General features: G+C 37.3%; 5 protein-coding genes across 8 annotated transcripts; all 5 read right to left on the reverse strand.

The window, feature by feature from the left end:
- Positions 1-947: 947 nt before the first annotated feature.
- LOC127438648 (mast cell protease 2-like) lies at positions 948-3,296 on the reverse strand. The gene is made up of 5 exons (XM_051694366.1): positions 2,547-3,296; positions 2,293-2,443; positions 2,078-2,216; positions 1,594-1,857; positions 948-1,300 (listed from the first exon to the last, which is right to left on the reverse strand). Exons 1-5 carry the CDS (start codon positions 2,602-2,604, stop codon positions 1,142-1,144), a joined length of 771 nt encoding a protein of 256 aa, XP_051550326.1. The 5' UTR covers positions 2,605-3,296; the 3' UTR covers positions 948-1,141.
- An 8,130-nt stretch (positions 3,297-11,426) lies between these two features.
- Positions 11,427-18,715, reverse strand: LOC127438649 (granzyme-like protein 1). Of its 3 annotated transcripts, none has more exons than XM_051694368.1 (5): positions 18,613-18,715; positions 18,236-18,386; positions 17,997-18,129; positions 12,007-12,255; positions 11,427-11,895 (listed from the first exon to the last, which is right to left on the reverse strand). In XM_051694368.1, the coding sequence occupies exons 1-5, from the start codon at positions 18,665-18,667 to the stop codon at positions 11,716-11,718; spliced, it is 768 nt and encodes a 255-aa protein (XP_051550328.1). In that variant the 5' UTR covers positions 18,668-18,715; the 3' UTR covers positions 11,427-11,715. The 3 variants fall into 3 exon arrangements, with proteins under 3 accessions (XP_051550328.1, XP_051550327.1, XP_051550329.1); XM_051694367.1 differs by lacking the exon at positions 12,007-12,255 and adding an exon at positions 16,618-16,869; XM_051694369.1 differs by lacking the exons at positions 11,427-11,895; positions 12,007-12,255 and adding exons at positions 15,952-16,506; positions 16,618-16,869.
- LOC127438653 (complement factor D-like) lies at positions 12,254-14,664 on the reverse strand. The gene is made up of 3 exons (XM_051694372.1): positions 14,532-14,664; positions 14,129-14,279; positions 12,254-13,841 (listed from the first exon to the last, which is right to left on the reverse strand). Exons 1-3 carry the CDS (start codon positions 14,584-14,586, stop codon positions 13,706-13,708), a joined length of 342 nt encoding a protein of 113 aa, XP_051550332.1. The 5' UTR covers positions 14,587-14,664; the 3' UTR covers positions 12,254-13,705.
- Positions 18,716-28,154: 9,439 nt separating the features above from the next.
- Positions 28,155-31,388, reverse strand: LOC127438651 (mast cell protease 3-like). The gene is made up of 5 exons (XM_051694370.1): positions 31,308-31,388; positions 30,965-31,103; positions 30,697-30,838; positions 28,736-28,987; positions 28,155-28,647 (listed from the first exon to the last, which is right to left on the reverse strand). Exons 1-5 carry the CDS (start codon positions 31,363-31,365, stop codon positions 28,489-28,491), a joined length of 750 nt encoding a protein of 249 aa, XP_051550330.1. The 5' UTR covers positions 31,366-31,388; the 3' UTR covers positions 28,155-28,488.
- A 1,400-nt stretch (positions 31,389-32,788) lies between these two features.
- On the reverse strand, positions 32,789-57,936 carry LOC127438647 (granzyme M-like). Of its 2 annotated transcripts, XM_051694364.1 has the most exons (7): positions 57,890-57,936; positions 54,985-55,118; positions 36,349-36,430; positions 35,006-35,153; positions 34,591-34,726; positions 33,210-33,494; positions 32,789-33,079 (listed from the first exon to the last, which is right to left on the reverse strand). In XM_051694364.1, the coding sequence occupies exons 2-7, from the start codon at positions 54,994-54,996 to the stop codon at positions 32,921-32,923; spliced, it is 822 nt and encodes a 273-aa protein (XP_051550324.1). In that variant the 5' UTR covers positions 54,997-55,118; positions 57,890-57,936; the 3' UTR covers positions 32,789-32,920. The 2 variants fall into 2 exon arrangements, with proteins under 2 accessions (XP_051550324.1, XP_051550325.1); XM_051694365.1 differs by lacking the exon at positions 57,890-57,936 and having other exon boundaries at positions 36,349-36,434; positions 54,985-55,035.
- Between the last annotated feature and the right edge of the window lie 14,153 nt (positions 57,937-72,089).

Consider the following 72,089-nt stretch of genomic DNA (forward strand, 5'->3'; position numbering starts at 1 on the left):
TGTTGACTTAGCTCCAGGTCACACTTACCTATGACGTGGACTAATGGCTGCAAGAAGGTGTTTAGTAGTGGGTACGAAGTTTTCCTGAAAGTTCGTGCTGGCGAGCTTTTCCGAATCACCGAAACAAACCTTTTATTATTGCAGAAAAATACACATAAACAAAAACACAATTGTTTTGGCCAGACTTTGTTCTAAATGATGTCACCCATTGTTTCTTCAATTTCAAATTAAATATGCTGGGGCCTAAAATTCAAAGCTTTGTCTCTGGCTTTTAGGACAGCCAATGGAACCGCACCCTCTTACTTCAATTCACTTCTTAAGGTCTATGCTCCAACTCGCTGTCTGCACTCTATGAACGAGTGACACCTGGTGGTCCCATCACAAAGAGGCTCCAAGTCTGCTTCATGATCATTCACTTTCTCTGCTCCTCTGTGTTGGAATTAACTTCCAACCTCCACACGATCTGCTGTTACCTTCTCAACATTCAAGAACCAGCTGAAAACACATCTGTTCTGTGAGTACTTAACCAACCCACACTAATTGCACTTAATGTACCAAAAAAATAAAAATAAAATCCTTGTCTGTCTCTTCTATGCTAGCATCTTTACTACTCCAGCCACTGTGAGAAGCTAAACTTTGTATGACAACTTGCTTGCTATGTGTGTCATTTGTAAGTCGCTTTGGATAAGAGTGTCTGTTAAATGACTAAATGTAAATGACCTTCGATGAATGGAGTGCTTTGCGGTAGAGAGTTTGAACAGACAAATCGATTCTACGGATGTGTCTGTAGGGCACAGCTTAACAAAAATGTACTTTCACCGTTTTCAATCTATTTATATGTTATGAGACTCTTGTGTAACTTATGTTATGCTATTGCTGAACTTTGTCTGTGGTTTAGTATCAAACAGCCCCTTGAACGGTTTCGCTTTCTCTGCAGTGGCACTTAAGAAAGGAAGAAAGAAATGCAGTCACTGCTTATTAAGCAGTGTATTTTAAGCAAATGTATCCCGACACTGTTTCATAATCTTTTTATACTTTTATTGAAAAGCATTTACAAAACATAAGAGGGACACCATAAAAGCTTCCATGATTGAGATTAACCAATTGCAAAATAAAACAATTAAGTAGCATTGGCATTAAATCAAGCACCTCCATTGATCACCTTCTTGATCCAGGGTAAATATTTTGAAATCTGGGTGTAAATGTTAGGAATATTTGGGTAGTCACATTGGCTCTTATAGTTGAAAGAGACCACACCCACTGCAAGCCCACTGCACACCAAAGGTCCACCTGAATCACCCTGCAATAGGAATGTTTTAGTGTGGATTTCATATTTACTGCAATTGTCACCTTTTTTTTTTCTCTCTGAAGCTGAGCAAAGCTGTGCCAAAACCCATCTGTCACATGACAAATCATCATCTAAAAAGACCTGATTTCAGTCATAACTCAATCATGACAAAATGTTGCATTTTGCCTTTGTATGGCAGAAGAAACATTCAGATTTCTCTTGAGTTTGTTAAGAATAGAGACTCACAAGTAATGTTGATGTCGGGTTAAGAAAAAGCTTTCACCAAAATATTGCTGTTGACTTACCTGGCATGCGCCACTTTTGGTCTCTAAACCCCCAGCGCACAGGACGTTGTCAGGGAGGTTTACTTTCACTTTTCTCCACATCGTCTGGCAGACGGTGAAGTTGATGGTGGACACGTCTGTCACTAGCAGATCATTCACCACGTTGTGCTGCTCGGTTTTGCCCCATCCTGCAACTAGGCACTTGGATTTTGGCTTTATTGGTTTGTCCTTGCTTGGGATTTTGACTATTTTCACACCCTTGTTTGTTTTCAGTTTCCTGGACAGCTTAAATTTTTCACAAAATAAAAGTGTGCTCTCATTATGTATAAAATAAAAACATGTAAAACAATGTTCATTTGCAAGTGAAAATGAAAGGATGTTGTCAAATTCATTACATTATTAAATGTACTTTAATTCAGGAAACTACAAGTAAATATTTTAAGTCAGATGAGTTCAGCTGATAAAATCCCTTGTTTTAAAACCCCATATTTAGGGAATAATTTACCTTGAGAAGCATGATATCATTCCCGTTTTTGATATTGATGAAGGATGGGGGCTTATGTTTATTTTGCACTGTATAACTTCTCAAACGTGCTCCCTCTGGACCAATGTTGTGGGTACCCAGGATCACAGTCATGTTGCCACTTATTCATAATATAACATAATTGCAGATTAGGAAACAGTTTTGTTGTACAAATGGTAGGCTAAGTAATGTCTAACCTTTTATCACAGTGTGCAGCTGTGAGCACATAACTTGGATCAATCAGGAATCCTCCACATTTGTGATTTCCGTCAACCTGCACTGATGCCATATACTGCAGGGAGTTCTTCTTGGCTTTTCTCCCATTGATGATATCAGCTCCAAATGCACCTAAATCATGGAAGAGGCAAACAATACAAAATTTAGTCAGCCGGTTCAGATTATACAAATATTTCATTCTCATAGCATCTTAGTAAGGCATGATTCTACTTACCAGTCAGTGTCAAGCTTGTTAAAGCCACAGCGAGCAACAGGCTGTAAGTTGCACTCATCTTCTTAGTAAGATAGTGCTGCTGAGGTCACCACAGTCATTTATATAGGTTTCTACAGAACCACCTATTCAGAGAGCTGGACCTCCCATGGAACTTCCTTTCTATCAGTAATTACACAAAATGGCACAAAGTTGCTCAATTTCGTTGAGCATGTGTCAGAATAAGATTTACTGTACTGAAATCAGGCCTGGATCTAGACTGTTAAGAATAGGGGGGCACTTTGAAATAAATGAATTTATGAAAACAAATACATGTATTGCTATTTTCTAACATATTTCTGCCCAAATATTACATTTTCACATTTTTGCAGCATGTGGCAAAGTTCCCGCAGATCCTTAAAAAGTCTTAAAATGACTTCAATTCAGTTTTCCAAAATGTAAGGTCATAAAAAGTTTTAAATATCTTAAAGGCTGAAATACAGCGGGGACTCTTATTTTCAAATGTATGCGCTTCACTGCTTGTAGCTTCTCATTCAAACAAATAAGGGAAATAAAATGTGTACTCCTACAATAATCTACAACGTATTTCAAAATAAACAATTAAAAGTAAGCATTGTCATCATCATCATCATCAACAGTTGATCATCAGTGATCGCTTGTCATACATTTCCGATATGACTTAATGATTGTGAACTGCTCTGCAACAGCTGAAATGGGTCATATAGCAGTATTTGAATTGCATTGTTTTTTTAATTTTTTTATTGCAGGTCTTCTGTGAGCCTCATTGAAGACAGAGAACTGTCTGAGGGAGAAAAAATCCTCCCTCTCTGTCCTCTTAAGGGGATCCATATGTTCCAAACCTGTATGTTATTCTTTTGTGAAACACAAAAGATATTGCAATATTGAATTTCAGTCAACCACTCACTTTTATAGAAAAGAAAGATGCAATGAAAGAAAATGGTGACGGAGAATGTCAGTACCAAATGTTCTGACTGCTTTTGTGTTCCAAAGAACAAAAATGTCTAAGGTTTAGAACATGACATGAGGGTATGTATAAGATGACAGCATTTTAATTTTATTGATGCGCTAACTCTTAAAATCTGTCAAATTGACACTACCTTTAAATTAGCCTGTAATTTGTTATTGTTCACCCATCTGTGAATGCAACAGCGTGAAGGCATTATTCTATAATTGGCTGTTAAGTATTAAGATTTATACACTGTAGAAAAAGTTAACTCCAAAGAATTATGTATTTGTATATGTATATTTTGTATAAATAAAACAATAAGTAACTGAATGTGTTGTGTGTTTAATGAAGAGTAAATATACTGAATAGGCTGATTTATTAATTTTTAAGTATTTGGAGTTTTAAAAACAAAAGTAGAAAATATATTGATTGTACAACATCGTTTCACCCAATTGAAATAAATGTAGTTTCAATGTGAGGTAAGCAAACCAATTAGATCGATTATACATTGAAAATGTGTTGATTCTATGACATTGTTTAACCCAACTGAAATAAACATTGTTTCAATGTCAGGTAAGCAAACCAATTAGGTCGATTTTATGTTAGTTTTCAATAGCGCGAACGATGTAGATTCAACGTGACTTCAATGAGCACAAAGATGCTGAATCAACGTCGTAGATTAACGTCGTTTCGAAGCCACGAGAGACATCAATTTCACGTTGAGGTAGTGTAAATTAAATGAAATAATGAATGATAGTAAAAATTAAATGAGGAAAGTGTATGTCATGACAACTGTAACAGGAAGATTGACAGGTCGGTGTGGTCGCACGTGAAACACGACCAAGCGGTCTGTGGTTTCAAGAAGTAATTTTATGATGTGATATTATGTCTTAATACTTGCACACTCTCGAGCTACACACTCAAATGCATGCACTTTTCCATAAAAAAAAGTAGATACTCTAAGGGTGTAGTATAAGTAGGCCAATCGAGACTTCACTAGCAAACAAAAAGATGCGGTATTGGTTTCAGTTGTTTGAAGGTTCCAAATGATTTGGCACAAGAGTCTTGACCATATGTTTGATGGCCATTTAAGTGTGAGGTGCAACAGCATGTGCTCAAAATGAGCATTTTAAAGCAGTCGTGTGTCAGTCATACTGGTACCAGATTGAATCAATGCTCAGTACTACTAGTACTGCAGAAACACTGGCATCGTTACATATTTTTTATTTTAAAATGGACTTGGTACCGATGTACCGGTACTTTTGACAACACTAATGAATAAGTAGGTGTAAAGTTACAAAGAGCATGCAGATTCATCCACAATACTGTCCCGAAGGAGTGTTACTCCACAAAACAATCTCTAGCCGCTAGGCAGAACCAGCACAAAAAGAAAACAAAAAGGCACTCGCCTGGTCTGCCCTGATCTCCTGGTAATCACCTGGTTTCCCGGTGGTCAACTGCTGCCTCGCCTGGTCCACCCTGATCTCTTGGCTGTCCTCCTGGTCCACCCTGATTTCCTGGCCGTTTGCCTGGTCCACCGTGGTCTCCTGGCCATCCGCCTGGTCCACCCTGATCTCCTGGCCATCTTCCTGATCCTCCCTGGTCTCTTGGCTGTCCGCCTGGTCGACCCTCACCAACTGTCCGTCCTCCGGATCCCCCGTGGTCTCCAGCCTCTGCACCTTATGCCCCGTGGTTTCCAGTGTCTGCTCCTGATCCCCTGTGGTCTCCAGTGTTTTTTCCTGATCCCCCGTGGTCTCCAGCATCCGATCCTGATTCTCAGTTGTCTCCTGTTGCCACGCCTAGTCCGCCCTGCTCTCCTGGTCACCCGCCGGATCTCCTGTGGTCTCCTGCTCTGCCCGAGGCCCTGTGGTCTCCTGTTCCACCAAAACCTCCATGGTCTCCAAATCCATCTGGATCCCCTGTTCTGTCCAAGGCTCCACCATGGTCTTCAGCTCCACTTGTTCTCCTCTTGTGGTCTCCTGGTCTGTTTGTTCCCCCATGGTCTCCTGCTCCTGTTATGAACACATTTTTTTTTTTTTTTACATATGTGTTTAGGATCATCAGGAGCCCTGTATTTAATCCCTGTGTTCATCTGTGTTCTTTGTCAGTTCTTGCCCTTAAAGAATGTAGTGTTTGTTTTTCTGATTTCCTGCATTTCCTGTGTTTGGGCCTTTTTACACTTGGTCACTTCAGGCGTTTTTACTGATCGGACAGCTGTCAGATTGAAAAAACTCATTCCATTTACACCTGACCACATCAAAGTGTCTCCACCAAACAGATATAAATCCGATCTTCAATTCCTGCATTATATGCAAATAACACAGAGTTCACTTCTGTGATTATACTAATGCCGGGCAGAAAATTTTAAAGATGTGATTTATTATTTGATTCCAACTGACTTTGAACAGTGCGCATGTGGTTCTGTTTGTGTGTGTACTGTGTATTTCCCCCCCTCTGGGCTTCTTGCAGGTAAGATGTGTCATGTGCATCAGCTGCGCTCATTGCCAGTGTTTAGTTTCAGTTTCTTCAGCGATCTGCAACAAATTTATGAAGAAAAAAGTCCTGTCTTTCCTACAACGTGCATTTGTGTCTTAATTTGTTGTTATTTGTTGTGCGATGCGAGCCCTATGCAAATACTTGGTAGCAGCTGTTATATTTAGCGTTTTTCCTATGCTGAGCTAGCGCTGTTTAGGGGGAGTAAAATTTACATATGCGTCTTGAACAGCCAGATGCATTTACACTTTACCAATTTACGAATGGAATGCGTCTCCACCTGAAGTGGTTTGAGCGATCGGATTGCAATGCAACTTGAATGCGTTTTGGAGGGCATTTACACCTGGTCTTTTCATGATCGGATAGCTATCCGATCAGTGAAAACACATGAAGTGGCCAAGTGTAAATAGGCCCTTTTTATGCATATCTTCAATTAAAGCTGCACTGAGATCCTGAACTTGCGCTTCATCCCTTTCAGACATTACAGTAGCACTGGTTTTGTGTGTTGGTTTGAAACATCTAGTTCAAACCCCTCTTATCTTTCAAACTAGAATTGCAATACAAAATTTGTGCAATAGCCATTGGGTAAGCAAGTGAGCACACACACACACACACAAAACACACTAGGATGCATTTAAGCAAGGGTCAACTCTATCATGATGGTAGATTTTAACCAATGGTTTAACCATGTTCTCAGGACAATTTATTTTTTCTTTCAGGTGTGTGGCAAGTTGTCACACTTTTGTTTTTGCCACAACAGTGATTTCGTATTTTTGTTTTACCTTTTACAATTTTTCTGTTTCATTAATTGTTTGTGTTTCATAAAGTTTTACCATTTAAATTTAGCTGAAAAACCTGTTTATGCTGTTTAATAGCAGGTTCCATTGTGACAGCTTGCCCCATAAAGGTCATCTTTTTTTATCCTGGGCAATTACAGTGGAAATGTTCTATAACTTTTTTTGTAGGCAAGATTTATGTGCCTCTAAACATACCTCAAGAAATATTCACCTGAATAAAAAGTCTGATAACTAGCCCCGGTCTCCCCTATACATTTGTATTACCGTGCACACTCCTCTGTTCTCCTTATATCTTCCTGCACAGATAATGTTTGGTGGAAGTTTTGTTATGTGCTCTCTGTATTTCTTCCATGCCATCTTGCAGTCAGGGATGTCAACAGCTGATACATTCAAGGCCAAAATTAATCAACGTTTCTACGCCGTTTAGTTTCACCCCATCCAGCAACCAAGCAGTTGGTATTGCGTTTAACACTGTGGTATTTATCCGGGTCCAGGATATTTACTGATTTCACATTGTTCCCAAAACTGCTGCCCAGAAAAACTTCAAATACACATTGATTATGCATTTCTAAATGCTGTTTTTCCATTTTCAACTTTTCATTAGTTGGTCACATTGTTCTTATGCAAACCCTGCTCAGGAAACACATCTGGTTTTTCTGCTGGTCAGGTTAGGATACCAGCTGGCACCAGTTTTCAGTCTGGGAGACCTGCTTAAACCTACTAAGATCAGAAAATTAGCTTAGGCTGGTTTAAAGCAGAGTAAAACAGTAATAATGTCAAATTCAGTAATTTTTTTACACTTTCTTTTTCCTCTTAAATTTTCTGTGTAACTTTTAGCACCCCCTTGTTCCCCCCTTGTGGTCCCTGGACCCCAGTTTAAAAACTCCTGAACAAGACTGCATGTTATACTTTCAAAACAATCGAGTTGCAAGAGAGCCACAAAAATCAGAGTATTACTTGGTAACACTATTCAACTGCACCACTGAGTAATGCTACATGTATATCAGGGTAGACCCTAACTAATCTTTACACCTCTTGACTCATTTTGAAAGTTGATTCTAACAGAGCATGTGCTTGGAAAAAATGTTCAGGCCTGTGGGTTTTGTGCATTATGGCCTACACAGCTCTGCAGAGGCCCATTTGAAACAAAGGAAATAGTCTCTAATATCAGGCAGCCACTGATGAGAACTCTGTTACAAGAATTTAAATGGATAGTTCAGCCAAAAATGAAAATTCTGTCATTTACGCACCCTCTTATTGCTCCAAACCTTTGTGACTTACTTTCTTCAATGGAACCAGAAGGTTGGAAGCACAATTCTTTAGAATTTAATTTTATGCTGTAGTTCTTTGAGGGAATTCAAGCTCTGCATGATGTTTAACGGACTGAGTAGTTGCCGGCTTTGTTGCATTTTCTCGGTCCTTTATCTGTAATTTGTACTTAATTTATTTATTTTTCTGATCATCTAAAAACATCATATTGCCCCAGGAGCTCATGAGACTTAATGACCTTCGATGAATGTAGTGTATTGTTGTAGAGAGCTTACATAGACAGTCTGACAAATCAGTTCGGTGTCTTTTGAGCCCTTGAAACTAAGCTCAACAAAAATGAACTGATGTTTTCTGAGGGCATGGACGTGTCTCCTAGCACAGTTTTTGCATTGCTCTATCTATTTTTTTTTATTTTTTATGAGACCCTTGTGAAACTTAGGATGTGGTGGTGAACTTTTTTTATGGTTTAGTATCAAACAGCACCCCGAATGATTTCACTTTCTCTGAAGTGGCCCTTCAGATAGAAAGAAAGAAATAATTGTCACTGCTTATCATGTTATAATTGCAGATATTTAAGTAAAAGTATCTCTGACACTGATTCATTATCTTTTAAATCTTTATTGAAAAGCATTTAGAAAACACTGGCATGACACAAGAAAAGCTTTCAAGAATGTGTTTTTATGAATTGCAAAAAAATAAAAAATTCAATTCAATTAAATCAAGCCCCTCCATTGATCACATTTTCAATCCAGCATGTATATTTTGAAATATCAGTGTAAATGCTGGGAGCTTTCTTGACTGGACCGTTTCTGAAAGAGAGGACATCTGTTGCTATCCCTCTGCAAAGGGTCCACCTGAATCACCCTGAGATGGGAATGTTATTGAGATGTAATACCAGTCATACTTGTCACGTTCAAACAGCAGCAGAATCAGTTGTCAGTCCTGGTTCAGGGTACTAAATATGGTTGTGTTCTTTCACAGTTTGGTTATTAATGAGAGGGACAAACACATTCTGTAACCAAAGTGACATCTGCAAATTTTTGGTGCTACCATAATCCAAGCTGTGTGACCAGAACTGCACTGGACAACTAGTTGTCAGTCACGTCATACGATGCGAGAGCTACACTGCACTGTTAATGAGTGTGTCTTGTATTTTTCATATGGAGTTCCATTAACTCAAGGACATGAAGATTTGAGCTGTGTTTCACCCGAAGATCCAGTTGCTGTCTTCCTCCGAAGCTGCTTCTATCAGTGTAATGGGAGCGACAAAAATGCTGTGTTCTACACCTAGTGAAAAACATTCAAAGCCACTGTCAGTTAATTAAGATGAGGCATGAACTCGTGCCTCGATTGGACTCTATTAAATAACGCTTTAATAAATGATAAAACTTTACATTGCTATTGAAGTCATATATTTTATATATACTCCAGTTACTCTCACTTTGGTTACAGATTTTACATAGGCTATGTAAGAGGAGAAGAGATGGGGTTTGGGGCTTTCACTAAGAATGAATTGTGGCGCCCACAAGTGTGCAGAACGCAATTTGCTGGCCCAATTCCTATTTTGCAGGCCGATTTTGAACACTATCTAGTGCAGGATGCAGCAGACCACCATGATATGACACTTTGTTGGGACTGAACAGCATCATTGCACTACTGTGATCCAGAAACCTGAAGCATCTCTTAAACATGATGAAAATGCACATCTGGATATGTGAGAGGTTATGACGCATTTCTACATTATTTAATCATTATTTGATGAATTACTGCTGATTTGATCGATTGAAAATGCACATCTCCTGTAAACAAAATTTGCTTTACCGGTTGGTTTCATTTGGCGGTAATAGCGCGATGTAAATGGTGTCCGGCAATTTTTGTGAATAAAGCGCAATTTACATTGTGTATAATTTATGTAGAAAGGAAGTGTGTTTGCATGCAAAGGAATAACAATGACTTCATTTAAATACTCAAGATGCAGCCCAATTTCAACACTGATTGCGTCTTCTAAAATACATTGTGTGTGGTTAGTGAATAAGACGCAGGTATTTGCGCTGAAATCGAATTCCACCCTTTGGCATTTGGAAAAATAAAGACTCACAAATGATACCAGTATCTCAAGATGAATTTGTCTTATAAAAAAGGAGTAGCTGTCAACAATAGATTGATGTCGACCTACCTTACCCACTCCACTTTTGGTCTTGGCAACACAAGCGCACAAAACATGGTCTGGCATTTTTGTGGCTCTCTTGCAACTCGATGAACTGCAACAGTCAAACACACTCATCTATGGGATCATTCACATTTAAAGCGTTTTTGAATATCTCCACGGATTTTCATTGTTTTCTTGTGTAAACTTGCGCTACGCGGACATCTTTGACTGCTGCGCCATTATTATATCAATTTAAAAAGAACCTCAACTTTTAAGAAAAGGTGAATTTTTTTTGTATAATATTCTGGCCACTGTTTTCGGTTTAATGAAAGTGAATGAGGAGTGGGATTGTCAAGCTCAAAATGACAAAAAGCACTGTAAAAGTTTCATAAAGGTGGTCCAAATGACTCTATAGTGGCACAATATTCAAGTCTGAAAATGTCCCTCCTTGTGAGCTGTTAACATGCGACCAAGTCATTGATTCTACTTCCACCATGAATTTTCATACACACCAAGGAGAGTTAGGGTGAATGTCAAAATTTTCATGAGAGACAATGAAAGAATTTTCATTTTTGGGTGAATTGTAACTTTCACATTTTGTGCAGATTTACCTTTTAGGACTGCTTACAAATAACTGAAGGTAAATTATATATGGGTTTTTTTATTCACTTTGTATTGTAATTTGCATGAATGTTTGATGCTACTATGGCAGCTTCATCACTGGTGTGTCAGCTGATATGGACATTTTCAGGTATTGCCTGTACAGTCTTGCATATGTGGAACATCTCTTTACCATGCAAAAAAACAAAAAAAAACAAAACCACATTAAGGTCTTCTGAAACTAGAGTCTTTCTCATATGGTGCCTGACCACATGCTATGAACTCAGACCCCCACAGGAAACTTGTCCTGCTGTGTAGGGTCGACACAACTTTCTGCTGAAAAGCATTTGATGTTGCATTGACACATTTGATGTGAATTGAAGCTCTTGTCTGAGAACAATGTCAAATCATTAAATCAGAATGGTACACACCAAAAATTCACACAAAAAACAGTCAATCAACTCTATTGTTTGCCTGTTTTTAACTTTAAATAACTGCAGCTATCTAACAAAGGACGAAGCATCGGTCAATTCATCATAGCTCTTTTATCCAAACGGTAAAAGAAATACATAAATTAAACAGACAAAACAAGAGATGAAAATTCCACACTTTATTCTTTTTCAAAAATAAAAGAATGAGGATCAATGGGATTAATACAGTCAATCCATTTTATCCAAATATATTTAACTTTTATTTCACTGCAATTTTAAAGAAAACATATTATTCATTACAAAAATATCTTCTATGACATTTAAAAATTCTTGCATATTTGGTGTTTCAGACTTTATGCATTTTTTTATCAATGTTTTTTACATGCAGTTAACATTATTGTGAATTGATATAGGTGATCTTTTAACACTAGGGGGTAAAAGACCCAAATAATACTTCTATTTAAGTTCAATCAATAATATTCAGTTCTTGGTTCACACCTCCAAGTATTGCATTTATCCAGGTCAGAAACATGGAAATCTTGGTGTAGACATTTGGAAGCGTGGGTGAGTCACAGTTTCCGTTCTCATTGAATGAAACAACACCAACTGCAGTTTTGTCACACACCAAAGGCCCTCCAGAATCACCCTAAGAAAAGTAATTAGATTTACAGAATAAGCATTAAATACTGATACACATTTAAATCCATAAGCAGAATGATGATAATATGCCTGTTAGATCAGAATATACTTTGCATACCTGGCAAAATCCTCCATGACCTCCTGCGCACAGCATCTTTGTGGGGTAGTAGTATTTTTTCCAGTACTTCTGACATGCTTTTTTGTCAATGATGGTGACATCAACCTCCATAAGACGATTACTCGGAATGCCATTGGTACTTTGTTTCCCCCAACCTGCAACACTGCATTTGGAATACTTGTTGTCTTTATCTTTTTTCGGTATGGAGATCCATTTGACCTTTTTGCTTTGTTTGGCTGTTCCATTCAGCTGAAATCAACAATAAAATCACTGAAACTGATAGGGTTCTGAATGACCATAAATAGTGCTGTTCAGACATAAACATTAATAAAGAGTCTTTCAAACCTGAATTTTTAAGCCGCTGTGATTTTTAAGCAAGTTGCTACTTCAGAACAGCACCTTCAGAATTTGCGTTGATTGTGATTTAGAATGTATAACAAAACATGAAATTCTCTTCAAGTAAAGTTAACCACAGACCTTATTTTACTCAGATGTCGAAAAAACTGCTTTTCTAAAATCCAACCTGATTTCATGAAAATTACGTGACTATGGCAAAATTTTTTTGCAAACACATAAATGACATTATGTGGTTGATTACACACATTGCGGCAGTTCTGAGGTGAAATGTCCACAGTGTGTCGCTAAAATCGAGTTGACGGTTCGCCCAAACATGTGAGGTTTTTAAGGTTAAAGGTGCACAAAGTAACTTTTATCTTTGTGTCATCTTGGACTTACACTGACACCTAGAGGCTTGGATGCAGCATCATTTAAAATCAATAATTTTCAGTTTCAGATGCCATTGTAGAAATTTAGTATTCACAGTCAGTCATGATCACTTTAATCAATGAGTGAAAGTGTCAAATAACAGGATGGTTACTGAGATTAAGCAGTAGAATTCAGCTGGTCATGTGATTCTAATATGGCAGCCTTCATGTGCGGACCTTCTCCATGTAGAATAAAACAGCTTTTATAAGGTTACTGATATGACTGGAGTCTTCAATTTAATGTGAGTGGTCATGATTTCCTACATATATTGCAACATTACAGTGATACAATGAAAACACCTTTAATGATCTATCGATTTTTTTAATCAACAAAACCTACCTCCCTAGCCTAATCCTTAAACCAAAACCTTACTTATAGTGTCAGAAAAAGCAATTGTGAGATTAAAAATGCAATTGCGCAAGAAACCACGTCACTTTTGGCTCTAGTGTTGACTTGTGTACTCTTGAGGACTTGTACCCTAGTACTTTAAATAAAAAAGGCTCTATCAGTTGAGCTACCACACAGTTTGATCTCACTTGAAAAAGCTTATAAATGTAGATTGTTATGTCACGCAAACGTTAAAATGTATCGCCTTACAAGTCACGCGCTATAGTAAAAGTGTTTTGCTGTCATAAGATAGCAATGTGTGAGGAAAAGAGCGAAAAGTGTTTATGAACTGATGATCTGCCGTTTTACTCGAGATCTATGTGAAAGAGAATAAAAGTAATTGTTGTTGTAGCGCCTCTATCGTTTATTACACGAGGAAACTGTCACGATAAGTACAACGAGCCAAGTAAAAGTAATTTTGCAAAAATGTAGGGATAGTGATTTGAGACCAGGTTGGTCAACCATATTAGATCTAGATACTAGAACATAAAACTGGAATAGAACAAAATGATTGATAGAAACTAAATATTGTTCTGTAGAAGTGAAGTTACAAATATGCAGGATTGGCAGTTAGGATACACTGCTTAACATTTATGCGGCTAGAACTGCGCATAGAACCACTGTTAAGATCATGAGCTCCCACCACGACTGTCAGAGGTACCCCAATGCTGTCCCCTGTCCCCCTGCAAGGAAGAAGACATGTGAAGATTAATCTTTATCAGGAGAAACTTGGAATGGCTGGACAAGGCATTACCTGAAGTACTTTGAATAATTTATGATCTATCCAGGGATGGATGGATGGATGGATGGTGTGATGGAATAATATGATGGATGGATGGAATAATATGATAGATAGATAGATGGATAGATGGATGGATGGATGGATGGATGGATGGATGGACAGACAGAGATGGATGGATAGAATAATATGAAGGATGGATGGAGGGACAGACAGACACAAGATGCTTACTCTTTAAAACAATGTGCAGCTGTCATGACAAACTGTTTAGACACAAGGAAGCCACCACAACTGTGTTTCCCATTTATTTGGACAGAAACCATGTAGGGTCTGGAATGTGGTTTTGCTTCTGTACCATTTACTATACCTACATTCACATAAGCTAATAAAGAGAAAATTCATTAGGTTATATATCTGAGAAAGATTCCCTGTAAGCTTTATTATTATTATTGTTGTTGTTATTAAGTTTGGTGTCATTGTTGCATTCAGAGTTCAGGTTTGTTTTACTGATTTACATCAAACATATATCACATATCAGTTTGTGGAGAACATTTTATTAAAATGACATCTTTAAAATAAATGTACAGAAGAAGACACAATGCAAGAGAAGTCAGTAATTTTACATCAGACTTACCTGTGAGTGTCAGATATGGCAGTAGAGTGCCCAACAAAAGCAACGAGATGATCATGATGCTGTTCTGGTAAGGTTTGTCAGTTCAGTTCTCCTCAATGTTGAGACACGGTATTTAAAACAAAGTGGGCAGGTTCAGCCCCCCATTATAATAGCCTGTACTTCCTCTTTCACAGCTTTTTGTTTGTCTAACTTTGCAACAATTTTTTTTTTTGCCAAAAGGGGTGTTATGCTTGTGGTTTTTGGTGGAAGACAAGTAAACTCCACCATGCATGATGTATGCCATGTCTTGTTTTTTTGTAAATTGTCATAAGATGTTCAAAATCTGGCTAAAGCGCAGAGTGAAACTGACTCACACATCTAAATACCCTGTTAGATAGGCTCTTTAAACCCTGAGCTGTTATAAAATTGTAGAAGTTGGCATCTGGTTTCCAAGAGCAGTAAAACTGTGGTACGAGTGCCAAGGTGGTACTTGGCCTAAAAAGCTTTAGAACTATTAACTATTGGTTTTCAGACACCAATTTTAGAAGTATTTTGCACTTTCAAATATACTTATTTGTAATGTTATTAATATTTTGGCCTTTATGGCATTTTATATACTGTAGGTACAGAAAGATGATGGCGAGAAGTGAGAGCTGCGGGATTGGAAATTGCCATCCATAGAAAGGCTTTGAGGCACTTGAAATATACACTGTAGTGAAGTTCGTAGAGAACACAATAGGATTTTTGAGCCACCCGGAACAGGAGTCTACACATTAGTGGGTTCTGCAAGTGTGTTGTTTTGAGCGGCGCATTATAACACTTGATGGAAGCACAGCACCCATGGCAATGCTGACGCTTCACTTCATACGGCTCCATGTAATTGGCAACACTGACACGAGCCATGTGGTAGTGCCTGCAGGGGCTGTTCAGACTGAATATGTTATTGTGTGTTCTTTGGATAAAATATTTAATATTCGCTTTTTATTTAAATTTCCATGAGAACTTCTGCACTAATGTTTGATGCTAGCAGCTTCATCACTGGAAATTTTCAGGTATTGCCTGTAGCGTTTTGCATATGTGGCAAATCTTATGACTATGCAAAAAAAAAAACAAAAGAAAAAACAAAAAAAACATGATGTTTTCTGAAACTAGCTCACAGGGTGTCTGATCACTTTCTATGAGCTCAGACCCCCACAGGAAACCAACCCTGCTGTGAAGGGTTGACACGTCTTTCTACTAAAAAGCATTTGATGTTGCATTAACACATTTGATGTGGATTGAAGCTCTTGTCTGACAAAAATGTAAAATCATGAAACATGAATTGTACATACCAAAAATTCACACACAAAAAACAATTCAACAGTCTTGTATTTTTTTATTTTATTTTATTTTTTTTACTTTTTACTAAATGCATATCTATCATTTCATCATAGCTCTTCTATCCATATTTTTTATACAAACTATAAAACAAATACATACTGTAAATTAAAAATAGACCAAACAAGATGAATTTGGGAGATGCAAATTACACATATATTTTACTAAATAAAAGAATGAAGATCAATGTGAGTAATACAGTCAATCCATTTTGTCCAAATATATTTCACATTTATTTGACAGCGGTTTTATACAAAAAGTAATTTGCTCCATTACAAAAACATTTTCCATGACATTTATAAATTAATGCATAGTAGGTGTTTCAGACTATATGCATTCCATTAGTTTTTTATATGCAGCTAACATGATTGTTAATAGATAGATATTGGTGACCTGTTAACATACATTTGGGGTATAAGGCCCAAATAATACTCAAGTTTAATCAATAATAATCAAGTTATTGGTTTACACCTCCAAGTATTGCATTTATCCAAGTAAGAAATTTGGAAATCTTGGTGTAGACATTTGGCTTTGTTGGAAGGTTGCATTTATTTTTCTCATTGAATGAAACAACACCAACTGCAGTTTTGTCACACACCAAAGGCCCTCCAGAATCTCCCTAAGAAAAGTCATTAGATTTACAGAATAAGCATTAAATACTGATACACATTTAAATCCATAAGCAGAATGATGATAATATGCCTGTTAGATCAGAATATACTTTGCATACCTGGCAAAATCCTCCATGACCTCCTGCGCACAGCATCTTTGTGGGGTAGTAGTATTTTTTCCAGTACTTCTGACATGCTTTTTTGTCAATGATGGTGACATCAACCTCCATAAGACGATTACTCGGAATACCATTGGTACTTTGTTTCCCCCAACCTGCAACACTGCATTTGGAACTGGCCTTGATGTCTTTATCTTTTTTCGGTATGGAGATCCACTGGATCATTTTGCTTTGTTTGGCTGTTCCATTCAGCTGAAATCAACAATAAAATCACCAATACAGATAAGGTTCATAAACAGATCTGTTCAGTTTGTTTTTGGTTCAAATGGGTTTATGAGTACAATTCGGTCTGTGGGTAACATAACTTGAAGAGACATAAAAAAATCATGGAAATTAAGTGACGGTGGCTATATTTTTGCAAAATGACATTACATGGTTCTTTACACGTACCGCGGCCGTTCTGAGGCAGAATGTCCACTGTGTGGCACTAAAAGTTAAATAGTCTCCAAAACAGATGAGGTTTTTAAGGTTCTGCTCTATCAAGTTTTAAATAAACCAAACCTACCTATCTACCTTAAACCTAAACCTAACTGATAGTGACATAAAAAGCAATTGTGAGATGAAAAACGCATTTGCTGAAGCAACCAATTCATTTTGTGGTGCTTCAGTCAATGACACTTTTAGTTTATGCGTCGACTTGTGTGCTCTCCTGGACTTGTACCCTAGTCCTCCTCGTTGCTTTATATGTTGGTTTTAATTTATGGGAATAAGGCTGCAATTTAACCAAATTTTAGGTCAAATCTCTAAATTAATATTGTAGACTTGTCATGATCTTGAGGACAATGTGAGATTTACATTTGCAGGGACGTTTCTAGCTATAAGCGGTATAAGCGGCCGTTTAGGGCACCAAAGCAAGGTTTTTTTAATTTTCATATATATACTAAAAGTAAGGCAACTGTTCTGGCTCAGTTAGACAGTTGTAGGGGCCCCCTTGCGGCCTGAGAGGGAAGGAGAATGCAACTGCATTCGAGAGTTGTAGGTAGATGCTACAGGCATACACACTCAAAGGGTTTACCATCATCATGAAGCGCACCTACAAGTGAGGAGCAGATAAAAGAAAAAGGAAGAGGAGGAAGTGGAGATGGGCCAGGCCTCCAAATAGGATTTCACTTAGGGTCCACATATGCTCAGAAATGGCCTTGAACATTTGCATTGATCCATTTAGCAGACGCTTTTATCAAAAGCATCTTACCAAATGAGAAAGGATACAACATAAGCGATTTACACTGTACACTTACAGAAACAGGATGGGCAAACACTGTAGCTTATGCAGTTAGGATACATTGAGCAGTTTGACAATGCTGAGTTTAGTCATATACCTGAAGCAGCATGATGTCATTCTGCAAAGTTTTCGAGTCATACCCTGGATGGATGTGGTAAAACTTCACAGCCATGCGGCTTGAACCGCTGTTTAGATCATGAGCTCCAACCATGACTGTCAGATACTGTCTCCTGTCAAGAGGGAGAAGATATGGCAAAAATTATAATTATAAATTAGGACAGTTTGCTGTTCTAGAGATACCAGACTGGGACTGTCTTAGCTAAACAGAAAGCTTACTCTGTAAAGCAATGTGCTGCTGTCATGACAAAATCTTTGGACACAAGGAAGCCACCACAGATATGTTTCTCCTTATGCTGAAGAGAAACCATGTAAGGTCTGGAGTGTGGTTTTGCCTCTGTGCCATTTATTATACCCACATTCACATATTCTGAAAGAGATGGAAATGGGGTGAGGATTTAGTTTAGGTTAGCTGTGTTAGAAAGATACTCTACCGGCTATTTTGTATTAAGTAAACTTGTAAACTAAAGTTCAAAATCACTTTACTGTGTGGCATCTTTCACTAACTAGTTTGCCAGAAGCATTGAAATTACAAGCATATAATAAAAGTAGAAAACATTATGGAACAGAAGTCAATAATTTTACATCAGACTTACCTGTGAGTGTCAGATATGGCAGTAGAGTGCCCAACAAAAGCAACGAGATGATCATGATGCTGTTCTGGTAAGGTTTGTCAGTTCAGTTCTCCTCATTGTTGAGACACGGTATTTAAAACAAAGTGGGCAGGTTCAGCCCCCCATTATAACAGCCTGTACTTCCTGTTTCACAGCTTTTTGTTTATCTAACTTTGCAAAAAGTGGCTAAGAGGGGTGCTATGCTTGTGGTTTTTGGTGGAAGACAAGTAATCTTTTCCAAGTATGATGTATCCCATGTAGTATTTCTTGTAAATTGCCACAAGATGTGCGAAAACTGGCTATAGCTCACAGTAAAACTGACTCATACTATCTATTAGCCTGGTTAGAGACTGTAAATTATTATATAAGCAGGAAATAACTGTGTAATTTCCAACATGATCACACAGGAAATCGACATGTTGCTTCGAAATGTTTATGTATCCTAATATCAACTTCATTCTGCCGAATAACCGACATGTGCCATCTCATTTTTACATTAATTTAATTGTTTACCATTTCACTACTGATTGCACATTGCACAAGCAACCTCAGAGACACGGGTTCTGGTCCCATGGAAACCAGGAAGTAATCTTATTCACATGAACAAAGGTGAGCGTGATTTGGAGGTTGCATTTTCGCTCTAAAATTACATTTTTATGCCACTGACGGTTAGGTTTATGGTTGGGGTTTGGGTTAGGGCAGGGCAGGGCAGGGCCAGTCATCTGATGGCCCACAGACCAAATCCGGCCTGCCGATTTTTCATCAGGATAATCTGGCTCCCGCAAGAAAGTAGTTGAAAAGCCCCAGTTTAGGGTTAGGTATGTGCCTGTAGCTGAATACCGTATTCAGAAAGGAACACATAATGACCTCAAAAAAATTAACGAATCCATCCGATATGTAGAAATAGTATTAGCTTGACTAATTATCCAGGAAGCACAAGGATAAAGTGATATTTTAAATATATATATATATATATATATATATATATATATATATATATATATATATATATATATATGCTCCATAGAGGTTTAATGCTCCATAAATTTACATTTATTCAGACTATTCCTGCACATGTGATACGAACGCTATTATTTTCTGGAAACATATACAGGCTAATTTGCTAATTCTGCACATATAATTTAACTAAATAATTTAAATATGTATGCACAAAATGAGCCTCGAGTGTATCGTACAAATTCCTGATTGACTTATGGTGCTTTTGCCTGTTTGGAGGTGATATTGATTTATTGTCATTTGTTTTAATGTTTGTATTTGTATTTAATATTCGCTGCAAAATGTGTGCTTGACATTTCATATTTGCTTGACATCTTGTGCCTCCAGAATAACATTGTTATACATGCACAGACATAAACAAAAATTCTATTTCAGCAGATATTAATATCAGAAATATGAGGAGAATCCAGTTAACTCTGTTTCATCTGGTAAGAAAAAAAAAAGAATAAAGTAAAAATTTTGTTAAATAATAAGGTGACACTTTACAGTATAGTTCCATTCATTAACACTAGTTAATGCATTAGGAACTAACAATGAACAATACATTTATTAATGTTAGTTAATAAAAATAAAATAGTTCATTTTTAGCTCATGTTAGTTCATGGTGCATTAACTAATGTTAACTAATACAACATTTGATTTAAAAAAAATGCATTAGTATATGTTGAAATTAACATTAACCATGATTAATAAATGCTGTAAAAGTATTGTTCATTGTTAGTTCATGTTAACTAATGTTGTTAAATAATGATAACAAATGGAACCTTATTGTAAAGTGTTACCAATAATAATAATAATAATAATAATAATAATAATAATAATAATAATTTCTTATTATTATTACTATTATTCATAAATATTTATATACAAGGCATATTTTAACTATAGAAACTTAAATGTAATAGAGTAACGTTTAAAAATGGGCGTTTTGTTTAGTTTTGATGCACTTCCAGTTTAAGCCCTCCAACATCTGGTTCTATCCATATACAGATACAGATACAGATACAGATTATAGCTTTGCTGCACACCCCAAGTTAGGTCGTAAGATAGACTCTCTAAACCCTGAGCTATCAAATTGTAGAAGTTGGCCTCTGGTGTCTTAGTACTACTTATCAATCTGTGCTACGTGGAGTGCCCCAATGTGGATCGCTGTTGGATTGTTTTGCTGTGTTGCTACTCTGTTAGTGTGTTCTAGTCTGTTTTCTGTCTCCAGTTATTCGGTCGGTCCGTTTTGTTTTCAGCTGTTTATTCCTCTCCCTCGTGAGAGTTTTGATTTGTATTTTATTTGTTTATTTATTAAAAGCCCTATTCTGCCTTCCTGCATTTGGCTCCTTTTCTCAGCACCACCTACTGTGACAGTTTCAAGTTTTAAGCCAGTTTTCTTCTTTAATGTACATGTATGCTTGGCAACACTGATTTAATAAAAATGTAAAAAAAAACTAAAGTGTATATATAAGTTGTTTATAACTTGTATTTTTTAAAATGCTTTCTTAGATACTTGTAAAATTGGCAATGACTTTCAAAATAAACCTACTCTGAGAAATATTCACTACAGTGGAAAGTGTGACAATTAGCCCCGATCTCTCCAATTCTTTTTTTTTTTTTCTTGCAAGAATTCGAAAATGTGATCTTGTGAAATGGGTTTCTAACAATGAAAACAACTTATTGCTGCTCGAAAGGTCTGGGGAAAAATGTAAAGAAAAAAGAGAATTGTTTTTATTGTTTTTTAAATTTTTTATTTAAATGAAATCTATTTTTTTTTTTTTAAAGAGTCACTACATTTTTCCAACTATGGAGCGGATCCATGGAATATATGCAGAAACCTTAGGAAGTCTATGATCATTGCAGCCAGATGCACTCACGAAGGATGTAATACCAACTGCAGTTTTTTCACACACCAAAGGACCTCCCGAATGGGTTACAGTGAGGCACTTACAATGGAAGTGAATGGGGGCCAATTTTTGAATGTTAAAATACTTACTGTTTCAAAAGTATAGCCACAAGACATATACAATATGTGTGTTATCATTATTTTAGTGAAATAAAATTGCTTACACTTTTCTGTTTGAAGTTATGGCCAATTTTACAACTTTGTTGCCATGACGACACAAAGCTGTAAACCATAAAAATGATGATTTAAACAACTGTACAGCTGAAATAATGCACAAGTTTTAACTGAGAAATTAATGTAAGTGCTTTTATAAAATTATAAGCTTCACATTTCTGCCTTTAAACTCTCCAGAAATTGGCCCCGTTCACTTCCATTGTACAACCCCAATTCAGAAAAGGTTGGGACAGTATGAATAATGCTAAAAAAAAAAAAGTAGGGATTTGTAAATTATATTCACCTTTTGCTATATTGAAACCACTACAACTAAACATTATATTATGTTTTAACTTGTGATTTTTTATTTATTTATTTATTTATTTTTTTAAATGTACAGTAATTTCAAATCAGATGATTGCAACATGCTCTAAAAAAAGTTGAAACAGGGGCAATTTAAGACTAATAACAATTTGACGAGTTGAAATAACAAGGTGATGTGAAACAGGAAATGTATACTGTATAAGGAGCCTCCAAAAACAGCCTAGTCCTTCAAGAGCAAGGATCATTCAAGACAGCAAATAATCCAGCACTTTGAGAACAATGTTCCCCAAAGACAAATTGGAAGGATTTTGGGCATTTCACCCTCTAGAGTGCTCAATATAGTTAAAAGATTCAAGGAATCTGGTCAAATCTCGGTGCGTAAAGGGCAAGACGAAAACCACTTCTGAATGCGTGTGATCTCTGATCCCTCAGATGTCACTGTCTCAAAAAACATCATTCATCTGTAGTAGATAACATGAACATGGGCTTGGGATTACTTTAGTAAACTTTTATTAGTCAACACCATTCGCCGCTGCATCCACAGATGCAAGTTAAGACTTTACTCTGCAAAGCAGAAGCCCTACATCAACACTGTCCAGAAGCGCTGCAGACTTCTCTGGGCTCGGTCTCATCTTAGACGGAAAGTAGAACAGTGGAACCGTGTTTTTTGGTCCGATGAGTCCACATTTCAAATAGTTTTTGAAAAACACAGCCGTCGTGTTCTCCGGGCCAAAGAGGAAAAGGACCATCCAAGCTGTTATCAGCGTCAGGTTCAAAAGCCAGTGTCTGTATGGGCCAGTGGTGTGTCAGTGCCCATGGCATGGGTAACTTGCACATCTGTGAGAACACTGTGAATGCAGACAGATATATACACATTTTGGAGCAACATATACTGCCATCTAGCACCATCTTTTCCAGAGACATTGTGGTATTTCCCAACAGGACAACTTCAAACTACATACTGGCTGAATAAGCAGAAAGTGCGGGTACTAGATTGGCCTGCCTGTAGTCCTGACTATCTTCAATTGAGGATGTGTGGCACATTATGAAGCACACCATCCAGCAATGAAGACCCCGTACAATTGTGCAGCTGAAGGCCTGCATAATGGATGAATGGGGGGAAATTCCACTTTTTAAATTTAACAAACTTGTGTCTTCAGTGCCCAAATGTTTAATAAGTGTTATTAGAAAAAATGGTGATGTTTCACAGTGGTAAACACTCGACTGTCCCAACTTTTTTGGAGCGTGTTGCAATCATCTGATTTGAAATTACTGTACTATTTTTTTTTAAACTATGAAATTCACAGGGTAAAACATCATATAATGTTTAGATGTAGAGCTTTCTATATGGCAAAGGGTTATATTATAATTTACAAATCACCCATCTTTGTTTTTATTAGCATTTTTCATACTGTCCCACACTGTTTTGGGAATTGGGGTTGTAAGTGTCTCACTGTAATCTCGATTTTTGCTTTTTTTAAGAAAAGAAGGGACGAGTCGAAGTTCATTTTTGTGGTAATCAACATTATGTTACAAATGCTGTCGATTGAGCTTAACTTGTTTTGAACACAGAATTTTCTTTTGAAATAAAACAAATATATATATATATATATATATATATATATATATATATATATATATATATATATATATATATATATATCTGAGAAGCAAAACTGTAAAAGATAATACTTTTTTTAGACAGAGTATTGAATTATGTTTATTTTTCTTTGCCAATCAAATAAGTGAGGGTTATGTTGAAAACAAGAAAATATAATTTACCTTCAAAAGCATAATGTCATTCCAAATGACTGGTTTATCACTATTGAATGGGTGCCTGTTGTAGGACTTCACACGGACATGGGCATTAGTTGTACTTCTTAGGTCATGTATTCAGAAAGCTGTTTTGAAAACAAAGTACATTTTTGCAATACCATTTGGTGGCGCTAGTGTTGCAGAAATTACATCGGCTTTAATTTATCAATAAAATAAGGTCTGGGGTTCATATTACTTGAAGGGACCTTCACATTTTGCTCTACAACATGAACTTTACACAGTCATCTCAAATATGATATTTGAAGCAGTTGCGTTGCTAAATATGGATTAGAACTACCAAAAAGATGAGAGTTTACATGCTTTTATGCTTTATGAATTAGACAAAGGACATAGATTCCATAGATTTGATCAGTCATTCCAGAGAAGGTCAGGTTTGGCAGAAGAGCGGCCAGCAGGAGCAGAGAGATGATGGTCATGATGAAGAAGACAATCAGTGAGATCTTACTGACAAAACAAGAGAATAAATACAGTATAAGGACATATTGGGTGGAGACATAAAATTGAGGCATTGAGTGGTCACAACCCCTTTGTCCTCAGCTTGTGATATTGGCAATACTGATCGTGAGAAGATATGATTCTTGTCAATTTTTGTCGTCCACACCCTCTGTGTTCTGAGTATGAGACCTTAAAACTGAAGCCATTAAATAATCACACTTGGCTGTATTGTTTCTCAGTGTCAGTATGTGGAAACTGCTTTAAAGGAATAGTTCACCCAAAACATGCTCACCCTCAGGTTGTTTTAAACCTGTACGACTATTTTGTGTATGCCAAATGGTGAAATTCTAAAAAATATCCTGGAAACTCTTTTCCATATAATGAAAATGAATAACGACTGGGGCTGTCAAGGTACAGAATAAAAAATAAATAAATAAATAAATAAATAAATAAAAAACCCTTTAAAAGGTTAGTTCACCCAAGAATGAACATTCTCTCATCATTTACTCACCCTCATGATATCCCAGGTGTGTACGACTTTCTTTCTTCAGCAGAACACATAAAAAAATAAAAATAAAATAAAAAATCTTAGCTCAGTAGGTCCTTAAAATGCAAGTGGATGGTGATCCGACTTTTGATGCTCCAAAAATTACAGACAGTCAGCATAAAGGGCATCCATACGACTCCAGCGCTTAAATTAACAGGCCCTATTTTACGAGCGCTAGCGTTAAGCGCAGCTCTATGCCATAAGTCATAAGCGCAAAGTCAGTGGGCATGGCTATGAAATTGTTTCATTTTCGTGCAAACATGCGCTAAGTCTAGGCTCAAGTAGTTTTTGGTGAAATCGTATGCACAACGTGCAAATGGGCTGAATTAAGTGCAATTTAATTCTGAGGTTTTCTCTAGTTATTCTTCCACCATCTGTGTCCCATTATATAGTTCATTTCCTCAAGCACCAGCGATATAAACCAAGACAGCACATTCATACGAATTTGGTAGTGTAAATGGACAGTATGCAATGAATTAGAAGAATTGAAAATAACGTTCTTTTGAGCATTAAATGTGTCCTTGATTGTCGGGCGTATTTCTATGGCAGTGACGCTCCTTTTATACACATGGAAAATGTGATTTTCATCAGAATTTGGATGTATGCTCCGTTAAATTATAGAGAATGTAAGTATAATTAATCATTTTCATCTACAGACACACAAATCATGGCTAGTATTAATAGTGATTATATCTGTATGCACTTCACTTCTACCTGTCGGTTTTGATTTTGAAAAATTAAATACATTTATTGAAACATTAAAAAATTTAACCAAACATATTTCTAAATTTAAATGACACTTCAAATGAAACGAAAATATTATAAAAATAACAAAGTGGTCAAAAAAATCATAGCCTTTCATTTCCAAACATTTTACTCTCTCCAACTTCTTCTACCGGCCCGTTTTGCATTGACTTAAAAATCACTCTACAACAACAGGTGGAAAAATACCTTTAGACTTACAAATTAGACCGTAAATACAATTGTATATTTAAACATAACAATAATAATTGAAAAATAAACCATGACCTCTTGATAGTTTAACACAAATCTCATAAATGTTTGTTTCATAAAACGGTTACAAAAGTGATTGTCGGGAAATAATTTGATGTTCCATTATATTTTCAGAGTTTGGGCATGAACTTTATTACCACCTGCTGGTGGAATCTCCAAACTGCAAATGCAGGAACTGAGTTTAAACTTTGCGCTGAGTTAAGACGTGGTTTTCAAACGTCTTAGCACAATGGTCTATTTATCAGGAAAATAGCAAATTGCGCTTTGCGCCACTTCATTACCATACAATACACCCACAGTTTGCGCGCATACACCCACATATAGCGCAAACACTCCCACCCACGCCCACTTGCGCTTTGCCCTGGCACGAAAATTGCGATTAGAATAAGCGCTCTCACTAAAATTGGATAAGATGTTGTGCACAGTCCTAGCGCATAGCACTGCACTTTGCACGCTCACAAACTTCTTCTAAAGCAACACGATCGCTTTTGGTGTGATAAAGATCAATATTTAGTACTTTTTAACTATATATCATTGCTTCCGGTCAGCAACAGTATACGCGTGTGACGTAATTGCGTTGGCATGTGAGACATGTGAGAACTGACGCATGTGCGACACACCTGGAAGAGCACCGCTGTTTACAACTGAGAAGGAGGAATGCTGTACAGACGCTTCGCTGGTTTTGGTTTAGATCTGTATTTGTCAGTGGCATGCAATCAGCCCCTTCAAAACCTTCTGAGAAGGGGTGACATAAACTGAGATGGAAACGTTATTCAAATTATGAAATGTTCTTCCCCCCGTTTATTTAACAATGTCTGTGCATTAAATTAATAGATGCGTTAAAATATATAAACATTTAAAAATAACTTAAATGTTATGTTGACCATAAATATCTTCGCATTGTTCCTGTTTGACGGAGTGTAAGCGATTTGTGGCAGCCAATCAAAACTGCTCATTATACCTTCACAGCTCTGATGAGACGGTGTTATGTATTGAACGAACGTACATCAGAAAAGTTTTCCTTATTGCATGCACATATGCGTCTCTACCTGAGGCTACGATGAACAGCGGGACATGTTCTAGCTACAGACAGAGCAAGCAGTCTTAAATCTGTGGAGGAATTTATAGCGACGAATCCGTATGACAATATTTCATTCAAACGAATGGATTAATTGACAACTTTCCTGCACTATGCACAATTGTAATTTTTTGCCATGTCAAAGAACAGTCGCAGTTTCAACAGCCTCCGTTGAGTGCAGCTTCTGAATAAAAAGGTATAAAAGAAACACAACAGAAAAAGTGTGACTGAAAAGAGATCTATGTTCACTAACACACATTCTACAGGACATGAGCGACATGTCACGTGTAGATCCTATTATAATCAATGAAGAGATCAACACTGGAAGTGTCCATTGCGGAGTAGCGTCGATAGTAAACAGATTGGGGTAGGATTGAAAGGTTAGGATTGACTGGGGTAGGATTGAATAATAAAAATAAAAAAACCTTTAAAGCCATTTTTCTCTGTTTCAATGTTGACACATTACTGTGTTAATGCTTTGTTGGGTAGAGTAATTGTCCATTAAAATTGTATGTGAACCAGATATTTTATAGCTAAAGCAGGAAGATAACAATCTCAGTGCAAAAGGAGGTCATGTGATTGTGAAAGCTTTAGCTCCCCAGTGTAGTTTGACCTTTCACTCCTTTTTTTAATCACTTTTGTTGAAAGATTTAATAAACTGTTTATCTTACAATTCAGATCTGTAAGATCTGACACCTTTGTTATTATGTTCATTTGCAATTATTTGTGCAATTGATTTTCATGCATGCAGGAGTTCTGTAACTATACCGTTCCCTTACTCACACATGAGAACAGTGGTGGCACAAGTCTTAAACTTAGGCCAAAGCATTGAAATGTAAAGGGGTTACACATGTGATCCGACTATGGTGTTGAAATATGTACATAAAATTGTGCCTACACAGCAATCAGGGCAGTAATTTTAAAAGTGCTGCAGAGATTTACTGTAATATAACTTTAGATAACCTCTTGATGGTTACCATTGGAAAAATGCTTTCGGTTGGGACACCCTACATTCTTAAATGTTTTTAGACCGAAGTATACTTTGGGTATTAACGAAAATTAAAATCGGAATTTATTAAATACACAAAATGCAAAAACATTAAATAAAAAAATACAAAATTACACCTAGCTGCAACTCTCTCGAGGTTACATACTTCATTCCCTCTTGGGCCACAAGGGGGCCCCCTATAACTGTCTAATTGAGCCATGACTGCTGTCTTACTCACACTTTTAGTATATGTATACTGTATATATATATATGTTCTGTATATACTGTATATTTCCTTGAAAGCACAATAGGATTTTTGTGTGGCAATCCAAGCAACCAAAATGGTGCTGCAAGTTTTAAAACAAACAGTAGGAGAAAACAAAAAATTTACATTTTTACATATTTTATGCCATGCAATTCTTGCATAATAATAAGTACATAACATTGTGGTTACATGGAGTTATGACAACAAGAACCCTTTGACTACTGATGCTCGATATTATACTTTTATTGAAAGAAGATTTATGGGAGAATTCAGGTAAAAACACTTCCTTCTATTTCATTATCAAAAAAAGTCACTCAACATTTCCCATTGTGGAGTGGATCCATGGAAGAAATGCTGAAATCTTAGTATAAACATTAGGGAACTGCAGTGAATTGCAGACAAATCTACTACCAAAAGATGTAACCCCAACTGCAGTATCTCCACAAACCAAGGGACCCCCTGAATCACCCTGTTAAGAAACAGATTAATAAATCACTCAATTTTACTTCTCATTATTATAGTCTGACTGTGAATCAAATGGCATTGCTTATACATACCTTACAGCTTCCTCCATCGCCATATGCACACATCATCTGTGAAGGTGAGTACTTCCACCCCCATCTATCAGCACATTCTATGCTGTTCATGATTTTTACATCCGTCTCCATGAGCCGATCGCTCACTGGGCCTGTTGTGCTCAGTCTTCCCCACCCTGCGACACTGCAAACAGAACTTGAATTCACTTTTTCTTCTTTCTTCGCTATGGATATCCACTTGACATTTTCATCTTGCTTGACTCCTTTCTCTAGCTGTAAACCAAAAATAGCATCATTATCATCATTTACAGGAAAACTTCTTTACATTCGTAAGACTAACCCTTGAACACGCAAGTTCTGGTCCTGCATGGAAAGCAGGAAGTAATCACAATCACATAGAAAATGGTGAGTGTGTTTCTGATACTGCATTTTTGCCCTAAAATTACATTTTTACTTCACTGATAGTTAGGTTTGGCATTTGGTTTTGGGTAGAGAGTTAATTAAATGCACATTGCTGTTGATTGTATTACATTACAACTAAATATACAACTCGCTTTTTTTCACAACTCTGTGGACAAGTACCTAGAGCTCACACGTGCCCATACATTCAACAACAATTCCAACTTCAGCCACTGGGGGCAGTGATTTTAATTTCGGGAATCACCATCTGATTTCAACAGCAAAATGTTCCACCTCCTGTCGCCGGATTCACAGTGTGAACGGCCTGGTAAAACTGTATATTTCACTTTGTTGATTTATATCTGTAAAATGTTCTGTATTCATTTGTGGATGGACAGAAACTGCAAATTTTTCGCCTTAGTTTTTTATAAAATCGGTCATAAACTGACACTTTTTTCCCAGGCAGGACAATTAAATGTGGTATCAACTAGTTAAGTTAAACCTGCCCCTAACAGTTGTGACGTAATTTCGAACAAAATATGGCCAAAATAAAGTTGGTTTTGGGTTCGTTTCAGTGGTTCGTAACAGCACACAGCACGAACTTTCAGGAAAACTTTGTATTGGCTGCTAAACACTTACTGCCTTTGGCCCATGTTATCGATAGGTGTGACCTGGAGCTCCACCAACTTTGAGGCCGATAGCTAATTCTGGTTACGTTCTTCAGTCAGTTAAGATCAGTCAATATAAACACACTGGCATGCTATAAGCAAGTTATAAGCAAGCTGGTGCAAACTTACATCTGTCTGATCGTTCGCTTAGAGACATTTTTCAAAAACATGTCATGTGATTTTTTTATTAGTTTACAAAAAGGGATTAAATCTACTCAAATACTTTTGAGTGCCCACACACTTATGTCCCATCTGCAGCCGAAAGCCATTCACACATCTGCCCAAAGTAAGATATACCTCTTATCATCATTGTTTTGTCTATTTTCTTCCCATTAACTCTCTTTTATACACCTATCTTTGCAGAAGTATCAGCGTCATCATACATTACAATTACAGAGTGTAATCGGCGCATATTATGGCTGTGTATAGCATGTTAGGTAAACATGACAAAGTACACATTATCAACTGCATATAACTTTAAATCATCACTGAGTGGTTAAAACAGCTTCTTTTACTGATAAGGTTTTACATGTAGTCTTGTGCGTCCTCATATTCACATGCTCCTCTAAACGCCTCCCCAGCGGCGTGGAGGGTGTCTAAATGTTCGCAAACAGAATGTTGTTGCTCAGCTGTTTCAAACTTCTTTTTGGGTCTGAGCAAAGAACGAAGAAGAATTTCGGCTTGAGAGTGCCGGGGCCTTAAGCGGGAAGTTCTTGGCCAGAATGAGAATAAGACAACACTGGATACCTGATACTAGCCCATTAATAGCTTGCTTATAGTTGTCTCTGCACTTTAAACTGGGAGAAAGTATTTGAACATTAAAAAAAAAATTTAACTTCACCTTTAATATGAAAGGAGCAAGAAAATAAATCATAGATATCATTTTTAACAACTGGAATCAGAGCAGACTGTTACCCTCAAAAGCATAATGTCGTTCCAAACAGGATCTTCAAAAAAGAATGGGTGCTTGTGGTAAGACTTCACTCCGATGCGGACAGAATTCTCCCTCCAGTTTGTTAGATCATGTGCGCCTACTACAGCTGTCAGAATCTCATTACTGTTGAAAGAAACATGTTATTAATCAATGCAATCAACTTCACCACAAATCTTCTTTCAGAAGATCTCAGTGGACATATGCTGCTTTAGGTTAATAAATACATTATGGACATTTCTGGCTGCATACTTTGGCCTGCAGTGTGCGGCAGTCATAACAAACTCATCAGAAATGAGGAATCCACCGCAGATATGGTATCCGTAGTACTGTAGAGAAACCATGTAAGGTCTAGAGTGGGGTTGTTCTTCCTTGCCATACACTATACGGGCTGAGAAAGAGGTGGACCTGATTCAAATCACACTTTACATGACAAATCTCTTCATGAGGCATCAACAAACTCAGTTAAGTCATTTAAATGGAGATACAGTATCTAAAGTGTTGCTGAGTCCACACTGACTTGTTGTTTGTGATTCATACAATTATTAAGATACATGGACATTTAGTGAATCTTTTGCTGATGAATCAATCTTACCAGTGAAGCTCAGGTTAGGCAGCAGAGTGGCGAGCAGGAGCAGAGAGATGATAGTCATGATGAAGAAGACAATCAGTGAACTCTCACAGACAAGACAGAGTATAAATAAGAGGGTGGGTGGAAACACTGAATTCCCCGTAACACATTTTTTCTCAGCTTATGGTATCATAATTAGGGCACAGATGGTTTAACCGTCATGTTTAACCTACCTGACTTAACCACATCAATAAGAGAAGCGATAATGCTCAGTGGTTGTGTTGGAACAATGTGTGTACTTGTGACAATGAAGTAGAAGTTTATTCAAGAGTCAGAAGAAGTGTGCATGAATCCACCTCTAATGTCAAGACAGAGGTTAAAAGATTACAAAAAACAGAAATATACTTTCACAAGTATGCAAATGCAGACACGAGTGCTTGTACAATGCACTGCCAATGCAGAGTCCCATTAAATACACACTTAACATACGTTTCTGTGGTTGTCTGACAGTATCAAACCTCAGTACTGAAGAGGGAGATAGACTTCAAATGTCTTTGCCATTAAACATAGCCTGTTATTATTCAGGTATGTTGCTATAACCATGTTGAATTTGAGGCCACGTCCACACTAATCCATTTTTGTTTGAAAAATCAATTTTCAGTTCCTAAAGTCATCGTTATAAATCATCGTTTGAATTTTCTTTCACCTGGCGTAGTTTTGCTATATTCTAAGAGACAGATTATTTTGCACCAAAAATCTTGGAGTTTGATTAGATGTCTTTGAGGTCAACAAGAAAAGATATGGGAAGTTCGCACTTTCTCCTCCCTTTTAAAAGTTGATATTTATTTTGCTGTTGATAACTATGCATTATTAAATGCTTGGTTACATTTGATTATTTGCATTTAGCATTGGTTTTTCCCTGTTATCTGTGATCCTTTCAGAATAGACCAGTGACCTATTTTTGGGTTATGAGCCAACTGTTTAAGAGCCATTGATCTTTGTGGGTTCTTCCCTATGTGGGTTATTGTTTATAAGAATAAGTTTGTCTATGTATGTTAGTTTATAAATTAATTAGAGAGGGTAAGAGAAAGTAAATGCCAATGTAATGTCTGTGTACTGTTGGGCTGTGGTTAATCATTGTTTACTAATAATTTAATTAATTCAGGTGAAATTATTTGGTGTTTCATAACTGTTTTAAATTAGCTGAAAACCTTATATGCCTATAATAACATCATACCCTGCTATTAGGTATATCTGCTGTTAATGAACTGTGGTGAAAATGCTCAGTAGTGTTTTTTGTTTGATTGCTTGCTTTTGGAACCAATACTTTAAGGTATGTTCCTAAACAGATTACACTTTCAAATATGAACCCAGATAAATATTTACTAGTAAAACGTGTGACAACTAGCACCGGTCTCTCCAATACCTTTTTTACATACAAGAATTTGAAAATGAAAATATGAAAATGTAATCTTGTGAAATGGGTTTGTAACAAAAAAGACAACTTATTGATGCTTGACAGGTTATACTTTTATTGAAAGAAGATCTGGAAAAAAAAAAATTAAAGAGATTTCTTTTTAGTTTGTTACTTTTTTTTTTTTTTTCAAATGCAATCAATCCTCCTTTTTTTCAAAGAGTCACTCAGTTTTTCCAACTATTAAGCGTATCCATGGAATATATGAAGAAATCTTAGTAGAAACATTAGGAAGTTTAGGATTATTGCAGCGCTCTGCACTCCCGAAGGATGTAATACCAACTGCAGTTTTCCCGCAAACCAAAGGACCTCCGGAATCCCCCTTTTAAGAATGTAACACAGTTTAACAAATGACTTAAGTGCTATCAATGTATGGCATCTGAGAAATCACTTTGCATATTGTCATAACAATCTATCTGACAATCAAATGATATCATCTCTTCAGTACATACCTGACAGGTTCCTCCATGGCCGATTTGACATATCATCATTGAGGCTACATAATGCTGCCGCCATTTTGATTCACACGTTCGATCACTTAGGACCTTCACGCGTGCCTCCATGAGACGTGTGCTAACTTTGCCTTTAGTTTTCAGTAGTCCCCAGCCTGCAACACTGCATGCAATACCTGCTTCAGTGTCCGTTGTGTTCTCCAAGATCGATATCCACTTGTCGTCTGTCTTCTTCGATATCGATATCCAGTTGACTTTCTTGCTTTTTTTAACTTTTTTCTCTAGCTATAATTAAAAAAGCATCATCATTAACAGACAGATTTAATCATATTGAACTGCAGTTGATTAGCCTATATTTGCCTCTGTTCATGATATACAGTATATAGTACAGTTTACACACACACACACACACACACACACACATTCTGTTTATATATATATATATATATCTTGTACAGTATATATTTTTATTTTACATTTCTTAAGAATAATGTTTTTTTTTTTTTTTTTTTTTTGTTTTTTTTTTAGATAATATGTTGAATTAAGTTTATTTTGCTTTCCCTCATGGACATTTTTTTTTATTTATTTATTTATTTATTTATTTTTGTCATCATAAAAAGATTTACTGAGATTTATTTTGGAAGAATAAAAAATTCCAACTGAATTCAGGAAATATTCTCTGAAAACAAGTCCCAATTGAATATATTTTTTTTCATCTTCTTTTTAGAAAATATAAAGATATTTTTATTGTAAAACATGAAATTTTCTTGAAATTGTTTTTTTTTTTTTTTTTTTTTTTTTGCAGTGTTGGACATTACAATAGCAAACAAACAGAAACTAAGTCAAGTTTTTTTTTTTTTTTTTTGGGGGGGGGGGTCCCCTTTTCTCCCCTTTTCTCCCCAATTCCCAATGTGCTCTAGGTCCTCGTGGTGGCGTAGTGACTCGCCTCAATCCGGGTGGCGGAGGACGTATCTCAGTTGCCTCCGCGTCTGAGACAGTCAATCCGCGCATTTTATCACGTGGCTTGTTGAGTGCACTACCGCGGAGACCTAGTGCATGTGGAGACTAACGCTATTCTCCATGGCATCTACGCACAACTCACCACACGCCCCACCGAGAGTAAGAACCACATTATAGCGACCACGAGGAGGTTTACCCAATGTGACTCTACCCTCCCTAGCAACTGTGCCAACTGGTTGCTTAGGAAGCCTGACTGGAGTCACTCAGCACGCCCTGGATTCGAACTTGCGACTCCAGGTGTGGTAGTCAGCGTTTTTACTTGCTGAGCTACCCAGGCCCCCAAGTAAGTCAAGTTTGAACAATTCTCTCCTGATCAAATATACTGTATTTCTGAACAATTGGAATGAGTGAAGATTAGTACCCTCAAAAGCATAATGTCATTCCGAATGTATGGTTTATCACTATAGAATGGGTGCCTGTAGTAGGACTTCACTCCGACTTTGGCATTAGTTCTTCTTAGGTCATGTGCACCTACAACAACTGTCACAGCCCTATCACTGTTGAAAGAAACAAGAGTTATTTAGCAATATATCCAACACACTGTTTTATATTCTTTCATAGAAGTGAATTGGGAATATATTGAGTCATGATGGACATTTCTGTCTGGGATTGAACATTTTTGGAAGAGGACTTAATATATATATATATATATATATATATATATATATATATATATATATATATATATATATATATATATTTTACATTAGACCATTTAATTGAGATATTTATACTTAGAACTCATGGTTGCGGCTCAGACTAAACAAAATGCTTACATAAAGCAATGTCCAGCAGTCAAGACAAACTCATCAGAAATAAGGAATCCACCACAGAAATGCTGCCCATTATGCTGAAGAGAAACCATGTAAGGTCTGGAGTGGGGTTTTGCTTCCTTGCCATTCACTATACCCACATTCACATGAGCTGAAAGAGAGAGAGAGAGAGAGAGAGAGAGAGAGAGAGAGAGAGAGAGAGAGAGAGAGAGAGAGAGATATGTGGTTATCAGTCACCATATGCAGATTATACTTTACATGGGAAGTATCTTTATGAGGCATCAACAACAAATATTCAGTTATTAAGGCATTTAAATGCAAACTTTTTGTATTATTACTACTTTCTATATATATATATATATATATATATATATATAAGGACTAAAATCCAAATCCTCATTCAATCCAGGATATTTCATAGCATTTAACTTGTATATCCAAAAAGTCTCACTTTGATTAAGTTTTTGTTCTCTATTACATTTCTTGATTGAAATATTATATAGTCAATACCTTGCAATTACAGTTGTGCATTAATTTAAAATGTTTAGCCATAGGATACTCTTCATTACCCCTCCTAATGGCATATTTATGTTCAGCCAGACAGTCTTGCAATCATCTTTTTGTTCTACCAATATAGAAAACCTTCCATTTTGGAAATTCCAACCTGTTGTTAACTTGAGTAGTTTTATAGTTAATGAAGTGTTTGATAGAATAAATCTTATTAATTTTTCCATCTAGAAAAGTTTTTCCTTCTACTACATTATCACAGTGATTGCAACAATGACATTTAAAACAACCCTTAGGTTTATCCCCTGACCAATGATTTCCATGAGTGGGTGGTAGGTAACTGAACTAATATGTCACCTAAGGTAGTGCTTTTCTTAAAACTTACCACTGGAAGGTCTGGGAATGTATCTCTCAAAAAATCATATCAATACAAGGTATTGACCATATTGAAGCATTTCAATCAGGAAAGGTAATAGAGAACAAAACTTAATCAATGAGAGACTTTTTGGATATACAAGTTAAATGCTATGAAATATCCTGGACTGAATGAGGATTTGGATTTTAGTCCTTATTTATTATTTATTTATTTATTTATTTTTTTAAGTGGTTGTTTTTATTTTTTATTTTTTATTATTTGTAATATTCTCTTTGAGTACGAAAACAAGTAACTATATGCTCACGCTGAAACGTGTTGGAGAGCTGTTTTAACTTTTGTATTCAGCCATGTGATAATAAAGGCTTTTTAATTAATAAGAGTGCCGTGGTTATTTAGCTTTTTGTTTTTGGACAATTAAGAAGGTAAATTGACTCTTGGTGATTAATATGCCGATCAATCTTACCAGAGAAGGTCAGGTTTGGCAGAAGAGCGGCCAGCAGGAGCAGAGAGATGATGGTCATGATGAAGAAGACAATCAGTGAGATCTTACTGACAAAACAAGAGAATAAATACAGTATAAGGACATATTGGGTGGAGACATAAAATTGAGGCATTGAGTGGTCACAACCCCTTTGTCCTCAGCTTGTGATATTGGCAATACTGATCGTGAGAAGATATGATTCTTGTCAATTTTTGTCGTCCACACCCTCTGTGTTCTGAGTATGAGACCTTAAAACTGAAGCCATTAAATAATCACACGTGGCTGTATTGTTTCTCAGTGTCAGTATGTGGAAACTGCTTTAAAGGAATAGTTCACAATACATACTTCTTCATTTATGTACCTTTTTGACTTTTTTTGTGTAACAATGAAATTCTGAAGAATATCCTGGCCAGGTTTTCCATATATTGAATATGAATAAGGACTGTGGCTGTCAACACTCTATTTTTAAGATTAATGCATTCTAAGTTTACTGTATATTTTTAAAAAAAAATCCGTCAAATCCAATGGTGAATGTTTTTTTTTTTTTTTTTGCAAAATTAAATAAAACTTAAAATATTAATTTTATTAAAATTTTATTAAAGATTTTGTTATGAAATCGAAATGCGTAAATCTATCAATTATTTCTTTGAGTTCACAAATGAAATGAGAAAATAAAACATAAAAGCTTACTTTTTGTCAATACATCAAGAACAGTTGCATGTTTTGCAGTGTGAAACCTAGAAAATTTTATTTTTTTGTGCACAAAAAGCTGGACTCATTACACCAATAGAACAGAACGCAGGTGTCTCAATTGGCCTTTTAAAAAGACACTGAAGAAACAGCGAGATGCAGCACAATGGTCAAAGTTCGTCTAGCGCATGTTTACATAGAAAAACAATTGAAAACCAGAGCAGACTGATGCAAAATGTGTTCGGTGTGAACAGCCCTTTAGAATACACAATGCAACAGAAGTCAGTACTGCCCAGCAAAGGCAAAATGGAAGTTTTGCAGTAAGTTATGACCAAAGGCACGTTTGGCTCAACTAAGGTCAGATTCAAAGAAAACAGAGTGAGACTATTTTGTAATCCACATTTTGACAATCAAAAATCTTTTAAGCCATTTTTCACAGTTACAGTATTGATGTAGTTTCTGTGTTTTGGCTTTGTAGGGCAAAATAATTTTCCATTAAAACTGCCTGAGAAACCAAGACACTGTAGCTAAAGCAAGAAGATAAAAATCTTAGTGCAAAAGGAGGCCATGTGATTGTGAAATCTTCAGCTCCCCAGTATTAGGCTACTTATACTTTCTCTCCTTTTCAGGTCTGTAAGATCTAACACCTTTATTATTATGTTCTTTTGCAATTGCTTGTGCAATTGCTTTATAGGCACCCAGTAATTCTGTGACTATACCATGCCCTTTCTCATGTATAAAATCAGTGTGAGTAGTGGCAAGAGTGGCAACCATTCTGCTTTACATGTAACCCGACAAAACATACACTATAGTGCCATAAAATGTACCTAAAATTGTGCCTACACTACAGTTAGAGCAGGAATTTTGAAAGTGCTGCTATTGTTAATAGCAAGCTGCACCAAGACTTGGGCTGTTTTCACATATATATTAATATATTCTGCTACTGTAGATTGTACTTTACTGTTACTGTAGACTGCATAATCTGCATATAGAGAGCAGCGGAACTGCAACTCTGTACATACAGTAGAAGTCAGAAGTTTACATACACCTTAGCCAATTACATTTAAACTCAGTTTTTCACAATTCCTGACATTTAATCGTAGAAAACATTACCTGTCTTAGGTAAGTTAGGATCATTACTTTATTTTAAGAATGTGAAATGTCAGAATAATGGTAGAAAAAATGATTTATTTCAGCTTTTATTTCTTTCATCACGTTCCCAGTGGGTCAGAAGTTTATATACACTTTGTTAGTATTTGGTAGCATTGCCTTTAAATTGTTTAACTTGGGTCAAACATTTTGGGGAGCCTTCCACAAGCTTCTCACAATAAGTTGCTGGAATTTTGGCCCATTCCTCCAGACAGAACTTGTGTAACTGAGTCAGATTTGTAGGCCTCCTTGCTCGCACACACTTTTTCAGTTCTGCCCACAAATTCTCTATCAGATTTAGGTCAGGGCTTAAAAAAAATTGAGGCATTGAGTGGTCACAACCCCTTTGTCCTCAGCTTGTGATATTGGCAATACTGATCGTGAGAAGATATGATTCTTGTCAATTTTTGTCGTCCACACCCTCTGTGTTCTGAGTATGAGACTTTAAAACTGAAGCCATTAAATAATCACACGTGGCTGTATTGTTTCTCAGTGTCAGTATATGGAAATTGTTTTAAAGGAATAGTTCACAATACATACTTCTTCATTTATGTACCTTGTTGACTTTTTTTGTGTAACAATGAAATTTTGAAGAATATCCTGGCCACTTTTTCCATATATTGAATATGAATAAGGACTGTGGCTGTCAACACTCTGCATTCTAAGTTTATATTTAAAAAATGCCATCAAATTCAATGGTAAATGATTTTTTTTTTTTTTAATTACATTAAGAAAACTTAAAATATTTATATTATTAAATTTTTCTTGAAGATTACTCAATTCTATTTGATGGAATTTTGTTATGAAATCGAAATGTGTAAATCTTTAAATTATTTCTTTGTTTGAGTTCACAAATGAAATGAGAAAATAAAACATTAAAGCTTACTTTTTATCAATACATCAAGAACGGTGGGGAAACTTTGCATGTTATGCAGTGCGAAACTTAGAAAATTACTATAGATTATACTTTACTGTTACTGTAGACTGCGTAATCTGTGTACAGAGAGAAGCGGAACTGCAACTCTGTACAGTTGAAGTCAGAAGTTTACATACACCTTAGCCGAATACATTTAAACTCAGTTTTTCACAATTCCTGACATTTAATTGTAGAAATCATTTCCTGACTTATGTCAGTTAGGATCACTACTTTATTTTAAGAATGTGAAATGTCAAAATAATAGTAGAAATAATTATTTATTTCAGCTTTATTTCTTTCATCACATTCCCAGTGGGTCAGAAGTTTACATACACTTTGTTAGTATTTGGGAGCATTGCCTTTAAATTGTTTAATTTAGTTCAAATGTTTTGGGTAGCCTTCCACAAGCTTCTCACAATAAGTTGTTGGAATTTTGGCCCATTCCTCCAGACAGAACTGGTGTAACTGAGTCAGGTTTGTAGGCCTCCTTTCTCACACACACTTTTTCAGTTCTGCCCACAAATTTTCTGTCAGATTGAGGTCAGGGCTTTGTGATGGCCACTCCAATACCTTGACTTTGTTGTCCTTAAGCCATTTTGCCACAACTTTGGAGGTATGCTTGGGGTCATTGTCCATTTGGAAGACCCATTTGCAGCCAAGCTTTAACTTCCTGGCTGATGTCTTGAGATGTTGCTTCAATATATCCACATAACTTCCTCATGATACCATCTATTTTGTGAAGTGCACCAGTCCCTCCTGCAGCAAAGCACCCACACAACATGATGCTGCCATCCTCATGCTTCACGTTTGGGATGGTGTTCTTCGGCTTACAAGCCTCACCCTTTTTCCTCCAAACATAACAATGGTCATTATGGCCAAAAAGTTCCATTTTTGTTTCATCAGACCAGAGGAAATTTCTCCAAAGTTTGCACTTGCAAACTGTAGTCTGGCTTTTTTATGGCGGTTTTGGAGCAGTGGCTTGCTGAGCAGCCTATCAGGTTATGTCAATATAGGACTCGTTTTACTGTGGATATAGATAGTTGTCTACCTGTTTCCTCCAGCATCCTCACAAGGTCCTTTGCTGTTGTTCTGGGATTGATTTGCACTTTTCGCACCAAACTACGTTCATCTCTAGGAGACAGAATGCATCTCCTTCCTGAGAGGTTTGATGGCTGCTTCGTCCCATGGTGTTTATACTTGCGTACTATTGTTTGTACAGATGAACGTGGTACCTTCAGATGTTTGGAAATTACTCCCAAAGATGAACCAGACTTGTGGAGGTCCGCATTTTTTTTCTGAGGTCTTGGCTGATTTCTTTTGATTTTCCCATGATGTCAAACGAAGAGGCATTGAATTTGAAGGTAGGCCTTAAAATACATCCACTGGTACACCTCCAATTGACTCCAATTAGCCTATCAGAAGCTAATTGGCTAATTACCTAAAGGCTTGACATAATTTTCTGGAATTTTCCAAGCTGCTTAAAGGCACAGTTAACATAGTGTATGTAAACTTCTGTATGTAAAGTCAATTAAAAATGAAACAATCTGTCTGTTAACAATTGTTGGAAAAATTACTTGTGTCATGCACAAAGTAGATGTCCTAAATGATGTCCAAATATGAAATCTGTGGAGTGGTTAAAAAATTAGTTTTAATGACTTTAACCTAAGTGTTATGTAAACTTCTGACTTCAACTGTATCGTAAATGGGTCATTCCTTCAATTCTGTGACATTCCGGCTTTGGAACTTTAGAAAAATAAAACATACTTTAACAAGTTTCTTCATTACAGGGACATATTAAAGGTTTTATTAATCATACTGGTCAAGCTAAATTACAAAGAAATTCAGTTGTCCATCCAGTTAAATTGGCAGCAACAGGGTGGACAATAACAGGGTGGACATTCAGTGGATAAATTAGACTGATATCTAGGAAACATATTTGTAAACTAATATTTATGATTTTATTTCTGTTAACATAAATACTGTATATTGACATTTTAAATTATATTAATTTCCCATAAATCTTCCCATTACTGGGTGGACATACTATGCTTGACCATATATGGCTAACACCAAAAAAAAAAAAAAAAAAGGAAAACATAAATAAAACAATAGAGTTATAAACTTCAAATAACTCAAAGTAATTTTGCAGAATAGGTGATGTACACCTCTAGTGTGTGTGATGTAATTTCCTAACATACAGTGTATCTTCTATGAAAGGTCATAGTATCATGACATACCAGGGTGCATGATAAATCAAGGGACACACAAAAAAAAACCTCCACTACCAGTGTTAAAATTCCACATTTACCACAAATTAATACATGTTAGTGAGAGAATGTAACACTAAACTCTTAAATGTATGTGGGGGAAAAAATAGAAATCCATTGATTTAGCATTTATTTTTGTCAAAGATGTTTGACATGCAGTTTTTGGGGCATGAGAAAATGGAAAAGAAAAGGATTTAGAAAAGGGAAAATTTAACTTTTAAGCTCACAGAAGTAACATTATAAAAAGTCTTTATTCTTTTTAACAAGCCTATCAGAATAGTAATCGGGTGAAATTAAACAATATAAATACACACACTTGTAATGGGGACTTAAATGGCACAGAATTGTAGGAATGACCCATATTTACAGGCATTCCTGTGCGAGACGCTGCTTTACATTGAAAAACAGCTCAGACGGACGCAAAAACGCGTTCATTGTGAACGTCCCCTACTAAACTTAAAATGAAAAACCTTTTTAAGACAACGACCAGGAAGAAGAGAGAAAGGGAGAGAAAAGGCTTAACATGAACATTTTGTATTTCTCCTTGGATTAGCGTTGTTGTTTTGGCAGTAAATAGTTTTTATCATAGGGGAAATGTAAGAAAATCACGGTAAGTGTTTTACTACACCTGTACTTTTATTTTTAATTAATGCATTAATGCAGTTTTTCTTACCTCTCTCTCTCTCTACCAGAATGAGCTCTGGCATATGCAATAAAATGTAATGGCATGTCATGAATAGGTGCGTTTACTGGTGTTTTAAAATCCCAGTGGTGGGAAACAATTAACATGCACTCGAATGCTATAAAAGTTTGACAAAATTATCTTGCTTCTGACAGAAAACATGTGCTGATTGTCACTGATCTTTTCCCCAGCTGTTTTTGTGTCAAGTGTAGCGTCCGTGTAAAGCAACAGCTGATATCTCACACAACTCACGTGTAAGGTGTGTGTGTTTTAGGTCAATTTCTCTCGATTTGTGAAACATTCTCAGCAGGTTGGGTGTGTGACACTAAAACTGGAGGAAGATGCTCCATCAGAGAGCCCTCGCCACTGACGGAGGATCCCGACGCTGAGGATACACGATCCGGTGGTACTGAAGCAGTTCGCCAGGAGGCAGAGGAGCCTGCTGCCATCCGCCAGGAGCCTGAGGAGCCCGCTGCCGTCCACCAGGAGGCAAAGTCCAGTGCCACCGCCACAGCTGGCTGAGGACTGACTGGTGGCGTGTTCGGGAACCGGAGTGTCTTTCTTTTTTTCCTCTCTCTCTCTCTCTCTCTTTCTCTCTCTCTCTCTCTCTCTCTCGGGCTCTCCCACACTCTTTCTCTCTCCCCTCTCCCTCCCCTCATCCTACTCAGGTTCCCAGGAGGTGGGGAAGACCAGGCCAGTTGGTTCCCCGGCCTGAATTTGGCATTGGGGGTATGTGACAAGGAGGAGGGCGTGGCCGAGCCGTGAGGATGCACATCTGGCGCTGAGTTGCCCCAATCAGCGGGAGAAAGAGATAAGGAGGAGCCGGAGACACCAGAGAGAGAGAGAGACGCACGCAGCAGTATTTATGTGTGTGCACGTGTTTTTGGTTATGCTGAAAAGCAGTTTTATGTCTGTGCTTTGTTTATTAAAAGTCTTTTTGGTTGGGGGCCTTGGTAGCTCAGTGGTAAAATACACTGGCTACCACCCCTGGAGTTCGCTAGTTCACTAGTTCAAATCCCAGGGCGTGCTGAGTGACTCCAGCCAGGTCTCCTAAGCAACCAAATTGGCCCGGTTGCTAGGGAGGATAGAGTCACATGGGGTAACCTCCTTGTGCTCACTATAATGTCATTCGTTCTTGGTGTGGCACGTTTTGAGTTGAGCGTGGTTGCCGCAGTGGATGGCGTGAAGCCTCCACACACGCTATGTCTCCGTGGCAATGCACTCAACAAGCCACGTGATAAGATTCACGGGTTGACGGTCTCAGACGCAGAGGCAACTGGGATTCGTCCTCCGCCACCTGGACTGAGGTGAATCACCACACGACCATGAGGACTTAAAAAGCACATTGGGAATTGGGCATTCCAAATTGGGAGAAAAAAGTGTTTTTGGTTGAAAACCTGGTTCCCATTTCCTCCTTTATGATGATCAAGAGACCTGCCTGCCACAGGGACATATATGGATATCATACGGAAACAATTTTTTTCCTTAATTACGGGACGATTCCTTATTTTAAAGGACGTTTGGCATATTTTGTTAATTAATTTGACCTGATACTGCTTCAGCATGAGGGTGACTCTCTATCTCTCCACTCACTGTCATAAATCCCTCAGTTGATGATGGCAGTGACAACGGTTGTCAGGGGTGGGGAATGGCAGAATTCAAGTGATAATGCACCAATTACAACAAAGAATCTCCAGTTTCACAAAACAGCATCCAATACAGTAAAAGGGAAACTAACGACAGTAGATTATGGACTTCTGAAGCAGCAAAACAAGTGGGTATACCAAGGGTATATGCAAATATTGATCCTTAGAAGTCGTTATACGCAAACAGCCCTGGGAAAAAAGTAAGCATAAGTGCGTATGGCCCCAACTACACCAATGGAGTAAGTGTGCATCCTATGGCTTTCATATGCAGCTAAATGCATTCATTCCTAACATCTGACCAAAAGTTATGTTATGCAGGCTGCAGATGATGTTTGGACCACTCAACATGTTTGGCAGACATGGGACAGTGGTAATCAGTACTTAGATTCAGAATTAGTGGGGCGTCTCAATCAGTTCCCTAGTTCAGTAGTCAGGGCACTGAGTGAGTCAGACATTTTTAGGGCTGTCTCATTTGCAAAATGTTTCCAGTATATTGAAACGTTCGCTCCCTAAAAAATCCCACAATGCACCGTAAAAACCAGGGAGCATCGTTGCTCACTATGTTCCTCTACTGGAAATGTCGTCATGTCTTCTGAAGTCTTAGAAGATGAGCACAAGTGTAAAACTATGAAGTTCAAGCCTTATTTTCTCTTTAAAAGGGATGTTGTTTGTAACGTCTTTCATTCATAATTATCATGAAAGTGAAACAATCTTTTAAATATTTGAGTTATTAAAAGGTTTAAATTACACTCCTAAATATTTTTATTTCTTTATGTCATTTATCTGTTATAATAACACTGTACGTTTGAATATCTTCAAGGAAAATGAACGATAGTGTCATTTAAGCAGCGATGGTGCTGATTAATAACAGCTACGCTTCAATGCGCGAGCTCATTAACAGGTGATTGAGTCATAAGCATAGGTGTGGGAACAAATTTTTGGCAAGGGGTGCTGCAGTTTTGGCGGACAGTTTACACATCATGCACGTGCAACGAGGGCATCAGAGAACTACGTGTCTCCCTATCACTGTACATCCATTGTACAAAGGGGCCTCAGTTTGTTCCTGGGAGGCAGCAAAAAAATTAAGTATTTCAATAAGTCAGCCAATGCATAGTTATACTCTATCACATTGAAAATTGTTGCCATGTCAATGTGAATGAGAAATAATAGTAAAACACAATATAATTGTTCAGACAAAACAGCTATTAAAATGAACCCATATGCTAAAATATTAAGCTATTAAGAAATGCCCTACTTATTACTTGAAGACCCCAAATGTGGCCTTGTGCTCAGGGGTGTTGCTAATGCTAAATGTAATGATGTCTTCATGAGATTTTCAAAATCCAAGCGATTCATGTTAAACACAAGCAAACACCAGAATATGACGTTTTTGCTCAGCTGAGGTTTTAGCGTGTTCCGCAGGGCGACGAATCACTAGAGCGCAAAGCTCTAATCTGTAGTTTATTATTTTTATTATTATTATTTTTTTATTATTATTATAACTTCAAGGGATGAGTAAAGCACAATATTCTTCTGAAGAATAAAAAACGTAATTTTGAGGATTGATTAAATTGTTTTTATTCATATAAACTGTATGATTACAATACAGTATTTATTATTAAACAACAGTAATGATACAATAACACAATTTAATCATCATTTATTGTAAAATTACTGTTTCATTGTTAACTATCACTTTTTTTGTGCAAATGAAAAGAAGAATGGGAGAATAAAAAGTTCACTAGTATCCATCACCAGCACAAGGGCTCTCTTCAGTTCGGCAGAGCCCTGCCCACAAGCATGACAAATCTCTCCGAAACAGGACGCTATTTTTAGTAACATAAATCATATACTGAAAGTGAAAATTGCATTATATATACTGCATAAATACAATGAAATATATGAAATTTCTTTGATACTGTTTCCCAGTCATGCTCACTATGGAGTGCTTCAGCACCCTCAGCACCCCCCTTCACGTGCCATTGGTCGTAAGTGTCCCAATGTTCAGTGGATTAGTACCCTTACCAGTGCCCGAATTCATGTTCACAATATAAGCTAGGGAGCTGATTGAGTCACAGGATATGATGATTTTTTATTTTAACAGGGTTGGCATTGATTGGACGATGCTGGCCATTACTTGTATCAGCATTAATTATGCTAATTTCTGATTGGTAAAACGCTTCAGCACTGGCTATCACTTGTTTGTTTGACAGCGCAAAGAGAGAACATTGAGATTTAGTTGCCAAGGTAGAAAAAAAAACTTTGTGACAAAAGTTAAATCTAGTCAAATAATTTTTATTTGTATAGTTTTTTATTTGTGCTTATCCCAATACACATTGTTCCAAAGCAGCTTTACAGAAAATCAGCTGTAATGTCTGTAATGTCTCAAAAACATGAATAAACAACACTCCTGGAAACATAATAAACAATAATAAATAAATACATAAATAAAATCTGACTTTCTATAGCTTGGTATTACTTGAAATCTCACAATTTAGTCCCATTGTCCACATATGTGGACATCAGTTTTTAGGAAAACAATTTGGTCAAGAATTTTTTTTTTATCATTATTAGGTGCTTCTAGTTCCAAATCAAAAAGAGAAATGGAAAATTGACAAAGCAGTCACGCTCAAGTCTCAGGAGGATATACCTGTTACACACACACAAGGGCGTAACAGCCAGGGGGGACGTGGGGGACACGTCCCCTGCACTCCTTAAAAAAGGTGATTTGATCCCCCACACTTTTTCAAGCTAAACCCATACCGAGTCCAAATGGTGGATTTGTATACAGTATTCTTTGCGTTTTGTTACTTTGGGCTGATTGAGCAACCATCCAGCCAATCACAGGTGAGTTTCATGAGCCGAAACAACCCTTACGTAATAGGTCGTCTGTCATACAGTCTAATCAACGCGGCTCCATTCATTTCTACAAAGTTGCTTTCAACAATGCTCATTTGTCCAAGTTTTTTACCGCCACTGATGTTGATCTAAATCAGGGGTCGGCAACCTTTTTGACATGGAGTGGCATTTTTTATTTTCCTGGTCAATGGCTGTGCCGACTCAGTTTGTGTGAAAATTTTGCACAAAACCCGGTGATTTTGATAATCATGATCCTGCATGTGAATTTTCACAGAGCATCTAAAGTGCTTTAATAAAAGAAAGCCTGTCCTTTTGTACAAAATGAGTTACAGGTAATGTCAGAAATTTGCTTATTTGATTGCTGATCATGAAATTGTGTGGAATCTTAAATATTTCTTATATTATGTCATTGTATTCATGTAATCATTAGTACGCAAGCAACAGCGAGAGAGGAGCAGGCTATTTTATTTATATGACGTTTTACGCACCTGCATTCCAATCTACATCTTGATGCAATGCTTCCTCATGATCATGCAGTGTGTTTTCATCAGCTGAATGGGAGACTAAACACTATTAAAGTATGATGAAACTTGCGCTGCGCATTCATGCTATTCGTGCATCACAAGCCGATCAACTATTTAGCCTTTTTCGGTGAATCACACCTGCAAAATCCTAAAACTTTATTTTCAGGTTTAATTCATATTTTGAAAAGACTTGATAATATTTTTGAAACCCACGGTGTGGGTTTATGTTTTCTCTTTTAATCGTTTAATGTAATTTTTAATGTGACCATGGTTTAACCCTTGTTCGACCTTCGGGACATTTTTGTCTTTTCAATCATTTTGGCTGTGTTAATGCCAACGGCATAAATTTTGCCAAAGATGTGTATTTTTCAGGGAATTTTGATATTTCAACCTCAGTTCCTATAATACATCTATAATACACTGTGTACACAAAATAGTTACACTCAGGACCTTCAGGACAAAAAATGTCCCCATTGAAACCCATTAAAACTGCAATATTTGATCCCAGTGCCATTACAGCATAAAATCATGAATTTTATGGTATTATTCTTTCATTCCAGAGCCCTGGCTTCAAAATTTAAATGTTTAATATTTTCCACCAGAGGGCATATTTTCCAACATCTTTCTCATGTTTAGCCTATGGAGCAAATACATGCTTTTTTCCCATTTTCTGTTTGCTGTATTATAGAGCACCGCAGGCCAATTGAATAAATGATGCAGCTAAAATTGTGTGGGTGTATTGGTATGGATGTCAGAGTGTGTTTTGTATGTGTGTATTGAGAAATTTGTGTGTGTGGGTGTGTGTGTGTGTGTGTGTGTGTGTGTGTAAAAAACAACAGTGGCATTATGTAAACAAACTGGCATTTAAAGGGTTAAAATCCAGCAAATGAATGAATATTTGGTAGTTATGATCTGGACTGATGTTGGTTAAAAAAGTCAGTGAAAGTGGAAAATAATATTAATGTATAATATTTTTATGGCAGTTTTTTGACGTGGACATTTCTTGTCCTCTAAGGTCCTGAGTGAGTTTTTTTTTTTTTTAAATCTGACACTGCACAAAAAATAATAATGCATCAAAATCAATGTTGTTGCTAATCATTGACATATCCCAGACTGTGATAATCCAAAAAAAAAAAAAAAAAAAAAAAAATCTCAAGGATAATAATGGTGTTTTCCTTATTACATCACGTGTTGTTCTAAAGGTAATATATTGGACAATAATATTGCTCATATCACACACACACACACACACACACACACACACACAAAAACATGTCTGTAATTTTAACAGTAAAAGACTGTAAAAATGCTACAGAAATAAAACATTAATTGATTAACGAGTATTAACTGTAAAATTTACAGTCAAATTTTTTTATATATATTTTAAAAGACAGTACAGACGTTTATACAATAAAATGTTGTAAAAATTTAATTTTTTAGATGTAAAAAGTCTGATTTTCCTGTATATTTAATGGTAAAAATTTACATTATGTTTAACAAGAGAGTACATGTACTTTTTACAGTAAATTATTGTTAAAATTACAGTTAAAAAAAACAATAATTGGGCATTCCCACAATTCCCTGCATGACCCATCATATTTCATTATATTTTATGGGAATAGTTATGTTTCTTCTTATTCTTAATATCAGTTATGTACATTGGGGTGTTCAGTGTTATATTTAATGTAGTTTAGTTAATGTTTACTGCATTATTAAAATTTCACACATGTTATCCTGATGGTGTTTAGTGTTTGTCTGTGACACTGAACACTGTCTCTACATGTTTATTGATCATTGATCCTGGAAGAGCCATTATTGATGAACTTCATGTCATTTATTATGGTGATTAACAATACCTTATAAAGTAAATAGCAGATTTTTAGTTTCAGAAGGCTAATATTAAGTTTATGATTTTTTTTTACTGTAAATTTAACAGAAGTTTTATTTTATTTTTACAGTGCCATTGTGTTCATGTAAATTGCAACAGTTTTAAACTGTAAAATGTACAGGTTATTCTGTAAAGTTGTTTACATTTTTTTTTTTTTTTTACATAATTATTCTGTCAAACGCAGCTGCCAGTTTTTTGTTTTTTTTTTTAAACATCAGGATTTTTTTTACAGTGCATGTCAGAGAAAGCATAACATAAAGTGCTTCTACCTGAGGGTGGCGCCAAAGCGAATACATGAATAATTGTCTGAGCTGCTCAGCTGATATGAAAGATGACGAATTTGAATGAAACTGTTGTTTATATTAACAATTGTTTTTAAATATTTCATAATGTCATTTTTCTTTTCACTCTTCTGTTAGGTAAGCACTGCTTACCCTGCTTATATGGACGGCACGTCCCTGACACAGTCAAGAGTTATTTATCAGCACATCGTTCTTGATTGGCAGCATTACATGAAATGCACTTAAAACAAAGGACAATCCTTCTTTTAAGCACATATTTTCAGTGGAGTTGATATCAGTGCATGAGTCTTCATTAACTTATGCTTTTTACATTATGTTTGTGAGGTAATAGTTTGATCAGTTATTTTTGCTAATTTAAACAGATTACTAGATCTGTGTTAATTATGTAAAGCTATTTTTAATATCAACTCCTGTTTTTTTACCTCTATGTTGGTGTGCAGTCGACAAACTGTAAGAAAAAAGATAGATCTGCTTTGAACACTTATGCATTTTAGTGAAGTCAATAGATATGTAGATATGCTTTTTTATACGTGAAAATGTATGGAAGTTATTGAAACTCATAATTATTATAAGACTATTATTGTCGTCTTTTAATAAAAGTCATGCTCAGCAGCTCAAACTGTAGGGAATATAGATTTGCTTTGTTCTTACAATGCTAAAAACCTCCACTAAAGTCTCTTTGTAGGTCTTACAAATATTACAGACATACAAATTTTAAAGAATTAAAATTTTCTTTTTATCTTTGATTCAGTGACTAACTCATTTCACATAAGACATCAACCAGTGGCATCACCAGAAATGGTCAATGAACGAATCATTAAATGGATCTGAACAAATTTTGGTGAACATAGTCAAAACATTCGAGCCACTTGGATACATTTAAATCCCACAATGCACAAGCACAGACTAAAAAATACAATTATGCACATGCACAATTGGCATTATTGTCACTGATTAAGTAATTTATTCAGGACTAGCTTGTGCTCAGTCTTTTAATTTGCAATACCTGAATCTTTAAAATGCTACAAATACTACAAGTATATAATACTTATATACAGTAATATATTAATACGGCACTGTAAGTGTTGGGTCTGTGTGAGCCACCTACTGACAGCTGTGTCCCCCCACTTTTAAAATGGATGCTACGCCCCTGCACTCACACACAACATTTATATGAATAAACAGCTATTTTATAGTATCTTAAAATGTGTTGCATAAACTGTATGTACTAGTATGTGACTTTTATATACAGTGCATCCGGAAAGTATTCACAGCGCTTCACTTTTTCCACATTTTGTTATGTTACAGCCTTATTCCAAAATGGATTAAATTCATTATTTTCCTCAAAATTCTACAAACAATACCCCATAATGACAATGTGAAAGAAGTTTGTTTGAAATCTTTGCAAATTTATTAAATAAAAAACAAAAGAAAAATCACATGTACATAAGTATTCACAGCCTTTGCTCAATACTTTGTTGAAGCACCTTTGGCACCAATTACAGCCTCAAGTCTTTTTGAGTATGATGCTGCAAGCTTGGCACACCTATTTTGGGGCAGTTTCTCCCATTCTTCTTTGCAGGACCTCTCAAGCTCCATCAGGTTGGATGGAGAGCGTCGGTGCACAGCCATTTTCAGATCTCTCCAGAGATGTTCAATCGGGTTCATGTCTGGGCTCTGGCTGGGCCACTCAAGGACATTCACAGAGTTGTCCTGCAGCCACTCCATTGTTATCTTGGCTGTGTGCTTAGGGTCGTTGTCCTGTTGGAAGATGAACCTTCACCCCAGTCTGAGGTCCAGAGCGCTCTGGAGCAGGTTTTCATCAAGGATGTCTCTGTACATTGCTGCATTCATCTTTCCCTCAATCCTGACTAGTCTCCCAGTTCCTGCTGCTGAAAGACATCCCCACAGCATGATGCTGCCACCACCATGCTTCACTGTAGGGATGGTATTGGCCAGGTGATGAGCGGTGTCTGGTTTCCTCCAGACATGACGCTTGCCATTCAGGCCAGAGTTCAGTCTTTGTTTCTCATGGTCTGAGAGTCCTTCAGTTGCCTTTTGGCAAACTCCAGGCGGGCTGTCATGTGCCTTTTACTGAGGAGTGGCTTCTGTCTGGCCACTCTACCATACAGGCCTGATTGGTGGAGTGCTGCAGAGATGGTTGTTCTTCTGGAAGATTCTCCTCTCTCCACAGAGAAATGCTGGAGCTCTGTCAGAATGACCATCAGGTTCTTGGTCACCTCCCTGACTAAGGCCCTTCTCCCCCGATCGCTCAGTTTGGCCAGGCGGCCAGCTCTAGGAAGAGTCCTGGTGGTTACAAACTTCTTCCATTTACAGATGATGGAGGCCACTGTGCTCATTGGGACCTTCAATGCTGCAGAATTTTTTCTGTACCCTTCCCCAGATCTGTGTCTCGATACAATCCTGTCTCGGAGGTCTACAGACAATTCCTTGGACTTCATGGCTTGGTTTGTGCTCTGATATGCACTGTTAACTGTGGGACCTTATATAGACAGGTGTGTGCCTTTCCAAATCATGTCCAATCAACTGAATTTACCACAGGTGGACTCCAATCAAGTTGTAGAAACATCTCAAGGATGATCAGTGGAAACAGGATGCACCTGAGCTCAATTTTGAGTGTCATGGCAAAGGCTGTAAATTCTTATGTTCATGTGATTTTTTTCGTTTTTTAATTTTAATAAATTTGCAAAGATTTCAAACAAACTTCTTTCACTTTGTCATTATGGGGTATTGTTTATAGAATTTTGAGGAAAATAATGAATTTAATCCATTTTGGAATAAGGCTGTAACATAACAAAATGTGGAAAAAGTGAAGCGCTGTGAATACTTTCCGGATGCACTGTATGTGAAAACCATACACGTTTTATACTTGCACGGTTACTTCTCTTTTTATAATGTCTGGATTAATGCCTGGATAATGTAACACAAGGTACAATGATATTAATACACTTGGAATAATGTACATTAAGAATAACAGGTATATTATAAAATATGATGCATAATATTAAAAGAATATACAGGTGCTGGTCATATAATTAGAATATCATCAAAAAGTTGATTTATTTCACTAATTCCATTCAAAAAGTGAAACTTGTATATTATATTCATTCATTACACACAGACTGATATATTTCAAATGTTTATTTCTTTTAATTTTGATGATTATAACTGACAACTAAGGAAAATCCCAAATTCAGTATCTCAGAAAATTAGAATATTGTGAAAAGGTTCAACATTGAAGACACCTGGTGCCACACTCTAATCAGCTAATTAACTCAAAACACCTGCAAAGGCCTTTAAATGGTCTCTCAGTCTAGTTCTGTACGCTACACAATCATGGGGAAGACTGCTGACTTGACAGTTGTCCAAAAGACGACCATTGACACGTTGCACAAGGAGGGCAAGACACAAAAGGTCATTGCAAAAGAGGCTGGCTGTTCACAGAGCTCTGTGTCCAAGCACATTAATAGAGAGGCGAAGGGAAGGAAAAGATGTGGTAGAAAAAAGTGTACAAGCAATAGGGATAACCGCACCCTGGAGAGGATTGTGAAACAAAACCCATTCAAAAATGTGGGGGAGAACCACTACGCACAGACGTATGCAAGACATGGGTTTCAGCTGTCGCATTCCTTGTGTCAAGCCACTCTTGAACAACAGACAGCATCTGAAGTGTCTCGCCTGGGCTAAAGACAAAAAGGACTGGACTGCTGCTGAGTGGTCCAAAGTTATGTTCTCTGATGAAAGTAAATTTTGCATTTCCTTTGGAAATCAGGGTCCCAGAGTCTGGAGGAAGAGAGGAGAGGCACACAATCCACGTTGCTTGAGGTCCAGTGTAAAGTTTCCACAGTCAGTGATGGTTTGGGGTGCCATGTCATCTGCTGGTGTTGGTCCACTGTGTTTTCTGAGGTCCAAGGTCAACGCAGCCGTATACCAGGAAGTTTTAGAGCACTTCATGCTTCCTGCTGCTGACCAACTTTATGGAGATGCAGATTTCATTTTCCAACAGGACTTGGCACCTGCACACAGTGCCAAAGCAACCAGTATCTGGTTTAAGGACCATGGTATCCCTGTTCTTAATTGGCCAGCAAACTCGCCTGACCTTAACCCCATAGAAAATCTATGGGGTATTGTGAAGAGGAAGATGCGATATGCCAGACCCAACAATGCAGAAGAGCTGAAGGCCACTATCAGAGCAACCTGGGCTCTCATAACACCTGAGCAGTGCCACAGACTGATCGACTCCATGCCACGCCACATTGCTGCAGTAATTCAGGCAAAAGGAGCCCCAACTAAGTATTGAGTGCTGTACATGCTCATACTTTACGTGTTCATACTTTTCAGTTGGCCAAGATTTCTAAAAATCCTTTCTTTGTATTGGTCTTAAGTAATATTCTAATTTTCTGAGATACTGAATTTGGGATTTTCCTTAGTTGTCAGTTATAATCATCAAAATTAAAAGGAAATAAACATTTGAAATATATCAGTCTGTGTGTAATGAATGAATATAATATACAAGTTTCACTTTTTGAATGGAATTAGTGAAATAAATCAACTTTTTGATGATATTCTAATTATATGACCAGCACCTGTATAAGAATACCCTGGCTCTCTGTCTTTTCTTTTTTTTTAAATTATTCCAAAGCTTTGTTATGGTACACTTGCAAAAAAAATAAAAAAGTAGATGCGTGGTTCTGCAATTCGTTTGTGTGCAGTAAAATATAGCATGTATAGTGCAAACAAATTGCTGAACATCGCTGCTATTTTTAATGCCATGAGAATATAATGGGCACAACGATGTACATATTAAATAATGTTCATTAAGAAAAAAACAAAGAAAAACATAATCAGACTTTCAAAAACAAACTGGGTTTAAGTTTGCAGTACAAAAAGTTTTCATGAACTGCAACTATTTATTTTTAAGTATATAATTTTCAGGGGTGTATCAGCTGCACGTCCAATGATGGTGTTTGCCAGTTGATTAGCGCCACAAACATGCTGGATTGAACAGCTGCAGCGACTCTGGAAAAATTACAAAAAGCTTTTATCTCATTGGTCAGTCAGTTTTCATCGCAGTCTGAAAAAAAACGGAACACTCTCCATAAAAAAAAAAAAAAGATTCAGATTGTCGGTGGCGGATGATTTGTCGGACCCGATGTGAATAGCGCCATCAGAATCCATTGATATTGTACAAAAGTTCGTAAAAAAATAACGGACTTGGTGTGAACAGGCCTTAACCCAAATAATTTAGGCCTATTTATAAGTAATTAACTGAATTAAAAGTCAGTAACTGTAATCTGATAAAAAAAATAAAAATACAATGTGATGCACTACATTACTTTTTGACCAAAAAGTAATCATATTACAGTACATAATTACTTTGTAATCAGATTACACCCGACACTGGTATACAGTATCCGCTAAAAGTGAATGTTGTCAATGTTCAAGAGTTCAAAAGCATTTAAATTGCTTCAAATATAATAGATGTGGACTAAAATCCACATTTCATTTCATGGGGTCTTTAATACAGTATGTAGATAGTTTGCAACAAATAGCCAAGATATGACAAAATAAAACAAGAATACACAATTAGTTTAAATTGGTGTGAGTTAGTTTTGTACTACTGTTTCATGATCAGATATCATTTTTAATAATTGGAATGAGTGCAGATTGTTACCCTTAAAAGCATAAGATCATTCCGTAAAGGACCATCGTTGTACAGTAGGAGGTAGGACTTCACTTTGATGCAGACAGAACCCTCTGTTTATTTTTTTAGGTTATGTGCACCAACCAGCAGTCAGAATCGCACTTCTGTAGAAAGAAAGTCTTATCGGTGACATTTTCTCGCAATTGTCGATGTCAGGGGTTCCCAAACTTTTTTGTCAGCTGAATCTCAGATAGCACATATACATCTCTGAGATGTCTGTTTTAGATCTTTTCATTTTGAAAGCATCAAGATCTAATTAACATCTGCTAAACATCTTAAAAAGATCAGATTTACAAACATTCTAAATCAAAAACGTCTTAAAGACGTCTACTGAATGTCTTATTTACACCAGAGACTACATCTTTTAGATGTAAACACACACAGGAAATAAATGTCTGCGTGATGTAGGCATGCTATCAGGGACCCCTTTGTCCTAAATGATTTAAAGCACCTGAAGTACCCCTTGATGTTTTTAGAGTAATGTTAACCTTTTGAAAGATAATTAATTTTACATCTTTGCACATACATCTATAGTTTTTTCCTATAATATTGATACATTTTATTTCACTTAACTCAGGCATTTCTATCGCAATCAGAGATTGCGCTACATATAATGTACTACATATAATCATTGTCCGTCACAGCAGACAAATTTTCAACACAAAAACTATTTTTATGTCATTTTTGTTTTCATTTCCCTGATAATTCTATAAATGTCTGTCATTCCATTTGTGTATGTACATTTGACATCTTGATATCATTTAGCCAATATTTACATTTTCAATAATATAATAATAATAATAAACTTTTCATTGAAGTAATAAAGCCAGCACTGTAGCAACCAGTATAACCTGGGGTGGAGGACATGTCCTCCATACTTCTAGAAATATTTTTAGGAAATAAAATATTTCATGAATGTTTAGGAAATTATATATTATGTTTTAAAAATTTCGATAGCCATGCAAGGTAATAGTTACCGTCCGCCTAAGTAGAAGCCTCCATCAACCAGTCAGTTCGACAGTGAGCCTATAAGGTTACTTTGAAAACATGAATACGTTGCTGATAATACAAGTAATTACTTAAGGCAAACCTCCATTTGGGAAACCCTGTGATTTGGTGACAACCCATAACAGACATTTCTGAACAATACACAGTGAATAGGGATCTTATACAGGGGGTTCTGTGACCTCGTCGGAGGCGAGACTGCCCTGATAGCACACATACATCACCCTGAAGTCTATTTGATGTGTGTTTACATCTGTAAGCAGGGCTGGAGTGGGATTCATATTCAGCCCGGGAATTTCATGTCCAAGTCAGTGCCCCCCACAACCCCCAACACACAAAAAAAAGGGGTTTGGCATGATAACGATAAAACAAAAACACAGCAAAAAACAAAAATAAAAAATATGCAATTGCTAGAAAATTATTTAAGCTCTCCATGTCTTTATCCCACATATGGCATTCACTTAGATTTCACTTTCTGACATAAGACTTCATTGCATCAGTTGTAAAAATAAGTGAATCTTAAAGGGACAGTTCATCCAAAAATGAAAATTCTCTCATCCTTTACTCACCCTCATGCCATCCCATCTGCAGAACACAAACAATTTTTTTTAGAATCTTAGCTCTGTTGATCCTTTCAATGCAAGTGAATGAGAAGCAGTGAGAAACAGATCAATATTTAAGTCCTTTTAACAAGTTAAAGTTAAGCTAAATGTTTCATTGTGCCTCAAACATGAAAACAAAAATGCATTAGGTAAAATTAAAATGCAATGCACAAGCATATGACTTACCTTAATACTAAATAATAAAAAAATGCTGTACATCAATAATGATTGTGTTAATGGCTTTGTAATGTAAGCTTCATAAAATGTGTAAAGACATTAATATTTCATATTTGATTGTAGGCCAGGCCTAAAGAGCAACACTCAATTTTGTCAAATAAATGTAACTGCTTCATCTCTTTATCCACCATGGGGTCATTGACCCTGCTGTTAACATATTCACATACAAAGTCATTTCATCTAATAAACAAAATAGGCCTATAGATGATTTTTGTTGTTTATCAGGCCAAGTCTAAAACCCCATTATTTATAAGAATATGTTAAATTAGGGGGTATGGGTAGCTCAGCGAGTACTGACACTGACCACCACACCTGGAGTCACAAGTTCAAATCCAGGGCATGCTGAGTGACTCCAGCCAGGTCTCCTAAGCAACCAAATTGGCCCGGTTGCTAGGGAGGGTAGAGTCACATGGGGTAACCTCCTCGTGGTCACTAAAATGTAGTTCGTTCTCAGTGGGGCGCGTGGTGAGATGCGTGTGGATGCCGTGGAGAATAGCATGAAGCCTCCACACGTGCTATGTCTACGCGGTAATGCGCTCAACAAGCCATGTGATAAGATGCACAGATTGACGGTCTCAGACACGGAGGCAACTGAGATTCGTCCTCCGCCACCCGGATTGAGGTGAGTAACTATGCCACCACGAGGACTTGGAGCACATTGGGAATTAGGCATTCCAAATTGGGGAGAACAAGAATATGTTAAATTATACTGAGTTTAACTCATGATTACAGCTCAGACAAAAGGCTTTCTTTCTCAAACAATGTGCGGCATTCAAGACAAATTCATCGGAAATGAGGAATCCACCACAGGCATGTCGCCCCCTATATACTGAAGAAAAACCATGTAAGGTCTGGAGTGGGGTTTCGCTTCTGTGCCATTTACTATGCACACATTCACATGAGCTCAGAAAAAGAGGTTGTCATCATATTCAGATAATATGAAAGATTCATTGACTTCTGCATGTACTGTACACTCCCTTTAACAATAAAAAAAAAAAGTATGTAGATGAATAAACTTTAATCAATCTTACCAGTGAAGCCCAAGTTTGGCAGCAGTATGGCCATGATGAAGAAGAAAATCAGTGAGCTCTCAGTGAGAAAACTGTATAAATATGATAAGAATAAGTTGCACACCACTCTCTTTTTTTTCTCATCTTTTCATATCAGTAACACTGATAGCAAGAAGATATTATTCTTGTTGACCCTTGTCATCTTCACCATCTGTGTTAACACTGATAGCGAGAAGATATTATTCTTGTTGATCCTAGTCATCATCACCATCTGTGTTATGAATATAAGACCACAAGATTAAAGTCATTACGTAAGCACATAGTACATATTCTGCTCTGGCAGTGTTGTATGTTTCTCAGTGTCTGTGTATGAAAATGGCTTTCAAATGACTTGGATGTTTAACCTCCTTTAGGCTTCCATGTTCAATGCATCAGTAGATTCTCTAATGGACCCTGCATTGTAAATGCTAGGTCATTTGAAGGAATATTCTGGGTTAAATACAACTCAATACCATTGTCATTAGTTATGCTGATCAATTGTTGATGCCACTAAGAAATGGTTTAGATTACAAAATCATGCCAATTTAAAAATGGCAAAGATGGATGAGGTAGAACTTCAGTTTGGCTACAACCACAACTGGACTCATGAGGTCTGACCATGACTTTTAATGTCCTTTGTCAAAATAAGACATAGAGGTTTAGATGTGATTCATGAGTACAGTTTGCTTTCCCCATATGTAACACTCTCAATTGTTATGTGGGAAACATTAATGCTCCTGAATATACAATTAAAAATACATCTGTATGATTTTTTAATGGAACTGGATAACTATAAACTATGGTAAAAGTATATAATATTTTTAAATTATATAACAGAAATTACAGTAAACATTTGTGTAATTTAAAATAATAGGCTACAAGACATCTGTGTTCTCAAACAAAACATCCATATTAAATCTATTCACATTTTTCTTTATATTTCTTTCCTTTAGACATAAAAACATGATTTTGCTTCTGTGCCTGTGACGGCTGATGGGTGGCCGCACAAAAGTGGTAATGTAGACGTATCACTTACACGCATCTACATGAAGAACATGTGCTTATTCATTTATGGTTAATCTCTTTATTTAATCTTCTCTCTTTCTGTCCACATTTATTTTGGTTTCAGTATAACGGTAGTTCACAATAACCACACGAAACAATCAGTATTCATTAATTCTTTATTGTTTTAGATTTGCATATCTTTATTTACATCACATCTTTATTTACATCGTTACTGATTTGGAGTGCACACAAATTAATTGCTTTGTATCTGTTATTTATATTTGTTTCTTTCTGAGTTTAAGTTTACAGGTGTTGAGTGGCGATGGCCTACAGACACGAGCATCCTGGGGTGACGAAAATTAGAGTCCAGGCAGGAACAAGGAATTTAACCATCATTGGTTCCCTCCGGACATACCATTTGCTGAGATTGCATGGGGGAGGAAGAAAAATTGATATCTTTATTAATTGACTTCTTTAGTTGTATAGTTATGGTATTTTATAAAATTTGCTTTTATTTAATTTGATTTAATATATTTATTTGTTTTATTCGATCTTGGTTTATTTAGTGTTATGTGTTAAATGTAAAGTTACTTTGTTTTCCCCTCTTGTGTTGTAATGGGCCCATCCTTTCCTTTATAAGCTGTTGCTTTGTTCATTTGTGAAGGTCAGTTTTAGTTGGTTAGTTGTTTTGTGTTTGAATGCTGTTTGTCCTTATTTTCTTTTTGTTTGTGGATTTTGTTACGTTGTAAGAAATTTATGAGTTTGTAAGTTGTTCTTTTTTGACTTGGGTTCAAATAAAGACCCATTTTTTCAGTTAAGAGCTTGTGTTCCTTGTTTCAGACACCTCGGTCCCTCACAGTGCCCTTCACATTTATTGTTTTTAAATGTGTAAAGTCAACGAATGCTATGGTGTTTAAAGTTCATTGCACTTTTAAAAGCATACTGTAGGTTGAGACTGTCCTCGCAGTGGACTGTAGCGCGATGACGTAGATTATGTGGATTACTGTATATAATCCACTACATAGTCAACTTCAGTGATGTACTGGATGTTTTTAATGTGCATGCGCACAACTTCATATTATATTATTTAGTGTTGTCAGCATGGCAGGTTATATTAACCTAGTGGCTAGTAAACGTTAGTAGTTTAACTACTGCCGGTAGACATCTGTGTCAGTATAAGCTTTAATGTTTAAATTCATCCATATAACAAATGTTATTCTCTCTCTGGCAGCTTCACATTTTCGTGTTTTTTGAAATACTGGATATATGCATTGTTTTGTATTTTATCTCCACAAAACTACTTGTGCCCAGGGCTGGAGTGGGATTCATATTCAGCCCGGGATGTCATGTCTAAGTCAGCCCATACCCAAAAGGGGGGTTGGCGGTGAAGATGATAACAATAAAGCAGATCACAGCAAAAAAATTAAATATATGCAATTACTTGAAAATTATTTAAACTCTCTATGTCATTATACCATATACGACATTCACTAAGATTTTCACTTTATGACATAAGACTTCATTGTGTGTTGTAAAAATAAGTGAATGTTAAAGGGATAGTTGACCCATCATTTCTTCATGCCATCCCATATGTGTATGATTTTCTTCTGCAGAACATGAATGAAGATTTTAGAAGAATATCTCAGCTCTGTTGGTCCATTCAATGCAAGTAAATGAGAAGCGGTGAGAAACAGATCAATAATTAAGTCATTTTTTACTATAAATCCCCACTTTCACGTTCATAAGCGCGCTTTTCTCTTAAAAGTTCTTCTTCTGTTTTTAGTGATTGACATATTTCATGCATATCGCCCCCTACTGGGCAGGGAGGAGAATTTATAGTAAAAAAGAACTTAAATATTGATCTTCTTCTCACCCACACCTATCATATTGCTTCTGAAGACATTGATTAAACCACTGGAGTTGTATGGATTACTTTTATGCTGCCTTTATGTGATTTATTGACCTTCTGAGTTCTGATCACCATTCACTTGCATTGAAAGGACCAACAGAACTGAGAAATTCTTATAAAAAACATAATTTGTGTTCAGCAGAAGAAAGAAAGTCATACACATCTGGGATGTAAATAATGAGAGAAATTTCATTTTGGGTGAACTACGTTTATTTTAAAGACTATCTAGGCACATAATAACACCGTAGAACTGTAAATGTTTATACATATTTCAAGATGTACAGGCTCACACTTTAAACTGTCAGTGCTTTGCATTCTAGATAATTAAAATAGCAACAGATCCAGTGAAACAATGGAGGTTGAGTGATTGTTTTTACATTTTTACATGCCATTCAAAAACGTGCCATTTTACAACGATACGATGAAATAAAAGACTAAAAATAACACATTTGTACTTTTCTTTTACTTGGAATGTAAATGTTCAGGACAAAGGCAAAATGGTTACTGTCTCTTTAAGAGGGTTTTATCACATGATACAAGTTTGTTTCGTTGAGTTTAATCTTTTGAGAGCTGTAATGTCCCATTATTTTCTTACCGTGTTGTGCTGTTGCATCTGTATTCATTTACTTTATGTATTCTGTTATTTAGTTACAAAAAATTATTGCGTTATTATCATTCTGCACAGCTAGGGAAGACGATTTCAGAGATTAACTGACTGAGATTGTGAGACTACAGTCAGTATTAAACTTGTGAATATCTTGTACATGAAGCACGTTCATCCATCCAGCTATTAGTCTCTATGGATCTTCCGTGATCCTTCCCATGCTGTCAAGTGAAGCGGCGCAACATCAGCTTCAGCAACATCAGCAACATCAGTTTCGTCTCTCACAGGCTACTCTCTCATTTGTTTGGGTGTGAGACAATAAAATACAGACTGCGTCCGCTATAATACGGAACGCAATTCTGATCCTTTATATACCGGATGTTATTAACTGTGGCAAATGTTAAGCTACACATGAGTAAAGTACGTCAATCAACATGCGGAATAACCAGCCCAATCTTTGACCGGCCCAGAGGGAATTCTCCCGATCTTCCCAATTAGCCACTCCGGCCCTACATACAGGGCATAACAAATGCAAGGACTTCTCCTCGTCAGAATTAAATGGAGGAGGGAAAATGGCTGGAAGGTGACCAAAGATAGGTCCCAAGTCAGAACTGTAGCTGGGAGAGAGGGGTTTAGCCTCCTCGCTACCTTAAGGAACTTTATGGTTGAGCATTGAAAGGAGTGAGCCCTGCATCCATTCGCTCTTTTTTGGGGGGGGGGGTGCTCCCCAATTTGGAATTCCTAATGCGCTCTAAGTCCTTGAGGTGGCGTAGTGACTCGCCTCAATCTGGGTGGCGGAGGACGAATCTCAGTTGCCTCCACGTCTGAGACCGTCAATCCATGTATCTTATCACGTGGCTTATTGAGTGTGTTACCGCGGAGACGTAGCATGTGTGGAGGCCCACACTATTCTCCGCGGCATCCACACACAACTCACCACGTGCCCCACCGAGAGCAAGAACCACACATTATAGCGACCACAAGGAGGTTACCCCATGTGACTCTACCCTCCCTGGCAACCGGGCCAATTTGATTGCTTAGGACAGTGGTTCTCAAACGGTGTGCCACGGCACACTGGTGTACCATAGGAGGTGGGTTGGTGTGCTGTGGAATTTGTCCTTACAAACTAAATAACCCTTTTCAATTATTCCATGAGTTGTGTGTTGTACACCAAGTAGTCCTAATCTAACTACCTAAATAGCCTAAAATGAAAAAGCTGTAACTTCCTCCCTCTCACTCTCTCCTTGCTCTCATGGCAATGTGACATTGCTTACCATGTGCTTTTCAAGTAAACAATATTGGTAGCAGCTAGCAAGCAAACTAACAAGGCTTTGCTAATAAATCCAGCACCATGGATAGGTACTTAAGTTTAACAGCAGGAAAAAGAAGCGACCCCGAAACATCCTCTTCAACTTCACTCGAGAGTGAACCAAAAGAAAACATATAGAAAACATTCAACAGACAATACCATGACAGCTACATCGCCTTGGGCTTTACGTGGATGGGTGATGCCGCTTCTCCACAACCCAAATGTCTCATTTGTAGAGAGAAGCTGGCAAATAATTCAATGGTACCCATTAAGTTAAAACACCACCTGACTACAAAGTACCCTTCATTTTTAAAGAAAGACACTGAGTATTTCAAACGACTGATGGAAAACAATATTAGACAGAACCAACAAATGATGGACTGCGTGCAAGTTTCAGATAAAGCCCAAGAGGCTAGCTACCTCGTAGCCGAGTTCATCGCGAAAACAAAAAAACACACATCATTGCTGAAACACTTATCCTACCTGCGTGCAAGAAAATAGTCAGTGTCATGATGGGGCCAGATGCAGGCAAAGAGATTGAGAAATCCCTCTCTCAAACTCCACCGTCAAATGCAGAATTGACGATATGTCAGCTGACATAGAGGAAGTTGTATGTGATAAACTTATTACTAGTGGCAGGTTTTCCCTGCAGATCGAAGAGTCAACTGATATCAGTGGATACTGCCAACTGATTGCAAATGTTAGGTATGTAGATGGGGATTCAATCTTGGAGAATTTCCTCTTCTGTAAGCAGCTGCCCAGTCACGCAACAGGGGATGAGTTATTTCAAGTGACAGATGCCTACCTGACAGGAAAAAACCTCACCTGGGCTATGTGTGATAGCCTCTGCAGCTGCAATGATGGGGAAAGTCAAAGGCTTTGTGAGTAAGGTGAAGGAACAGAATCCTGCCATCAAAGCCATTCACTGCCTCTTGCATCGCGAAGGTCTTTTAGCCAAAACAATGCCACCTGAATTAACAGAGGTACTGGAACAGAGTGTGAAAATCATGAACTTCATTAAATCACGTCCCCTGAAAACTCAATATTTTCCATTCTATGTGCAGAGATGGGAGTGGAGCACCAGATCTTGTTACTGCACACAGAGGTGAGGTGGCTGTCACGGGGCAAAGTGCTGTCCCGTTTATATGAGCTGCGTGATGAAGTGAAATCTTTTGCAATGGAACACAAACTGCCTCACAAGAATCTAATTGGAGATGACTCGTGGTGGGCAAAGATGGCATATCTCACTGACATATTCAGCCACCTGAATGAGCTGAACATTAAAATGCAGGGGAAAAACAAGACCATTCTGACTGCAACAGGTAAACTGCAAGGATTTCGGTCAAAACTGGCCCTCTGGCAAGAGAGGGTGGTCGGTGGGTCCATTGAAATATTTCCCTTAAAATCGGCGCACACCGCAGGTAAAACGGGATTGCGCAATCTCATATGCAAACACCTGGACATGCTGAAAAAGAGGTTCCTCACCTACTTCCCTTCTGCAAATGTGGAAGACCACGACTGGGTCCACGCACCATTCCATTCACTCTCTTCCGCATCTGCACAGAAACTGTCACTGAGACAACAAGAGGAATTTGCGGAACTGAAGGAAGATTGCACACTTAAAATTGACTTTGCCGAGTAGCCCCTTGACACATTCTGGTTGCGGGTAGCACAGCAATACCCAAATCTTTCAGACCGTGCCATTGCTATTCTACCGTTCCTGACAACCTACTTGTGCGAGCTGGCCTTATCATCAATGACGTGCATAAAATTCAAAAGAAGAGAACGCCTGTTGGTGGAATTTACGCTTGTAGGGTTTAATACGATTTATTTCCCATTTATGAGGATGTACGCATCATTGTATTTTGAGAAATAAAAATGGTGTGCCTTGGAAATTTCATATATACAAAGGTGTACCTTTGTAAACCAGAATGTGACAAGGGGCATCTCGGCAAAGTTTGAGAACCACTGGCTTAGGAGACCTGGCTGGAGTCACTCAGCATGCCCTGGATTCGAACTTGTGACTCCAGGGGTGGTGGTCAGCGTTTTTGCTCGCTGAGCTACCCAGGCCCCCATGTGTCCAATCGCTCTTGAAGAAATGTGAGAATTTCAGATATGGGGCAGTTCACTAGGTCTTTGCTGTGTGAAAAGCACCAATTAGTGAACACATTCCATTTCAGTGCATAAAGGCGTCTGTTAGACAGCGCTCTAGCCTGCAAAATGGTGTTTATAACCGACTGAGTCACATTTAGCACTCTCTGTTCAAGAGCCACACATGCAAGTTCCACAGCTTGGGCTGGGGATGCCAGATTGTGCCCTACACTTGAGAGAGGAGATCCCTTCTCAGCGGTACTTGCCATGGAGGGAAGTCCAGAATCGTTATCATTTCTGGAAACCAGGACTGATTGGGCCACTTCGGCGCAACCAATAGAATCGTTTCTTGTACTCTCGGACTTTACATATTACAGAGTGAAGGAGGCACACTGGGGGACATGCATATTTGTGTTTCGCAGGCCATTTGTAGGCCATTGTGTCCACTCCTAATGGAACTTTGGACTTGGAGTACCAGAGGGGACAGTGGGCGTTCTCTGTGGAGGCAAATGGATCGATCTCCGCTTTGCCGAATATTTCCCAAATCCTCAGAACAGTCTGAGGATGAAGTCTCCATTCGCCCGGCACTGCTCCTTGGAGTGACAATAGGTTAGACGTCTGCAACCCGACCCTGGCCCGACAGGACCTGTGAACCCGACAGGTTTCGGGCCGGGTTTGGGTCTGTTTTTCAAGTAGGACTGCGGGTTCGGGTTTGTAATTAATGAAAAATAAACATGCTTACAGAACGTTTTTCGCACACACGCTTTCACTCACAGATGCGCGACCGGACGAGTTTTGGGGCCGTTCACACCGAAAGTGTTTTTGCATGTGTTTTTTCTGTTTTCCCTTTGTTTAAACACATGCTGGACGAATGTCTTTGAAATTTGCACCACGTCTCGCTTTTTCTTCAGCGTCTCGTGCAGGATCGGTATGTTTTAAACACCATGTCAAGTTAAAAACAACTTCAAATTGTCAAAAACGCATGTTGAGACACCTGCTCTGTTTCATTCTTTGCGCTGCATCTAGATTGTTTTTAGCGCAGAATCTTAGAATCTTAGAATCTTTGTCACAAAGATTCAATGTTCTGAACAAGTTCAATCTGCATTTAGCCACTGCACTCAGTGGTTAATATTTAATCTGTTGTTTATCTCTCTATTTAATCTGTCTGAACACATCCTGCACTGCTGAAGTGACCCATTTCATTCCAGGTGTATTCCGAGTCTTACAATCACTTATGTGAAGAAAAACCTAAATGTACGTTTTTAGTCACTGATCACGGTCACCCGCCGTCCACCGTAACACATCCTGCACAAGTTTTGTTATTAGCCACAAAATTAGCCACCTCAAGCGTAATGATACGGTTTTTACATCAGAGACTCAACGATTATGCCATTGGCTCTTGCGTGTCTTGTGAACGATTGTCACGAGCTACAAGTACTTATCAATTGGCTCTCGTGTGTCTTGTGACCAATTACAATGACCTTAAGTTCAGATGTACATGTATTTTTTGAATGAGACTTGCCAGTAGAATCAGGATGACTTAATGGAGGAGGAATATTTTTACAGATTAAAACCTTCAGTTTCACTCTGCTACTCACACAATGCCATACTGTGTGAGTAGAAATATTGTTATAGTGCATTTTTATAAATAAATGATCGTGACTGTACTTTATCTGCTTGTTACATCTTTTCTATTGTTGAGAACTGGTTAGGTTTAGGCATAAATGTGCGGTTGGGTGCTTAAAAATATCTATAAATAGTGTAATGTTTATAAAATTATGTAAATCAAAGTGTCTGTTTCATGTTTTATATTGTTGATTAGGTTAGGTTTAGAAATGGGGTTGGGTTAGGGGATCTAAAATATTATATATGATTGTATAATGTAATATCACACTAAAATATTTATAAGTATAATAAAACATTCAGGTTAAACATATAAAACAATATTCAAAGATTGATAACTGACGACAACGTTTTCTCATTGAAAACAATGGGGTTTCTCACCGCGTCAATGAGAGGACGCCAGGGAGCACCTTTGGCATCATCATGCAGATGCTGACGGCTTCTGCACAAGCGTCAAGATTGGACGCTTAGGGAATGAGAATGGGTTGGTATCTAAAGTGTGGCTGAGACCATACTGACATGATGAAAAATTAAGTTGACTTTTGGTGATTAACATGCTGATCAATCTTACCAGTGAAGCCCAGGTTTGGCAGCAGAGTGGTCAGCAGGGACAGAGAGATGATGGTCATGAAGAAGACAATCAGTGAGATCTTACTGGTAAAGCAGAGTTTAACTATGGTAAGAATGGGTGGAGACATTGCAGGACAACAATTTTTTAAGATTGTGGAATCAGCAACTCTGATTGTGAGAAGCTAGATTTCTTGTTAATCCTTGTGATATATCTACAGTACATTATATTCATCAAATAATCTATACTTATATAAATCCATCAGAAATTTCTGAAATCTTAGTGCAGATATTTAGCATTGTTGGCTCTGACTGCAGTGGCTCTTGTACATACAGTGAATGGAACTCCATGTTCACCCTCAGAGAAGTCATGATAGTTACAGAGGAAGAAAAAACTGAACCAAAGGCCTTGCTGCTTTGCTGCCCAGTCAATGTCTTAACAGACACTATTTTGTATAAAGGTACCGTAACTTTTAAGGAAACTTGTTTCAGGCTGGCTTCCAAGGTACAATAGAGTCACATCTTTACATAACGTTTGTTGGGACATTCCCTATTAGGTTGGCTGGGTACTGGGATTGCTTAACCTTCTAGTAATTTTCCTTTACTCCTTTATTTTGTCAAGTTTTCCCAGTTCCACATCAGATATTTAATGGATTTTTTGCAAAGTTATCACATAAAATAAAGATAAAAAAAAAAAAAGATTTTAAAAAGTAAAATAACTTACTAATTAATGAATTCTATTAAATAGCCTGTTCAAATGCCTATAAGTTCTTAATTTCTTCTAATGTTTCAAATTTTGGTCCCACTAGAAGATGATTTGCAGTACAAAACGTAAGCAACTTAATTTTGCAGTTAAACCTCAGTCATGCGGCCAGAACCACAGCTGAGCTTATTGCACATTTTTTAAATGTTAATTGGGAAAAATTTGCTGTTCTCACATGTGATCAAGGTTGCAAATGGACTAGGGGAATTAATGTACCTTAATAAATGTGGTAAAAACATAGCTCATCTTGTCAAGTAGAAAATGCATAATGTACTACCAACTAAATAAATGTTGTTGAACATAGGTAGCACATGTCAACAGGAAATAGCGTATTTATCTATATGTACAATCATGTTAATAAATTGTGGTAAACACATCATCGGCAGATTGTCTTGTCAGCAAGAAATGCCTAAAAGAATTAACTATCTTCTAGAGCTAGGCCAATTTCTATATCATTTATCAAACTAAAAGTGGTCAAGAAGTGCTATGAACTTATCACAGCAGGATTGTAACTTTGGCACCACTTTGATTTGACTTATAATATAAGGCAGCAATTAACAATATGTGACCTGCTCAATCACTTTTGAGTCACTTTGACCCAGAAACACATTTTGAGTTAACGCGCTAAAGTAAAAAGGATAGCAATTAAAAATGGATTATATCTCTGGATTCTATCTTTTTTACTTTAGTGCACAAGTCAATGTGTTTCTGGGTTAAAGTTACACAAAATGATTGAGGAACTCAGATATGCGAGTAAGCTGAAATTAACAGTGCAGCTTAAGGCATTGCAACAATGAGGACTACTTGATTTGATTTCAGACATACAAATGTTTATTGAAAGCATATGGGGGGGGGGCTCCTTTTTTAAACTAATATAAATTTCAACATGTTTTTATTTGCAAAAGTCAATTAACTTTTCCAATGATATTGTGGATCCATGGAAGAAATGCTGAAATCGTAGTATACAGTGCATCCGGAAAGTATTCACAGCGCTTCACTTTTTCCACATATTTTTATGTTACAGCCTTATTCCAAAATGGATTAAATTCATTATTTTCCTCAATTCTTCAAACAATACCCCATAATGACAACGCGAAAGACGTTTGTTTGAAATCTTTGCAAATTTATTTAAAAAAAAAAACAAACAAAAAAAAGCACATGTACATAAGTATTCACAGCCTTTGCTCAGTACTTTGTTGAAGCACCTTTGGCACCAATTACAGCCTCAAGTCTTTTTAAGTATGATGCTACAAGCTTGGCACAACTATTTTGGGCCAGTTTCTCCAACTGTTCTTTGCAGGACCTCTCAAGCTCAATGAGGTTGGATGGGGAGCATCGGTGCACAGCCATTTTCAGATCTCTCCAGAGATGTTCAATCGGGTTCAAGTCTGGGCTCTGGCTGGGCCACTCAAGGACATTCACAGAGTTGTCCCATAGCCACTCCTTTGTTATCTTGGCTGTGTGCTAAGGGTCATTGTCCTGTTGGAAGATGAACCGTCGCCCCAGTCTGAGGTCCAGAGCGCTCTGGAGCAGGTTTTCATCAAGGATGTCTCTGTGCATTGCTGCATTCATCTTTCCCTCGATCCGGACTAGTCTCCCAGTTCCTGCTGCTGAAAAATATCCCCACAGCATGATGCTGCCACCACCATGCTTCACTGTTGGGATGGTATTGGCCAGGTGATGAGCGGTGCTGGTTTCCTCCAAACATGATGCTTGCCATTCAGGCCAAAGAGTTCAATCTTTGTTTCATCAGACCAGAGAATTTTGTTTTTCATGGTCTGAGAGTCCTTCAGGTGCCTTTTGGCAAACTCCAGGCGGGCTGTCATGTGCCTTTTACTGAGGAGTGGCTTCCATCTGGCCACTCTACCATACAGGCCTGATTGGTGGAGTGCTGCAGAGAGGGTTGTTCTTCTGGAAATTTCTCCTCTCTCCACAGAGCAATGCTGGAGCTCTGTCAGAGTGACCATCGGGTTCTTGGTCACCTCCCTGAAAAAGGCCCTTCTCCCCCGATCGCTCAGTTTTGCCTGGCGGCCAGCTCTAGGAAGAGTCCTGGTGGTTCCAAACTTCTTCCATTTATGGATGATGGAGGCCACTGTGCTCATTGGGACCTTCAATGCTGCAGAAATTTTTCTGTACCCTTCCCCAGATCTGTGCCTCGATACAATCCTGTCTCAGAGGTCTACAGATAATTCCTTGGACTTCATGGCTTGGTTTGTGCTCTGACATGCACTGTTAACTGTGGGACCTTATAAAGACAGGTGTGTGCCTTTCCAAATCATGTCCAATCAACTGAATTTACCACAGGTGGACTCCAATCAAGTTGTAGAAACATCTCATGGATGATCAGTGGAAACAGGATGCACCTGAGCTCAATTTTGAGTGTCATGGCAAAGGCTGTGAATACTTATGTACATGTGATTTTTTTCATTTTTTATTTTTAATAAATTTGCAAAGATTTCAAACAAACTTCTTTCACGTTGTCATTATGGGTTTGTAGAATTTTGAGGAAAATAATGAATTTAATCCATTTTGGAATAAGGCTGTAACATAACAAAATGTGGAAAAAGTGAAGCGCTGTGAATACTTTCCGGATGCACTGTAAACTTCGGGGTACTTCAGGGAATTGCAGTGATCTTTGTCACCGAAGAATGTGACACCAACTGCAGTGTCTCCACAAACCAAAGGACCTCCTGAATCCTCCTGTTAAGAATATAAACACAAAGTTACACATGACCAAAATGTTACCATAATTCACTGCAACCTTTCAGCATCACAAGCTTCAACGCAAACAATACATGCACTAACGTTATTATCTGTAAACCAAATGACATATTCTGTTACATACATCACAGCTTCCTCCATGGCCATATACACACGTCGCCTTGGAAATGGAGAAATAATCCTTCCCCCATTTATTTTCACATTCTTTGTTCTTCGTGATCTTCACGTCTGTCTCCATGAGAACTTTGCTGAGTGTGCCATTAGTGTTCAGTCTTCCCCAGCCTGCGACACTACAAATAGAATCAGCTTCAGTGTCCCCTTCTGTCTTTGGTATGGATGTCCAGTTGACTTTGTTGTTTTGTGTGACTTTTTTCTCCAGCTACCATCCAAGCCGTTCCTATTTCTCCCATTCATTTTAATACCAGTGCTTCATCTCATGCTAAATAGTCAAACGTGAGGCTAATGAGCTGAGCGTGTTATAATTACAATGCTCTAGATTCACTAATTGCACATTTTTGTATCTTCAAATATGCGTGGATGCTAAAAGTTACTTTCAAAATTTGGTAAAAGACACTGGCTACCACCCCTGGAGTTCGCTAGTTTGAATCCCAGGGCGTGCTGAGTGACTCCAGCCAGGCTCATAAGCAACCAAATTGGCCCGGTTGCTAGGAAGGGTAGAGTCACATGGGGTAACCACCTCGTGGTTGTGATTAGTGGTTCTCGCTCTCAATGGGGCGCGTGGTAAGTTGTGCATGGATCGCGGAGAGTAGCATGAGCCTCCACATGTTGTGAGTCTCCGTGGTGTCATGCACATGGGGTAACCTCCTCGTGGTCGCTATAATGTGGTTCGTTCTCAGTGGGCTATGTCTCCATGGCAACGCGCTCAACAAGCCACATGATAAGATGCACGGGTTGACGGTCTCAGACGTGGAGGCAGCTGGGATTCGTCCTCCGCCACCCGGATTGGGGCAAATCACTACACAACCACGAGGACTTAAAAGCACATTGGGAATTGGGCATTCCAAATTGGGTGAAAAAAAAAAAAAAAAAAAAGAAAATCTTCAGTAAGCCCACAGCACAATTATTATTATTATTATTTATTTATTATTTTTTATGGTAATAATCTAAATTGAAATCACAATCGCAATATTTTTGTAAATAATCACAATTAGATTTTTTTGAACAAATCGTTCAACCCAATGTAATGACATAAACTTTAGAACAATAAATAAATATATATATCTGATGATTTATTTATAGCTAAACACTTTTAAATGGAATTCTGTATACATTCATTTATAGTGAGCTGTCAATCACTGGTAAAACAAAAGTAATTTTTAAAAACTGACACACACACACATTGTCATATCAGCCAAAATAAAGAGAATGCTGACAATATGTTGTAAATTAATAAAATATGTAACTGATAAATTATTTACAATTGCATTATGTCCTGACTTTTGATTAGCAAAAGTTTTTTATTCAGTATTAGAGATGTTAAAGCCACTTGTTAAAGCCAACTGAACTTTACAAATGCACAGAGGCATAAAGCTCTCTTTAAAATCCTGCGTTCATACACAGCCTTATAAA

The sequence above is a fragment of the Myxocyprinus asiaticus genome, chromosome 50 (assembly GCF_019703515.2).
Source record: "Myxocyprinus asiaticus isolate MX2 ecotype Aquarium Trade chromosome 50, UBuf_Myxa_2, whole genome shotgun sequence".
Taxonomy (NCBI): domain Eukaryota; kingdom Metazoa; phylum Chordata; class Actinopteri; order Cypriniformes; family Catostomidae; genus Myxocyprinus; species Myxocyprinus asiaticus.

Coding starts and splice junctions, on each gene's coding strand:
- LOC127438649 (XM_051694367.1), bottom strand. CDS start 18,667: ATGATCATCTCGTTGCTTTTGTTGGGCACTCTACTGCCATATCTGACA. Junction 18,130..18,235: donor GCAGCACATTGCTTTACAGA/GTAAGCTTTCTG, acceptor CCCTCTTGACAG/GAGACAGTATCTGACAGTCA. Junction 16,870..17,996: donor ATGACATCATGCTGCTTCAG/GTATATGACTAA, acceptor TGTTGATTTCAG/CTGAATGGAACAGCCAAACA.
- LOC127438648 (XM_051694366.1), bottom strand. CDS start 2,604: ATGAGTGCAACTTACAGCCTGTTGCTCGCTGTGGCTTTAACAAGCTTG. Junction 2,444..2,546: donor AACAAGCTTGACACTGACTG/GTAAGTAGAATC, acceptor TCCATGATTTAG/GTGCATTTGGAGCTGATATC. Junction 1,858..2,077: donor ATGATATCATGCTTCTCAAG/GTAAATTATTCC, acceptor GAAAAATTTAAG/CTGTCCAGGAAACTGAAAAC.
- LOC127438647 (XM_051694364.1), bottom strand. Junction 35,154..36,348: donor GCCAAACCTGACCTTCTCTG/GTAAGATTGATC, acceptor TCTCTCTTTCAG/CTCATGTGAATGTGGGTATA. Junction 33,080..33,209: donor GCCATGGAGGAACCTGTCAG/GTATGTACTGAA, acceptor CATTCTTAAAAG/GGGGATTCCGGAGGTCCTTT.
- LOC127438651 (XM_051694370.1), bottom strand. CDS start 31,365: ATGACTATCATCTCTCTGCTCCTGCTCGCCACTCTGCTGCCTAACCTG. Junction 31,104..31,307: donor GCCTAACCTGAGCTTCACTG/GTAAGATTGATT, acceptor CCTCTTTCTCAG/CCCGTATAGTGTATGGCAAG. Junction 28,988..30,696: donor ACGACATTATGCTTTTGAGG/GTAACAGTCTGC, acceptor TTTGGTTTACAG/CTAGAGAAAGGAGTCAAGCA.
- LOC127438653 (XM_051694372.1), bottom strand. CDS start 14,586: ATGATCATCTCGTTGCTTTTGTTGGGCACTCTACTGCCATATCTGACA. Junction 14,280..14,531: donor GCCATATCTGACACTCACAG/GTAAGTCTGATG, acceptor TCTCTTTATTAG/CTTATGTGAATGTAGGTATA. Junction 13,842..14,128: donor GCTGCACATTGTTTTAAAGA/GTAAGCATCTTG, acceptor TCTTCCTTGCAG/GGGGACAGGGGACAGCATTG.